General features: G+C 34.4%; 2 protein-coding genes and 1 pseudogene across 2 annotated transcripts; 2 read left to right on the plus strand and 1 right to left on the minus strand.

Moving 5' to 3' along the window:
• Positions 1–13,608: 13,608 nt before the first annotated feature.
• Positions 13,609–20,829, plus strand: LOC130974290 (DExH-box ATP-dependent RNA helicase DExH3-like; the record flags this gene model as incomplete). The annotated part of the gene is given in 17 exon segments (XM_057899095.1): positions 13,609–13,710; positions 13,887–13,970; positions 13,972–14,133; positions 14,666–14,761; positions 15,306–15,494; positions 15,592–15,751; positions 15,832–15,962; positions 16,174–16,347; positions 16,432–16,704; positions 17,187–17,381; positions 17,797–18,000; positions 18,166–18,220; positions 18,340–18,488; positions 18,847–19,155; positions 19,468–19,578; positions 19,743–20,015; positions 20,017–20,829. Coding segments are annotated over 17 exon segments (2,847 nt in total), but the record flags the coding sequence as incomplete, so codon positions are not given.
• A 191-nt stretch (positions 20,830–21,020) lies between these two features.
• LOC130972909 (alpha-1,3-arabinosyltransferase XAT3-like) lies at positions 21,021–22,595 on the minus strand. The gene has a single exon (XM_057897245.1). It carries the CDS (start codon positions 22,045–22,047, stop codon positions 21,427–21,429), a length of 621 nt encoding a protein of 206 aa, XP_057753228.1. The 5' UTR covers positions 22,048–22,595; the 3' UTR covers positions 21,021–21,426.
• On the plus strand, positions 22,570–38,060 carry LOC130973959 (protein DETOXIFICATION 16-like; annotated as a pseudogene).
• Positions 38,061–72,089: the final 34,029 nt, after the last annotated feature.

Consider the following 72,089-nt stretch of genomic DNA (forward strand, 5'->3'; position numbering starts at 1 on the left):
CATCTATCTGTTTTTCTGAGGATATGCAATACAGTGAAGACAAATGGAGTACATCCAGATGTCTACAAGTTGCTGTTATTCCCATTCTCTTTGAGGGACAAAGCCACTCAATGGCTAGAATCATTCCCTAAGGAAAGCCTCAATGATTGGAATGAAGTGATGAGAAGATTTCTAGCAAAGTTCTACCCACCTCAAAAGATCATCAAGTTGAAGACAGAGGTTCAGACTTTTAGGCAAATGGATGGGGAGTCATTATATGAAGCCTGGGAAAGGTACAAGGCACTAATGAGAAGATGCCCACCTGACATGTTTAGTGATTGGGTCAAACTCCAAAACTTCTATGAAGGCCTAAGTCCAGAAGCGAGGAAAGGACTAGATTACTCATCAGGAGGATCACTCAACATGATGAAAACTGCCGAGGAGGCTCAAGACCTCATTGAGATTGTGGCAAACAATCAGTATTATTACTCATCAGAGAGGCAGCATAATCCAACCCCAAAGAAAGGTGTAATGGAGCTTGAAGGTGTTGATGCTATCTTGGCACAAAACAAGTTAATGCACCAACAAATCCAACAACAAATGGAGCTGATAACAAAGAGAATGGATGATTTCCAGCTAGCATTAGTGAACACAACAAATCAACCATCACTTGAATGGGGCCAAGGTGAAGGGACCACTATTGAACAGCCACAAGAACAAGTTCAATACATGCAAAATACTTCAAATGCTCAGGATGAATTTCATGGTGATACATACAACTCCTCTTGGAAAAATCATCCCAATCTAAGGTGGGGTGAAAATCATTGGCAAAAGAACAACAACCAAAACCACACCCGCAACACAAATAACCAAAATCACCATGCCACCAACACTAACCAATATAGAAAAACACAAAACACATATCAAAACCCTCATAATAACTCACAAACTCACCAAAATAACTTTCCTTCACCAACATCCAACACACAGAATTACCACACTAATCCACCCTTTCAACAACAATCAACCCCCATCATATCCCCAATTGACCATCATGAGACTAGAATTTCAAGTCTTGAAGCAACCTTGCAAGCACTTGCTCAAACCACTCAAGCCTTAGCTAAGGGACAAAAGGAACATGAGGTCACCATGAAGAATATTGAGAGACAAGTGGGACAATTAGCCAAACAAGCTGAACGGCCAACCAATGTTCTTCCAAGTGATACGATACCCAACCCAAGAGACACAGAAAAAGCCATAAAATGGGAGGAGTGTAAAGCAATTACCCTAAGAAGTGGGAAGAAAGTGGAGACAGAAGCCATTACTCAGGAAGAGCACATCAAAGAAGGCTTAAAAGAAGAGGTGAAGGAACAAAAGCAGGAGCAAGAAACCTATACACAAAGTGATAAATTAGCTAAGAAGGAGGCAGTGAAAGCATACCAACCAATACTCCCATACCCTCAAAGGTTTAAAGAAGAGAACAAAGAGAAGCAATATTCCAAATTCTTGGAAATATTCAAGACACTACACATCAACATCCCCTTCATTGAAGCACTTGAACAGATGCCCCTATATGCTAAGTTCATGAAGGAATTGTTGACAAAGAAAAGAGCCTTGAAAGAGGGACAAACGGTTGTGATGACCAGGGAGTGTAGTGCCATCATCCAGAAAAAGTTGCCAAAGAAGATGAAAGACCCAGGGAGCTTTCACATCCCCTGCACAATAGGTAACATGATGATTGAGAGAGCATTTTGTGATCTTGGTGCAAGCATAAATTTGATGCCTCTATCTTTGATGAGGAAGCTTCAGATTCATGAATTGAAACCTACAAAGATAGCCCTTCAAATGGCGGATAAATCTATTCAACAAGCACTTGGGGTTGTAGAGAATGTATTAGTAAAGGTGGACAAATTTTTCCTCCCAGTTGACTTTGTCATCCTAGACATAGAGGAAGATGACAACACTCCCATTATTCTAGGGAGGCCCTTTTTAGCTACTGCCAGGGCATTGATAGATGTCGAAAAAGGAGAATTAATGCTAAGGGTGCATGATGAGCATATAGTGTTCCATGTCTTCAAGAATTTGCAAGACTCCACCCAAGAGGAAGAGTGTATGAAGATTGATTCCATAGATCCAAACTTGAAAGAGGCACCTGATGAGGCACTTCCAAGCTCATGCAGGAAAGAAAATGAAGAGGTGGAGGTGCTGCAACAAGCTCAAAGAATAGAGGAGAAGCTGCAATCAAAGTCAGCATTTAAGATTCATAGCAAGGACTGTCCAAAATTGAGATTCCAAAACCTGAACTATCTCCTGGAAAAGAAGAGAGTCCCAAGAAGAAAATGCCAAGAGGATGGAGAAACAAGAAAATCTCCACTGAAGACTTCTCACCAGGGGATAAAGTGATGCTAACTTACCAACCAAAAGAGACATCTCCACACTTTTCTGGATACTACACAGTGAACAAAATCCTCTCACTTGAACATGTGGAAATCATCAAGAATGATACTGGAAGGAAGCTCACGGTGAGAGGGGAAGGATTAAGGCACTATGATCATCATCCGCCCTAAAGAGGGACAAATGTCAAGCTAGTGACAATAAAAGCGCTTGTTGGGAGGCAACCCAACCAGAGGTAACCATCTTTTCATATCTAATTCAATAAAACTGTTAATTAGTTTCATCTAGATTGCAAGAAGCTAAGTTTGGTGTTGCACACCAAAACAATCTAAGGGAGAATGAAGGATTCTAAGTTTGGTGTTCCACCAAAATCCCATCATAAAACACATTCTCACTTTCTGCCATAAGGCTAGCTTCATGCATTTAGACGGACTAGTTAATTATCTTGCTGTTTTCCAGTTTTTAGTCTATTACCTTAGAAAAAGAAGAAAGAGTTTCACACATGGTTAATTTGATGCATTGGCAAGGTACTAAGTTTGGTGTTCCCACACCAAAGTAAGTTCAAAAAGCCCACAAATAAATCATGCAGACTAACCACTGTTTCTAAGTGCTTGGGGAACAAGCAACTTTTAATATCATTGTAGAATGTCATACAAGCCTTTGGAGGGATTAAGCATCATCAATCAAAGAAGCAAAGATGAACATAAAGGCTAGCAATGATGATGATGAGAAGAAAAGCAAGTGAACTCCAACAGGTTGTATTGTTAAGTGATATTTTACATCAAATGTTGCTGTGATTGAAAGTTGGATTGTATCCTTATTTGCCCTGTTTGTCTGCATCATATAATTTTTCTCTTTATATTCCCGCCTGCCTTCATAGCATAGTCTTTCTTTATAATAAGCAAGATGCTTGATTATTCACAACATTCTTATCTTCAAAACTTGTTTGCACTCAATTTTCAAGAATGCATCACATGAAAGTTCTTTGAAAAGAAGGATTGAGGAATAAAATCAGTTTTTGAGGCAAGCAAAAGATTAGGAGAAGTGGTGGTTCTAGTAGTATGATCATGTATTGAGGTTGCATGCTTGTGAAAACTTGCATGGGAGCTCATAGGCAGGACATGAAGTTCAAAGAAGTATTGTAGAGATTCTCAAAAATCTATTGATCCAAGAAGCAGCAAACAAAGCAAAAGGAAGAAAAGAAAGTGCAAAACAAAAAGAACATGGCCCAAGGCTCTGAGCATCAATTACTAGGCAAAAAAAGAAAAAGAAACAAAAACTCAAAAGAGTTGCTATCCTAGTAAATGCTTGTGGTTGAAGTGTGTCAAGGAAAGAGGCTTGAGCAAGTAAATCCTTGGGGGTGCTTTAACACCTAATACCTTAAAACCAACTGGTTTAGGAGTATTGATTGAAAGCTTATCTAAAGAGCCGCCTTGAGACATGACACTTAGAGTCGAGGTCAAAGCACAAAAATTATAAGCTGCTTCAAGGTGATTACATATAAAGAGATCTCCATGATATCATTTGAATGAAAGTCCTAAGATCTAAGACTTCCAAAATGTAAGGACTGATAAGCACTGGGACCCTTGCATGAACACATAATTCAGAGTTCACCCCACTATCACCTAATCACTTCACTCACCAAGGTATTACAAGCTATTCCTCAACTCATTCCAATTAAAAGAAATCTTTGTGCATAGTTCTTTTGTTGCTTGAGGACAAGCAAGGTTTAAGTTTGGTGTTGTGATGCATTTGCATATTTACTATATTAGCTAGTTAGTTTAGTTGGTTTTAGCTTAGTTTCACTCATTTTCTCTAAATAAACAAGTCCTTTTATGAGTTTTATCTTCATGCATGAGAATACCAAGGAACATGTGATTCTAGCCAAATTCATGCAAATGATTTAAAGAATATATACATGAATGAGTATGAATGAATCTCATGGAATTTGTGCATGAATTGGTAAGACTTTGAAGCTATTTCTTTGGTTTATGATAGGTGATGAAGCAAGAAGACAATGATGCAAGGAAATCTTGGAGCAAGAAGGAGATGCATGTTGCCAACTTGATCCTCAAGTTGGCAACGCCCATTTGATGCAACCAGGATGAGAGAGCACGTTGGCAACTTGGTTTCCAAGTTGCCAACGCCCAAATTGGTGCTGCCAGGAGGTGTAGCACGTTGGCAACTTGGAAACCAAGTTGGCAACGTGCTAGTGCATGATCAGCAGAAATTGCAGCCTGACCTTTCCCTCTTCAAGGATGAATATCTCGAACCACAAGGATCCAATTGACATGATTCCAATTGCGTTGAGAAGCTGACATCAAGAGCTTTCCAACGATATACAATAGTCCATAATGTGGCAAGGAATGGAAGCTCAAATCAGAGGGAAACTTAAGCCCCAAATGCAAGGGAATGAAGCATTGCAAGTTGCCAACTTGAACACCAAGTTGGCAACGCCAGGAGCCACCAGGGGAGGATGTCACCAAGTTGCCAACGCCAACACCAAGTTGGCAACGCCAGAATGTGCACCAACCACGTTGCCAACGCCCAATGGCCGCACCAACCAAGTTGCTAACGCCAGGGAGAGGCACCACTCAAGTTGCTAACGCCAATCAAGGCACCAACCACGTTGCCAACGCTAGATGGGCGTTGCCAACGCCAACTTGTCAAGCAAACTTGGAGCCTTGAGAAAGGCTCGAGCACGTTGCCAACGTGCTAAAGAGAAGGGGTGTTTGGCAACAACGCCAGGAAATTGTGGTGCACGTTGCTAACTTGGAATGAATGGGCGTTATTCACAACAACTCCAACAAGGCAGCCTGAACATGTCCACTTCAATGGAAGATATCTTGAGCTACAGAGATCCAAATTGAGTGCTTCCAGTTGCGTTGGAAAGCTAACATTCAGAGCTTTCCAACCATATATAATAGTCCATGGTGGAGCACAAGATTGGAGCCAAACCAGAGTCATCTTTAGGCCCTAAAAACAAGAACATGAAGTGAAATTTAAGGGAGCTAGAGAGGAGCCTTGGAGTGTGGCTCGAGCACGTTGCCAACGTGCTGGATAGGGGGCGTGTTTTGCAACAACGCCAGCCCCAAGCCCCTGCCTTGGGAGGCTAGGCACGAGCACGTTGCCAACTTGGGGGTTAAGGTGCGTTTTTGGCAACAACTTGGCAACAACTTGGCAGCTTGACCTTACCTTCTTTGAGGAAGCATAACTTGAGCTAGGAAAGTCCAAATGAGGTGATTCCAGTGGCATTGAAAAATAGACATCAAGAGCTTTCCAATGATGTATAATAGTTCATAGTGAGGCAGAAGGTTGACACTCAAATTCTGGGCTACATTTAGCATGAAAGTAGAGCCAAGAAGAGGAAGAGCAAGTTGTTTGCAACAACTTGGGCTAGCAACGCCCAAGTCTCAAACTCACTTCCAGGAAATTGGCATGCACGTTGTCAACGTGCACTAAGGCCTGAGTTATTGCCAACAACGCCCCTCAATGGGCCAGAATTGGTGCCAACTTGCTTTGCTTCCCTTATTCATCACAAAGGCTAACAACTTCTCCAATTGAGCCAAGAATTCAACAAAGAGGAAGCCCATATTGCTAACCCAAGTGAAGATCTTTGGAAGAGCTTTAGGACTAGTATAAATAGAGATTGAGTTTGTACTTGTAGGGGACTTTTACACTTTTGATTACTTTTTAACACTTAGCATTTTTTTTCACTTTTAGCACTTTTACTTGGCTTTGTAAGAACTTCCGGGTACTCTCCCGGAAAGCTCATCTTTGGTTTTCTATTGGAATTTCTCTTCTTCATTTTCAAGTTCTAAGCATTTCATTCTTCTTCTTCTTCTTCCTTTACACTTAGTTTAATTCTTGTTTATGGCAATTGTTGTTGAATTTGGAGCAATGACTCACTAAACCCCACTTTCATTAGGGGGAGGAGCTCTGTTTGTTGGAATGGATTGATGAACCCATCTTTCCTCCTCAATTCTAGTGGTTGATCTAAAGAGGGAACTCTTGCTCTTCATAGATTCAACCACCATCGAGAGAGGGGTTAATCTACATGAATTATGTGGTGAATTTGAGGAATGAACCACACAATTCAGTTTAGAGATCACCTTTCATGATTTCTTTAATCAATATACCTTGGTTAGTATGTGAGATGTAACTCTCCTTGGTTGAGATTATAGAAATTGTGTGGCTGGATAATATATGAGCTTCATCTCTTCTCATGAACAATTAGATCACGAGAGTGGCAATTGGTTATGTTGAGAGAGATTGAATCACCAAGAGATTGGGGTTCAATCACCACTTGCCATAGATCTATACCCATGATTGAGAAGGATTTGACTAACATCAATTCATGAAAACTAACATCTCTGATCCCTAATGATCCTCTCCATCATTAATTCTCATTTCTTTGTTCTTAGTGTTTGAAAACCCATTACCCAATTCCCTTCTACATTCTTGCAATTTATTATTCTTGTCATTTACATTCTGTTTCTTATTTCTCACTCTTATGCTCTTTAGAATTCAGCACTTTAATTCCTTGCAATTTATCTTTGATGTCATTTAAGTTTCTTGCACTTTAAGTTTCCGTCATTTACTTCCATTTTATTTCTCTATTCTAGCTCTTTACATTTTGTGTCATTTACATTCTTGCAATTATGTTCAAAAATCAAAATGCTCATGAAATCAAAACTATGTTCGCTTAACTAAATCTACCATTTAACTAAAGTTGCTTAATCTACCAATCCTCGTGGGATCGACCTCACTCTTAGTGAGTCTTACTACTTGATACGACCCGGTATACTTGCCGGTTATACGTGAAATCTCATTTTTACGTATCACTGTTATGGTTTGATAAGTTTCTACTAACTGTTGCTTTTTTCACCGTTATGCTGTTCGAATCCTCTACTAATGAGTTTTTGTTTGGTTCTCATTGTGCTGAATAGCTTGGAACTGTGGTCGTTTGAATTAATGGTTCTCCTATCTGATCGTCTTCCAAATCCAGAGTTGCAAACATCAGTGCTTATTAAATGAAGAAATTGCCAGAATAATGTAGAGGAAATGAAGAAAGACTACATGCTACAACATGGCGAGGAGAGAATTGCCAGAATAATGTAGCCTATTAAATGTCGATGCAAATGCCAAAGATTGTTATATTTGTTGTTATACTGATGCATGGTGCATTAGAACCATTGCTGCGTTTGTAATTTTTTTTAAAAAAAATTGTATTCAGTTAGAACAAGAATAAAAGAACTTCCATAATGAATTTTGATGATTGTTGAAGGAATTAAAGTCAAGAATTGAGGTTATTTGAGGGAAAATAGATAAATGGAGTGTTATTCGTGTTGGTTCTTTTATTTAAAGGTTTCCAAATTCTTTTATGACACTCCATGACTTGAATAATCCAAACAGAGTTATTATCTCATCCATTAACTTAAATAAATATGCTTTCTTGTTTTCCATGTTTTTATATTAACCGCATCTTAAACTAGTAATCACCTTTGGCTTGTTTTCCATGTTTTTACATTAACAAAAGTGTTCTTTTCCATGGTTATTTTTTCTTTCATTTTGAATTGTGTATTGGTGTTCAGAAAGTAATAGGTCAAAAATTTTCATATGACAAGATTAATAGTGACCATAAATCATATGACCGGTATGAACAGGATGAAGAAAAACAGAAAAAAGTTAACAGGAAGTATATGAATGAGGACGACACCTTGGTGCATACTTGTGAATGTGACAAATAGTGTCAAAGCCAACTCCAAAAGTTGCAAAAGGTGTTGTTAAAATCGGCTAATGAAGAAAATCGGCTAATGAAGAAAAAAAGTTAAGGGACTGCAAATACTAAACTAAAATCCTGTAAAGATTAGGTTGATATGGTAGCCATTATTTTATACTTGCTAATTTTGACCTGTAAATGATATAAATTTTTTAAGAGTATCCTTCCCTCTTGCTTATCTTATTTTTTTAATAATTATTCTTTTGTCTCTTAATTCTTATGTTATTTCAAGGCTTAATAAATTAGACCCAAACATGATTTACTGAAAATTTGTCATCTATGATAAAAATTTTTAAAACTTAGTTGCACACTGATTTAAAATGAACCATCAAGCATATAAATATATTTTCTCTTTTTTTTTTTAAGTAACTGATTATGTATTGAAAATTGCTTAACATGTTTGTTCTCAAGTGCACTCTTATTTTCTCAAAATGATCACTCTCATACCTGTGGGTAAACTTCATGGATCTTAGTTAAAAAAAAAAAGAGATCTTATATTACATCTCTAGAATATGAACTATTTTAATATAGTTAATCTTTCTTTTCTTTTTAGATAATTCGATCAAAGTTCAATACATGTAATCATATAAAGCTACAAAGTACAACATTAATCATAAAATAAAGTAAAACAATTATTACACTAGGATATTACTGGGAGTGGATCCTCTCCAGTAAGAAAAAAACTGGATGGTATCCAGTGTTCAATCTAACCATTTATTGCGCTCTCTCTCTTATTTATTTCTGGTCCCACTCATAGAATCAAAGGTGATAAATCACACTGGATTTTATCAATTGTTAAAAAAACTGGAGAGGATCTTTTTCCGATATTACTCCAATTTTTGAGAACCAATATGCACCTTTTCCTACTACTTCAATGCCTAGAGTATTTTCTGATCACTTTCAATTTTAGACAACCAATATAGTAAAAGTCATCCTGTGTTAGTTTCAAATTCATAAAGCAATTATGAATAAACTTATTTTCCAAGACCAGTTTACTTGAATACTCTAGAGCTTTATATTTAGAATATAATTATCTAGAGTAAATGCTCATTTCGGTCCCTAACCATTTGCTCGATGGACTTCCCACCACCTAAAAAATCTAAACACTCAAATCGGTCCCTATCTACTTTGACATATATACGTTTCAGTTCCTCTCTACTTTGAGTAAATGCCCTTTCCGGTCCCTAACCAGGGACTGGAACGTACATATATCAAAGTAGATAGGGACCGATTTGGGTGTTTAGATTTCTTATGGGGTGAGAAGTCCATCGGGCAAATGGTTAGGGACGGGAAAGGACATTTACTCAATTATCTATTGTTGGTTCAATAATCACTCTTGCTTTCATCTTGCACTTGTAAAGATGCAAAACTTCTTTCCTGCAAACAAAAGAACAAACAAAGGAGGGTAAGATGAAGTCCAATGCAGTAAAGTAATATTTAGCTCATTCACTAGATAAATGAATTCAAAATGAGAAAGCACTAACGGATAAATAAATTTAGTTATATAATTTAGATTGTGAGACTATTCTTATTACACCGTGAATCACTTTTTTTGCTTCAGTACTTTAAAACCAAAAAATCCTAAAAATCACAGCATGTCACAAATGAAGCACAAAAAGAAAATAATCATGGAAAAAATCAGAGGTACAAGTTCCGAAATACAAACAAGAAACAAAGTGCTACTCAATACTTTCTTACAATTAGAGAATATAGGAATTGCAACCTAGCTTCTTTATGCACTTCATCATAATAGACACAAGTTTATAACAAGGAACAACATCTTACACCATCTTGAAGGTAAAATATTAACATCATTCTCGTTTTACTAACATCTAAATTTTGACAAATTTTACAAACAACTTAGGTCTCTTGCTACAATTCACACCTCATTTTCAAGATTTTTTCAAACCAGTATTCCTAGAACATTTGTATTATATCAAATACTACCAAACATTATCGAAACTTTAGACGCCAGTTAAAATGTTGCATGATAAATTTCATGTTCCGGAAATAAGGGTGGATGCTTCACAGACTAAGTGAAAGCCATGAAATGCATTCCTCATAAATGCTTACCATCTTATGCTATTGTCAACTAAAGAGAAACAATTTTAAATAGTTCATCAATCTTTACTGGTCAGAAACATTTGTTCATGGCTACTAAAAAATTATTGCAAAATCCATTGAAGAATTTTATTTTTGTTACAGTTAACTGGACAAGCATTGTCTATTTACATAGATCATTGCATAGATAAAAATACTGAGTTAGGTACAAGTTATACTTGCATCGAGTCTCAAATTTATCATGAAATTCTACCAGAACAAGAGCATCCAAATTCACATAATTTTCATAGAAAAGACAATAAAATAAAATAAAACCTTACAAGAGTAGTTCGCAAAGGCAGAGGTGCGAGATAAGGACTGAGATCCGAGTTAGTAGTGAGGAAGAAGAACAAAACGGCAATATATAAAAAGAGAACGGGGGGAGGAGGAATGCTAAAAATAATTGTCTCATCCGGGGAAGGGTGAAGAATGAATGATAAACCCTAGCAGAGGTAACTGATTCAACTCTTAGAAATTTTGATTAAACGACAAAGAAAATGTGTAAAAAGTAAAAAACATAGAGGCAAATTTTAATTATTGGTTTTCCAAAAACAAAAAAGGGGTCTAATTTATAAATATTTTTATGTTAGTTAACCTTACTCCTACATAAAAGTGGGAGTAACAAATCCGTGGCCTATTTTAAGGTTTAGTTTGGTAAAATTTTTACTTTTTAAAAATAGCTTATAAAAGTTAATTTTTAAAATATAGCTTTTTAAAGGTTGTAACATTTATGTTTGGTAAATCAAATTAAAAATAGCTTTTAATAAATACAAATAAACAACAATTACGTTTGATAAAATAGCTTTTAAAATTTAAAAATACTATAATAGGGCATCGATCTGTTACTCCCACTTTTTTGTAAGAGTAAGGTTAACCAACATAAAAATATTTATAAATTAGAGCCCTTTTTTGTTTTTGGAAAAACCAATAATTAAAATTTGCCTCTCTGTTTTTTACTTTTTACACATTTTCTTTTTTGTTTAATCAAAATTTCTAAGAGATGAATCAGTTACCTCTGCTAGGGTTTATCATTCATTCTTCACCCTTCCCCAGATGAGACAATCATTTTTAGCATTCCTCCTCCCCCGTTCTCTTTTTATATATTGCCGTTTTGTTCTTCTTCCTCGCTACTAATTCGGGTCTCGGTCCGTCTCGCACTTCTGCCTTTGCGAACTACTCTTGTAAGGTTTTATTTTATTTTATTGTCTTTTCTATGAAAATTATGTGAATTTGGATGCTCTTGTTCTGGTAGGATTTCATGATAAATTTGAGACTCCATGGAAGTATAACTTGTACCTAACTCAGTATTTCTATCTATACAATGATTTATGTAAATAGACAATGCTTGTCCGGTTAACTGTAACAAAAGTGAAATTCTTCAATGGATTTTGCAATAATTTTTGAGTAGCCATGAACAAATGTTTATGACCAGTAAAGATTGATGAACTATTTAAAATTGTTTCTCTTTAGTTGACAATGGCATAAGATGGTAAGCATTTATGAGGAATGCATTTCATGGCTTTCACTTAGTCTGTGAAGCATCCACCCTTATATCCGGAACATGAAATTTATCATGCAACATTTTAACTGGCGTCTAAAGTTTCAATGATGTTTAGTAGTATTTGATATAATACAAATGTTCTAGGAATACTGGTTTGAAAAAATCTTGAAAATGAGATGTGAATTGTAGCAAGAGACCTAAGTTTTTTGTAAAATTTGTCAAAATTTAGATGTTAGTAAAACGAGAATGATGTTAATATTTTACCTTCAAGATGGTGTAAGATGCTGTTCCTTGTTATAAACTTGTGTCTATTATGATGAAGTGCATGAAGAAGCTAGGTTGCAATTCCTATATTCTCTAATTGTAAGAAAGTATTGAGTAGCATTTTGTTTCTTGTTTACATTTCGGAACTTGTACCTCTGATTTTTTCCATCATTATTTTCTTTTTGTGCTTCATTTGTGACATGCTGTGATTTTTAGGATTTTTTGGTTTTGAAGTACGGAAGCAAAAAAAGTGATTCATGGTGTAATAAGAATAGTCTCACAATCTGAATTATATAACTAAATTTATTTATCCATTAGTGCTTTCTCATTTTGAATCCATTTATCTAGTGAATGAGCTAAATATTACTTTACTACATTGGACTTCATCTTAACCCCCCCCCCCCCTTGTTTGTTTTTTTTTTTTGCAGGAAAGAAGTTTTGCATCTTTACAAGTGCAAGATAAAAGCAAGAGTGATTATTGAACCAACAATAGATAATTGAGTAAATGCCTTTTCCGGTTCCTAACCATTTGCCCGATGGACTTCTCACTCCCTAAGAAATCTAAACACTCAAATCGGACCCTATCTACTTTGATATATGTACGTTCCAGTCCCTGGTTAGGGACCGAAAAGGACATTTACTCAAAGTAGATAGAGACTGAAACGTACATATATCAAAGTAGATAGGGACCGATTTGGGTGTTTAGATTTTTTAGATGGTGAGAAGTCCATCGAGCAAATGGTTAGAGACCGAAACGGGCATTTACTCTAGATAATTATATTCTAAATATAAAGCTCTAGAATATTTAAGTAAACTGGTCTTAGAAAATAAGTTTATTCATAATTGTTTTATGAATTTGAAACTAACACAGGATGACTTTTACTACGTTGGTTGTCTAAAATTGAAAGTGATCAGAAAATACTCTAGGCATTGAAGTAGTAGGAGAAGGTGCATATTGGTTCTCAAAAATTGGAGTAATATCTTAGTGTAATAATTGGTTTAGTTTATTTTATGATTGATGTGTACTTTGTAGCTTTATATGATTACATGTATTGAACTTTGATCGAATTATCTAAAAAAAAAAGAAAGATTAACTATATTAAAATAGTTCATATTCTAGAGATGTAATATAAGACTTCTTTTTTTTAACTAACATCCATGAAGTTTATCCACAGGTATGAGAGTGATAATTTTGAGAAAATAAGAGTGCATTTGAGAACAAACATGTTAGCAGTTTTCAATACATAATCAGTTACTTAAAAAAAAAGAGAGAAAATATATTTATATGCTTGATGGGTCATTTTAAATCAGTGTGCAACTAAATTTTAAAATTTTTTATCATAGGTGACAAATTTTCAATAAATCATGTTTGGGTCTAATTTATTAAGCCTTGAAATAACATAAGAATTAAGAGACAAAAGAATAATTATTAAAAAAATAAGATAAGCAAGAGGGAAGGATACTCTTAAGAAATTTATATCATTTACAGGTCAAAATTAGCAAGTGTAAAATAGTGGCTACCGTATCAACCTTAATGTTATCATTATTTATAGGTTTTCTCAATTCTGTTTGTTAAATTCTGAACAAAATTACCCTGGGCAGCCGACAATATGCAAGAGTTGTTGTCTTTAGTAAAGCACCTCTGCCGAATTACCGCCCTGATTTGGATGATAAGTGTCCACAAAGAGAGGTATCACATTGCATTGATGTTTTCTGTTCATTTCCTTTTGTTTCTGCACTAAGAGTTATTAACAAACACCAGCCTTATTAATTGTTTGAACACTTTAAAAATTGTGATGTTTGGTAAATCCTTTATCCTCTTGCATGTTCATGCTCTGATTGACTGATTTTTCTGTGCTCTTGCAGGTAATCTTACCTTTTGGTGTTCATAGAGATGTAGATACTCATCTCCGCGCCCATCTTTCACAAAAGCCTACAAAAAGGCTAGGTTTTTTTTGATGATTCTTTGCATAGATCAAGTGATGCTGGAAGTATTCGCACCAATGACGGGATTTATGAGAAGCCAGTGCCTAGGATCCATAATTCTGTTGTCAAGGAGAAAATCCTTCAGCGGAGAAGTTTGGAACTGCGTATTAAGCAAGAAGATTGACAGGTTTATTAACCCTATCTAAATTGCATCTTATTTTCCATTATATTCTTAGTTGGCATTTAAAGAGTGTTGTGCATTCTTTTTTGAATATCAGCCAGTATTTAATTTGTGGTTTTTGGGTTCCGGCAATAAAAACATTTTTATTGCTGGTTCAATTCAAGTCTCATTCGTATTGTGAGTGGAACTTTATGAAATCTAGGTACAATTAACGACCTTATTGGTCTAGCCCTGATCGTTATTGTAATAGTTATATCTGTTATGTTTGAATACACTTTTAATGAGTAATAGTTCGTATATTAACAAATTTAAAAAGTTGTTTGTTTCATTGTAGTTCTTTTGACTGGAGTGTCATGAGCAATAGTTGAATATTCTAGATGTTTGTGAGTTTTGATTCATGTTATGTGGTTTCTGAGCTTGTTGACTTATGATTTGAGATGTTTGTTGATCTTCTCTATCTGTGAAAATTTGTGTGTATAAATGTCCTTGTACAATTTTAGCTTTTAGAAATTTATAACAGATGCTGGTTTATCCATAGGGGTCTCCTGAAGGGCAAAGGATGCTCGAATTTCGTAGAAGTCTTCCTGCATTCAAAGAGAAAGATGCATTTTTGAAAGTCATTTCAGATAATCAGGTGAAAAGGGAAAAATGTGTCCCATGTGTTATGTAATGCTGTCACTGTCATATTACAATTCTTTCTGAGATTCATGCTTTGTTAGCACTGGAACCACAGTTACAAAATTTAGTTAAGGGATGTGAAGTGAGTAATGACTTGTAAGAATGCAGCTATCCGTGATCGATTGTATGACTGTGACACGTTTGGAGAGGCATAGACACTGGAACATACATTTCTGGACAACATACATAATAGAGACTAATTTAGTTGTATAAGGTGCTATCAATCAGATCATGAATGGATGATATTCAATCTGATCAGCAAAATTTACCACAATAAAATACTCTGAATAATGTTTTTTTTTTAAATGTTATAGAGGTTAGTTATCAAATTGGCACAAGTTATAATTTCTTAGCAAGCTATAATTCAGAATTCGTGACATATGTTGCAAATTTTTTTTTCTTATGTAGGACCATTTATTGCTGAGACTATGTATGAATCCTGATATGCTTTTATTGAATGATAGTTTATATTAATTGGTGTTATTAATGAAAATTTGCAGGTCATTGTTGTCTCAGGTGAAACTGGTTGTGGTAAGACCACACAACTTCCCCAGTACATACTAGAATCTGAGACTGAAGCTGGACGTGGTGCTGGATGTAACATAATTTGTACTCAGCCTAGAAGAATATCTGCTATGTCTGTTTCTGAAAGAGTTGCAGCAGAACGTGGGGAGAAATTGGGAGAATCTGTTAGTTTGTGAATCTTTTGGGCTTTCTGGTTCTTGAAGTATCTGTTATACTTATGACTACTTATTAGCTTATATTATCTAATTTGTCCTTCTGAAGGTTGGCTACAAAGTTCGGTTGGAGGGTATGAAGGGAAGGGATACTCGTCTTCTTTTTGGTACCACAGGTGTATTATTGAGGAGACTACTAGTGGATAGGACTTTAAATGGTGTAACTCATGTTGTTGTTGATGAAATTCATGAACGTGGAATGAATGAAGGTAGTCATATATAACATGTGTATTCCAGTGTTGTTGATTGCGATACAAGTTTACTTACCACTGGTTTTCACTTTTGTCAGATTTTCTTTTGATTGTCCTGAAGGAGCTTCTTCCTCGCCGTCCTGATTTGAGATTAATTTTGATGAGTGCAACCTTAAATGCTGAGCTTTTCTCTTCCTACTTTGATGGTGCTCCAACTATGCACAATCCTGTAAGCTCTAGACACAAACAGCTTATACCATATTCACTTTCTCTAAAAAATTTCTTTTATAAAATAAAGACAGCTCTTTTTTCAGTCAGGTCTCAGTAGTAGTTGCTTGTTAAATATTTCACAAAGTGTCATGCATAGATTTCTCATTTTGCTTATAGTTGTCTTTAAAAATACCCTTCTCCTTTTGATCTTATGGCCTGTGAAATTATAGGGTTTTACATATCCAGTCCGAGCAAGTTTTCTGGAGGATATTCTGGAAGTGACTGGATATCGGTTGAATCGTTATAATCAACTTGATGACTATGGTCAAGAAAAAACATGGAAAATGCAGAAACAAGCTTTAGCTTTCCGGAAAAGAAAGAGCCAAATTGCTTCTGCTGTTGAGGTGCGTAACTTGCCGTAACATTGTTGCTTTTATAGCTATTCTTTTTGGGTCTAATTCTGTTCATTTCTCTATGAGTTTGTATAGGATGTGCTAGAAGTTGCAGACTTCCACAGATATAGTCTACGCACTCGGGAGTCATTGTCCTGCTGGTGCCCTGACTCACTTGGTTTTAACCTTATTGAACATGTGCTTTCTCACATTGTCAAGAATGAAAGGCCAGGTGCTGTTTTGGTTTTTATGACTGGGTGGGATGACATAAACTCCTTGAAGGATAAGCTCCAAACTCATCCTTTGTTAGGAGATCCCAGCCGTGTCTTTCTTCTTGCATGTCATGGATCCATGGCCAGCACTGAGCAGGTAATGTTCATAGTAATAGGCTGGAAAGAAGCCAGCAAAAACAGTTGCCACAGTCTAGTTTGCGATTTAATTCAAGATATCAAAGTGCTATATAGTTCCCCTCTTAAGCTTATTGAGGGTAAATATGGTATTAAAAATGGGTTTTTTTTACTGGCTTCGGGGAACAATTTTTTTTTTTCCAAGATTATTTGATTGTAGAAGGGGAGATATTTTAAAATGCAACTTGGAATCAAGAGTCTTGTAGAACATGAATTTAATCTCATCCATTTACTGCTGCAGTTGCGTATCTAAGGGACTTACTTTGTTACGCTTGCATTTATTTTGCTGCGGAAGATGGGGGAGTGTTGGATTTCTTTTCATATTGAAGCGATTAACTGAATAACATCTGTGTCTCACCTTATATTTCTAGTCATATTTACGCATAGCAATGTATTTTCTTATAAATTTTGTTTGCTTTCCTGTTTTTTTCTTTTCTTCTGCAGAGGTTGATATTTGAAAACCCTGAAGGTGGGGTGAGGAAAATTGTTCTGGCAACTAACATGGCTGAGAATAGTATTACCATCAATGATGTTGTCTTTGTGGTTGATTGTGGTAAAGCTAAAGAGACATCATATGATGCACTAAACAACACTCCTTGTTTACTTCCATCTTGGATATCAAAAGCTGCTGCCCGGCAGGTATTTTTTTTATTGTTTATTTAATTTTGTGGATATTGATTATTTACCCCTTTGAGGTTGAACATTGTCAAATTAAACTGGTTAAGGAAGACCTAGAAAAATTGAGAACAATGTTAGAAAAACCGTTGATCCGTAGTTTTTTCCTGAAATTTTGGTTTTTCATCAGGTAATGGGATCAGGATCAGCTGTATTTTCTTTACAACAAAAATCTAATAATTTTAGATTGTAAATAATGTGTCAATTGGAACAGATGGAATTGTTGCTGTCACATGCACAGACATTCTTGTATAGTTTAGCTAGCATACAGATGTATATAGATTCACAATGTTTGATACTTTCCAAATTACTTCTTATTATGAAGTATATGGGTTTGATTATTTTGGTTTCTTAAAAGGTTTCAATTTCTTTTCTTTAGAGGAGAGGAAGGGCTGGTCGTGTTCAACCTGGTGAATGCTACCATCTATATCCCAGATGTGTTTATGATGCTTTTGCTGATTATCAATTGCCAGAACTTTTGAGAACACCTTTGCAGTCCTTATGTTTGCAAATCAAAAGTTTACAACTTGGAAGCATATCTGAATTCTTAGCTAGAGCTCTCCAGCCACCAGAGCCGCTATCGGTAAAATTTCATTGTGCATATTTTTGGAACTTGTGCTGAAATACGATGGTTGTTAATTAACTTCGTTACCAGTGACTTGTATACACTAAATTTTAATACATGTTCAACTTATATAAGTTTTATTTTATTTAATTAATTGTATTATCAATTCATTTGATTCTGCAGGTTCAAAATTCTGTTTAGTATCTGAAGAACCAGGTAGAAGAACTAGTACTTTATTGTTTCTTGCTCTCAACTTCCCTTCCCATTTATTCTTCCAACAAAGTTTCTCCTGTCATGGGTTTATCCAAGCTCTTCTTCCAACTGCTGATATTGTCATATTGATTTGTTACTTTCCAGGGCGCAAGTTGTCAATGCTTCCTGTGGAGCCCAAACTCGGCAAAATGCTCATTCTGGGCGCTATCTTCAACTGTTTGGATCCCATAATGACTGTTGTTGCTGGTCTTAGTGTAAGGGATCCATTTCTGATGCCGGCTGACAAGAAGGATGTAAGTCACCATGACTATCGTTTTCCCTTGACATTGGATGTAAATCTTGCTAGAAAAATAGTGGATTTATCATTTTTTATGTTATCATGTGATGACATCACTTGTTTTTTGGAATATTAATATTGGAACTAAAGTTTAACAATATCATCTGATTAAGTATGTTGGACCTATCAAGTATCAAGCATGCTCTCTGGTAGAGCATATTAATGTTGAGAAAAATGGCTTCTATTGATTCCTTTTTAGCGCTCAAATATTATCACTAATTTATCAAGCAGGATTAAAATAATCAGTATGCTATGTGTGAGGCAGAAAAGGCTTAACTTTGTATTTAGTTGTTTTATATGCATGTTTCATACAGCTTGCAGAGTCTGCTAAGGCCCAGTTTTCTGCTCGTGAGTATAGTGATCATCTTGCACTTGTTCGAGCTTATGAGGGTTGGAAAGAGGCTGAAGCTCAGCAAGCTGGCTACGAGTACTGTTGGCGAAATTTTCTTTCTTCTCAAACACTTAGGGCCATTGATTCCCTTCGAAAGCAATTCTGTTACTTGCTTAAAGATATTGGGTTGGTTGATCACAATTCTGAGACCTACAGTAGATGGAGTCATGAGGAGCATCTTGTCCGAGCAGTCATCTGTGCGGGTTTGTTTCCTGGAGTATCATCTGTTGTGGTAATCTCTTGTTTATGCTAATTCTACTTCCGTTTCCAATTTTCACTCTTCTTTTTCCCCCTCTTTTCATGTGTGTTAGTGTTTACTTTGGTACATCCATATGCGTCAGTGTATGTATTGTACTGCTCCAACATCTGCAGAATCCATTTCTAATTCTACTAATGGTATTTTCATTAAAAAAACATGCCTGAGTGACACACATACACAAGTAGGAGGCGTATGTGCTTCCTTACAATTGTGCTCCCTTTAGTTTGTACTCAGTTTTCCTGTTGATATGGGCAATTTGTGGTGAGCATATGATTCTTTTGACAGGATGGTCACCTAAAAATGTTGGGAGGTTATTTGGAATTTTTCATGAAACCTGAATTAGCTAACACTTACTTGCGGTTGAAGGGGGAGCTGGAGGAACTGATACAGAAAAAAGTATGTTCAATCCAGTTGATCATAGTTTTTATTTTATTCCCGTACTTCTCAAATTCTTCCAGCCATTATTCATTTGTGTAAAGACTTATTCTTCATTCAATTTTCAGTCTCTCCAAGTCCATGACATACTTATGATTTACTTTATGCTTTGCATGTTTTGCCAGCTTCTGGATCCCGATACACAATTGCATGATGAGCTTCTTTCAGCTGTTAGATTGGTGATATCTGAGGACCACTGTGATGGCAGATTCGTATTTGGTCGCCGGGCCACACCTGCACCCAAAGTAAAAGAGGCAACAAACTCCAAAAGTAGTGCTGGAGTAGAGGCTGAGAATTTTAAAAACCAGCTTCAGACATTACTTAACAGGGCTGGACATGAAGTGCCAACTTACAAAACAAGGCAACTGAAGAACAACCAATTCCGTTCCACCATCAATTTTTAATGGCTTGGATTTTGTTGGCCAGCCTTGCAGCAACAAGAAACAATCAGAAAAATCTGCTGCCGCTGAGGCTCTTCTATGGCTGAAGGGTGATATGCATTCTTCACACGATGTTGCCAGCCATATGTCTGTGCTTTTGAAAAAGAGCAACAAGAAAGATAAGAAAACTTCATCCTAAATGGAGCTGACTCGAATCTACAAGATCTCTATCCTGGATAGATCATTTTTACGTGGTTTTTCACCGAGGAAGAACATGTTCGTTTTCAAGGCACTGGTTTCATCTTTCCAGTCACAATTTCGACAGTAAGTGTATGGAGCTACTAATGGTGAGGGAACTAGAATCTAAATGTTACAAATCTGAGCCCTTGTGCCCTTTTTAAGATCTGGGAGTCCTTGTTCTTGTAAAGGGTGATTCCATCCAGAATCTACCGAGTTTCAAAGCAAAACGGAAAACAGCTCTAGATTGGGAGGCTGAGCAGTTACCGTTCAGACTAAGGACACTAATCTATGCTGATCATGCATTCTTCCAATTCATTGTTTTTGATGTGGAAGTTGGAAGGCATATCTATCCACTATTCTTTAAAGTATATTGTAGCTGCTTAGGAACAGGTTTACATTAATCAAGTTAGCGGATCATCCATTTGAATGAAATGTAGTATATGTATTAAGGGACTTGGTACACCTACAAACGATCTTTTACTTATAATTCCTTTCGTCTTTATATTGAAAGATGTAGTAGTGAAGTGAGAAATGTAAAGGGAAAATGCAATTCTTATACCATATTATTAATATAATGACTAATGAGGTGGCATTGGTGTTTACTTTTGGATGAAGAACAAATAAAGAAAAAGGTAATCTCAGAGAGTATTATTATACATTAACTATTTTTAAACCATTCCATAAATAAAGAAAAATAGATTAATAAGCAATTAGTCTATAGTTTCTTAAACCAAAGCTTAGTATCATCGCAGAACTTACATGTCGTTCTGCAATGTAGCAGACTAACATTACGTTGAACTAATATGAATTTTTAATCGTATATTATATTGTATGAGCACTAATGTTAAAATAATTACGTCATTATGTCCACATTTTAGTTCAAAGCTGGTGTTGCTATCCTTGTGGTGCACAAAATGAATGTGTAAATAAATGTGCACAAACCTATTGAGATCTAGCATCACATTCTGTTGTTCCAAATACAGAGACTTGAATCTTTCCCATCCAAGTTTCCCAATAGATGGGGGGTGCTTTATGATCATGTGATCTTGTGGATATTGCTGAATAAGAGTGCTTTCTTCCACACTTATCTTGTAATCCAAGTACTTTAGTCCCATATCCTTTGAGGGCAATTCAAAGTCATATTTAGCAAGCCATTCGAAACGAAACTACTTGTATCAAAACTGCATTCTCAGGAAGGAAAACAATGAAGGAAAACAATGTTAGTGAGGCCAGCTCCATGAACTCCCAATATCACATCACAAGAATTCACCACATTTGCAAAGCTTGACATGCTTCCACCAGCTTCCATTACGATCGCCTCGAATCCCATGCTTCTAGCCATCTTTGCTATTTCAGCTGTGTTAGTAAATGATCTTGTTCTTCTTCTTGAAAGAATCAAAAGCCTTGGCTGCTGCTTCTTATTCTTATTATTCTCATCTTCACCCTCCTCTCTCAATTTGATTGCATTAACTCTCTTCACTGAATAAGAGTCTCTCAGAAAACTCCTGAAGTCTTTGATGGAATAGAAGTACTTTTGAGGGTCAATGCTTAGTTCTTTTGGATACCTTTTGAGACCAACATTCACACCTGTGAAGCAGTGAACTTGGTCAACTTTGTCAATGTTCAAGACCTCATAATTGGACAGCTTACTGAGAATTGCTTGGTACTTAGAAATCCACCAAGGACGCATTTTGGACACAACAAATTTAACTTGTCCATTGAATTGTCTAGAAGTCAGAAACAGTGGGATGATGATGTCTGTGAATTCATGGAAGTGTTTGCCAATATAGCCTGAAGTAGAGAATATCATAGCTGGAATGCTGTGATGTTGTGTGCACTATGGGAATTTCATGCCATCTTTCACTGCCTTTATTGACCATTCTCTTACACACTTACACACCTCGTTGCTTCTGCATCGTCCTTTCGCGCATAAGGCCTTATGGTCCATGAGGAGTTTTCTGGCAAGATTGTTGTTTCAGGTCTCACAATGTAAACAGAGGGAGGATTTTCTGCGGTTCAATTGCAAGAATGATTAGCAGAGTAACCCGGATCGATTTAGCTTCCCATTACCAATTTTACGGTAGAACCGGCCAGACCGATCCAGATTTGATAACCATGCGTGAAAGTTGTTTCTCACCTTCCCTTTATTCATGCGTGAAAGTTGCTTCCCACCTTCCCTTTAACTCATGCGTGTAACATGATTCTACCATCTCTTCTTTCTTTTTATTTTCTCTCTTCAACAATAAAACCCAAAACGAAAGGATATCTTTTTTAATTTCCCATAAATTTCTCACAAACTTCTTGTCTCTAAATCTTGTGTAAAAATTAATCCATGGAGGGAGAACAGGATAATAATACCGGTATCTCTGGTAAACCTCGCGTGTCCCATGAAAACAAGTTAAGAACAATACTTAAAGAAATAAAAAAACAACTATATTTGGCAGCACCTTTAATTATGGTGCATTTTCTTAATTTTGCCATCGAACTTATTTCAATAATGTTCGTTGGTCATGTAAGCGTGTTGACTCTCTCCAGCGTTTCCATGGCCATTTCTTTTACTTCTGTCACTGGCATTGGTTTAGTGGTTAGTTCTTTTTACTTTCATCTCTTAATACTCTTTTTACGATTTCAACAATCGAATTTTTCTCCTCTTTTTTCGTTTATAATTTGGATTTGATAAAGAATTTGTTAACAAATATTTAACACCAATCAAATCTGGTTACACCCTTCCATGGCATGAAAACTAGAAGCAAATTAATTCATTGCCAACTGTTCCTATTAAATCAACTAACTTTGTGTTCAACTCCTTGTTGGTTTCATATAATGACAGATGGGAATTGCAAGTACGTTGGAAACTTTGTGTGGCCAATCATATGGAGCCGGACAGTATCAGATGTTAGGCATACATACTCAAAGAGCCATGCTTGTTCTTACCATTCTTTGCGTACCCATCTCTATTGTTTGGGCAAACACAAAATCCATTTTGATTTTATTTGGTCAGGATCACGAAATCTCCACAGGAAGATATGCTAAGTTAATCATTCCATACCTTTTTGCTTCTAGTGTTCTTCAGTGTCAGACTAGATTTCTACAAACACAGAACATTGGAGTTCCAATGATGCTCAGCTCTGGAGTAGCTACTGCCATGCTGCTTTGTGTTGGGCGTTAGTGTTAAAAGCTGGCTTAGGGAGTACTGGAGCTGCCTTATCAAATTGTATATCGTATTGGGTGAATGTGTTGATACTTGCCTTATACATAAAATTTTCTTCAAGATGTTCAGAAACTTGGACTGGATTTTCATTAGAGGCATTCCATAACATTCCTTCTTTTTTGAAACTTGCTATTCTTTCTTCTGTTATGGTTTGGTAAGTTTCTACTAACTGTTGCTTTCCCCACCGTTACATTGTTCGAGATCCTCTACTAATGAGCTTTTATTTGGTTCTCATTGTGCTGAACAGCTTGGAACTGTGGTCGTTTGAATTGATGGTTCTCCTAGGTGGTCGTCTTCCAAATCCGAAGTTGCAAACATCAGTGCTTTCTATTTGGTTAGTTCTCACAATTCTTAGCTACCAGCACTTTACATGTTATAGTGGATATTATTATTTGCACCAATCTAATAATAATTATTGTTGGGAATTTCAGTGTGAATACAGCATCAACTATTTGGATGATCCCGTTGGGATTAAGTGCAGCTATAAGGTAATTTAATTACTACTGTGTGCTTATGAACATTTAGAATTTTGTGACAAATGTCGAAATCAAGTAAACGGTTGCAATTGCATAATTGTTTGTTTGTGTTGCAGCACTCGTGTATCAAACGAACTTGGGGCTGGTAATCCTTGGCCTGCACGTTTGGCAGTACGTGTAGTGTTAGTAGCAACTATTATTGAGGGTATCCTAGTTGCAACACTGATGATACTGTTACGCAAGGTTTGGGGCCATGTTTATAGTAATGACGTACAAGTGGTTAGACACGTGGGACTCATGCTGCCAATTCTTGCAGCATCCAATTTTTTGGACGGGCTGCAGGGTGTTCTTTCAGGAATTGTTAGAGGATGTAAACGGCAGAGAATGGGTGCTTTTATTAACTTAGGTTCATATTACGTAGTTGGAGTTCCGTCAGCTATTGTATTGGCTTTCGTTTTGCATCTTGAAACAAAGGTATGTAAAATACCAAACTGAAATCTATTATTATTATTTGCGGAGTGTCTTAATTAATTAGGTACTGTGCAGGGACTCTGGTTTGGAATCATATGTGCCCTTGTTGTTCAAGTACTTAGTCTGATGATCATAACTCTTCGTATTGATTGGGAGAAAGAGGTGTCTACATTTTTTTTTTCTTTTTGTTTTTTCTTTGAACTTTTAATTTTGCTTATTAGTTACTGATACGATTAAATTTGTTTTTTTAGGCAAACATAACTACGGAAAGAATTAATAATTCAGGACAAACAAGTACTGAAAGAGTTAATAATTTAGTGACATCTAATGTATCCTAGCTGAATTAAAACTTAATTGATTCAATTTAAATAGAGTTATTTTAGGATATATATGTAAGATAATTTATTTTAGAATATTTATGTAATATTAATTTTTATTTGATTTGCTTATATGATTTATCCTTTAATTTTTTATCATATAAAATATTAAAATTTAAAAATAATAAAAATATAAAAAAAACTTAAAATAATTGTAATTATTTTAAGTTTTAAAATTTAAAATTAATTTTTATAATCTTCATCTTATTGATAGCTATGCTATAGAAAGTTTAGTACCGTTTTTTTTTTTTATTAACAATCTTTTCAGCAACTTTTATATTATTAGGTATTTTCTATGGTGGTCAAAATGTATTGGTGGCCAAAGTGGCTAATGTTGTTAGACCAATAAGGAATAGACATTTGATGGGGATAATATTTGTTAACGCTGGTTATAACATTCTTAATGAGTGGCAATTGAGTAAAGTCCGTTAGGAATACACGTAACGTAAGCATATGGAGAGGGTTTCTTACTTAGGATCTCATCTTTCCAGTTTACTTTCAGGGACGAAGTCGTTTTTTTTTTTTAAATAAATAAAAAATAGGTATAAACCGCATTCGATCATTTCAATTTGAGATTTTTTATTTAAATAAATAAAATAATATAATATTTATATATATAGATATGTTTATAAAAATAATATTTTTTTATTATTTATTTTGTTTGCATAAAAAATGTGATATTTATTAATATATTTTAACCTATAAATTATAAAAATCTTTTGAAATGGTTTTTTTTTATACAAATTTTTTTTAAGATACCTGTCATGTGGTTAGAAGCATTACTATTGATGATCCACAAATCTCATTTTTTAGATTCAGCTTATTTTTATACTTTCCATTGCTACTAGTTAAACATGCCATGTCAAGATTCTTTTCTTTTTGATTGTTCACATGATTTCCACTTCCTCCAGTACATGCCACATTAGCATGCATTTGAGCCCCTCGGTTGCGTATTCCTTGTCTTCTTGATCCTTTGCCAGCGCCTCTTCCTTCTTGCCTTAGCCGATTATCCCATCATTCTGAGTAACCCACTATTTGAAAAGACTTTTTCACATCATGCCCATTTTTGTCGCACTTGAAACACATCACGGCCTTTTCTCTATGTTCACCTCTCCCTCTAGCCTTGTTGCCGACATGCGCCGCAAGTCCTACAACCAGTCTCGTTTCTTCCGCCAACTTGGTGATTGTCTTCACCCTTTTCTCTTGAATTAACATTGCGTACACGCGATTAAGCGACGATAAGAGATTGGTTGCAAGGATACTCGACCTCACAGTGGCATAGCTGACATCATCAAGGCCCATGAGGAGTTAGTGAACATTTTCTTCTTCCCTCTGCTTCTCAAGTTGAGAGCCACGACCAATTAAACACTTGCACCCACCACAGGTTCATTTGGAAATCTGATTACAGTTTGCAAGTTCATCCCAAAGTATTTTCAGCTTCTCATAGTTAACAGCTATGGACACACTTTCTTACTTACACCTTGTCAAATCTGCTTTCAACTGCTGTATTTGAGGTCCATTCACAACAGAAAAGCGTTTTTTGATGTCCTCCCACAACGTTTTCGCATTCTCCGCATAGGCTACGATGGTCCGCAAGCTTAGTTCAATCGTATTCAAAATCCACAAAACAATCAAAGATTGGACCATCCACCAATCTTCAAGTTCAGGTGTATCTTTTCCTGGTTCTGTGTGAGTCCTGTCAATAAATTCCTACTTTTTCCAAGTTTGAAAAGAAATCTTCACAGACCTCGCCCATTCATCATGATTTTTTCCACGCAATTACACCTGCGTGATTATGTTTTTTGGGTTTTCACTCGCGTTGAGATCGTACGGCGAATGAGTTTTCTTTTCACCTCTTCCTGAGGAGTGTAGTTTGTCTCCTAAATAATATTATAATACCTAAAATTGAAGTTGTCTAACTCATGAGGGTGACACTTAAAATTTATAGCCTCCTAATGTATAGGGGTGAACGCGGATCGGATCGGATATCGGATATATCCGCAAAACACAAAAATACTTTTAAAAGCTTATTTTTATTAAAAAAATATCAATAAAATTTATTTTTTCTATTTTTTTAAATATGTTTACTCTTAAAATAATATAAACATACTTTTCTTAAATAATAAATTAAAATAATATAACATATATGATAATTATTAGTTGAAATAAAACATAAAATGAATATTTAGTTATTTATTTTTTTATTTTTGTAGATACACGGATATACGGATAGCAACACAAAATATGCAATTCGATTTGATTAATGTGCGGATCCGATCCATATCCGTAATTTTTAGATTGGATTCGGATAAATACTGCGGATATGCAGATCGAATCCGATCCATGAACACCTCTACTAATGTATGATGCCATGTTGGTAGCATCTTTCATAGTCCCACTGTCCCAGTAAGATACATTTTCGAAATATTATTTTTCAGCTGCTATGATAAAAAGTAGCATATAAATTGATTCAAATTTTTTTTATCATTGATATTAGAATGGGATCAGACCGGCCAATACTTCATAAATTTTAGATCGATAAACTGATAGTAAAAACTAACAAATTTAAAATGAACAGCTTATAAAAATTATGCGGCGTTGAAGTGCAAAAAGAAACTTCTACTACACCAATAATTTAGCAGTAGAAATTTTGGAATTAATTTTAAAATATTTTTGGCAAATGAGAAACTTAAAATTTTTTTGCTATTAGACTAAGTTTACCTTTGCATATATATATGTTAATTATATATATATAATCTAAAATTTTTTATATTTATTTAATTTTATATTTATATTTATTTCTTTTAAATTAATATAATTTTTTATTATATACAATTATTCAAATAAATATTAAATTTTATTAACTATCTATAAATTAAAAAAATACAAAAATACTTTCATTGGTCATAATATATTTTTTTCTATTCATCATAGTTATATGATATTTATTAATATCTCTTTAAAAAAAATAATTAAAAAATATAATACAAAATAATTAACAAATTATTAAAATATAAAAATAATAATTAATTTAATAAAAATATAATTAAAAATATTTATTATTAGAAAAATAAAATTTAATATAATTATTTTATTTATAACTTAATCTAAGGTTCTGAAAATTGGTTCGGACTGATTGGTTGAATCGTAAACTGCTAGAAAAGTGGTTCGAGCAAAAGACGAAATCGCAAATTTCAAAAACCTATTAAATCGGTGAACCGATCGGTCGAACCAAACCGTAACCCGACCGATTTTTTGGAAAGACAACCAAACATCGCCGTTTCACTCACCAGCAATTCCTAACTCTTACTCCATTGCGCAAGCCAAGCTCTAATCGAGCTCCTGTCTCATGCCACCATTGTCGTCATTCCTTTGAACAGTCACCGCCTCGCGCTCTCTCACTTCTCCTCCATCGCGCAGCAGCCATCGCAACTTCCGAATCTACTGTCTGCTCCACCAGTTTTGCATGTTCTGTCTCCCTCGATGTCTCTTGATCGGTGTCTCTATCTCCCTTGGTCACTCGGTGCTCTGTCTTTGTCTCTTGGTGTCTCTGTCCCCCTCCGCAACCACTGTCTCTTGCATGCTCTCTAGGTAATTTTTTTTTTAACTATGAATTTATGATTGAACTCTGATATAGTGAAGCTCTGTGAATTCTGAATTCATGATTTGCTGATATAGTGAAGCTCTGTAAACTCTGATTCAAGTCATTCAACTGTGAACTGATTTGGTGATATAGTGATTGAATAATTGTTCTTTTGTGAACTATAAAGTGTGAACTGATATAGTGATATAGTGATTGAATAATTGATTGAATAATTATTTGCCTGTTTCAACTGAAGTTAATAGTTACTAATTCAAAACTGTGAACTTTGTATTGTTATTGGATTGGATTGTATTATTATTAGATTAGATTGTTATTGTTATTGCTTGTTTCAATTGAATAATTGGATTAGATTGTGACTAATGCTACTATCCTATGTAATGAAATAGTGGTTATTGTTGTGACTAAAAAAATTATTTTTCATCATATATATTACATTGGAATCACTAAATAGACACTCTCACAAAAACTATTACTGAAAACTCTTTATTGTGGTATATATATGTATGTAAAAATTAAGTTTTCCTAGTATATAACTAATATGTATAAAATATTATTGAATAATTAGTCAGTAATATTTAAAAGTATTGATTAAAAATATAGTATTAGACTGTTAAACTAAAGGCCTTAAACTATTGACTAAAAGTGTTAGCTAATATAAATTAAAATTGTTGACTCCTAAACTTTTTTCATTGTAGCTAGTATTATTGATCATACATATAACTATTATGCAAGCTGAGAACTTTGAGTGCAAGCTGCTAGATCGGTGCAGTGTGGACTAGCACCTGCCGCATTGATCGGTGCAGTGTGGACTAGCACCTGCCGCATTGATGGCATTGATTAGTTGATTAATGTTCATGAGAGCATGCATGTTCAATAACCATTATAGAGATTTCATATCACCTGGGGCATTTATTGTCTGCATATGTTGTAATATGAAATAAAAATTGGGAAAAAGACAAATAGGTCCCTGACTTTTCAAACTTTTGACAAATATATTCCTGACAAAATTTAAATACAAAAAAGTCCCTGATTTTAACAAACGGAGGACAATTTAGTCCTTTCGTCTATTTGTCTCTTATACACCGAACGGAACTGGCTGACGTGGCTGAAACGGTGTACAGGTGTCCGTTACGGTGCCACGTTGGAAGGGGAAAAAAGTTCGAAGGACAAATAAGTCCTTGACGTCATTTTACAAATAAAGTTCGAAGGACAAATAGGTCCTTGAGAATTTTTTTTTTCATTATACTTCTATTATGCTTCTATTATGAGAATTTAGTTTATAAAATTAGGCTAATTTTTTTTGTATGAAAAAAATATTGGTGTTTTTGTTGAAAATGAGAGAATGTGGTGTAATTATAGATGGGTGGATTTTTTTTGTGGGAAGTCAACACGTGGGGGGCGTGGTGAACACGTGGCATCATTCTGGCCAACACGTGGGGGGCATGTTGAACACGTGGAGGCGTGTTGAATAATTTTCACAATACTGTAATACACTTCAAATGTCAATATTCAACCAAAACACCAATTTTCTTTCCATATTAAAAATAATTTCTGATAAAATTATGCTTGTATTTTGAAATCTAGTTAACTTGTTTTATTCTATAATTTAAATTATTTGTATTAAAATTGTAGAAATTGGACTTGTTATGTTTCTACTCTTTTTCTTAAATTGCATTAGTTTAGTTTTAGTACATTTGTGTATTATATTAGAATTTGTTAAATTGCATTAGTTCAGTTTTCATCATACCAGTGGCATTAGTTAGCATCAGTTCATTTATGCATCAAGTTAGCATTAGTTCATTTGTGCATCATTCATGTATTAAGTTAGCATTAGTGCATTTGTGTATTATATTAGAACTAGTATTTTTATGCATAATAACATTACGAGAATATTTTTTTTTTAAATTATAGTTCACTTTGTTCTAACAGTATAAATTATGCATGACACAAAAGATTTATAAAATCAAACTACTTTTACAAAAAAGTCGTAAGTTGACAAAAGTTTCTTACTAAGAAGACCAAGATATCTGCAGATAAAAAAATTAAATAATAAGATTTTTAGTTATTATTTTTATATGAAAAAGTCTAATTTTTATTAGTAATTAATTTTAACATTCGTTATCTAAAATTTAAAATAATTTAATGTGTATAATTTTACATTTAAAATATTTTAATTGTAAAAAAATATCGAATGACATATTTTGATTTGTCAAATTACTAATATAAAATATAATTATATATAGAGTAAAAATAGTAGAGAGAAATATAAAAATGGAGAGAGGTAGATGAGAGAATTTAGGAAATGAGTTTATTAATTTTGAAAAAAAAAAATTCTCAAGGACCTATTTGTCCTTCGAACTTTATTTGTAAAATGACGTCAAGGACTTATTTGTCCTTCGAACTTTTTTCCCCTTCCAACGTGGCACCGTAACGGACACCTGTACACCGTTTCAGCCACGTCAGTCAGTTCCGTTAGGTGTATGAGAGGCAAATAGACGGAAGGACTAAATTGTCCTCCGTTTGTTAAAGTCAGGGACCTTTTTGTATTTAAATTTTGTCAGGGATGTATTTGTCAAAAGTTTGAAAAGTCAGGGACCTATTTGTCTTTTTCTCATAAAAATTTGATAAGAGATAACTTCTTTGGATGTCTAGTGCCATTGATTTATATGGCTTTGTTTGGTGATGTCCGTTTCAGATGCATGAACAGGAACTTTGGATGGTATTTTTCTGCGGAATGTATTTATATTTTATTTATTATTTTATTATAAAACGTTTTTTTCGGTTTAATTACAGTCAAACCAATTAAACTTATAAACTAATAAATCAATAACTAGAATGGTTCGATGACCGATTCGGTTTTCAAAACCTTGACTTAATTAACCAGTTCGACTAATCATCTAAGAGTTGATCTAATGACTTTGAAATAGCTTTAAATTTAGGTTCAAAGAGAACTAATATGTTTTTCTCAACCCGTCATTCCAATCATAACAAGAATTGATTAAAAGAAAACGTATATGGGTGTGTTTGGTTTTGCGCTGGGAAAAGAGAAGTGATTTTAGTTCTGAACGCACGTTTAAGTGAAGCTAAAAGTTGTAGTTTCTATATTTATGGTGGTTGATTACGGTTAAAAAATTAGGTGAGAAATTTATTTCTTTTCTACTAACCTTATGCCTTCATTTTCTTCTATAAAGAGGATACAAATAACAATGTACTTTTGCAATAGTTTTTTGTGGTTGTTCGTTCTAATTTTTTTTCGTCAAAATCTTTTGAATTTGTTTCGATCGTTGTCAAAATAAATATTTTAATTTTTTTATTATTTTTAGTACTTTTTTTATATTTTAATTTTTTTATTTTTTATTGTATTTTTTTATTTATATGATAAATATTTTTATATTATTTTTTTAGTGTTCTGATGTGATGTTTTTAGAATTTATATTACTTCCTAGTTCATATAAAAAAATTTTTATATGTATATTTTTTAGGAAGTTTTTTTTATATTTTTATTTGGTTTTGTTCATATAATTTCTATTTTTTTATTGTATTTTTTTATTCATTAGACAAATATTGTTGTTTTTTTTATTTTTTGTAGTACTCTGATCTTTCAAGTATTTTATTAATTTTATGATATTTTTATTATTTTTTGTTAGTATAAATTTTTTTTTCCTATTTTCTACTGTACTATATTTATGTTATGTATGAAATTTTTATTTTTTATTTAATTTTATTCATATAAATTTCATTTACTTTTTATTGTAAATTTTTTGTACATATGATATATGTGGTTGATTTTATAAAATTTTTATTATTTCTTATTTGTATGAGTTTTATTTTTTTATTCGTACTTTATTTTTTTTCATACTCTAAATTAAAATGATAAAATAATATAAAAAATTATTTAAATTAATGTCTCTTTTGGTAATTTTTTATTTAAAAATAATTTTAAATAGTATAATCTAAATATTTATTTTACTAAAATTCATTTTCATATAAACATAAATCACATTAACACAAACTTATTTTTTATCAAAATTAAATTTACAAAATTAATTTTATACAAATTACTGTTTGTAAACCGAAATGTAAACACACACATAGCAATTTAAACCCATTTACGTTTTAAAAATAGAATAAAAATAGAAAAAAAAAACTAAAAAAACTCCAAAAACATGATTGATTCATACTGTGAGGGCACATTGCAGATATACAGTAGTGGTTTGTATCTAGGAACACATCTTTAACCGCATTCTCAGCTTCCCTTCTCCTAACCTCTTTCATTCACATTGCTAAGCAAATCCATATTTTTATAACAATATATCAATGGAAAAAGTATAATTCAATATAAAACTCCACATCAACTTGGTTGAGACTTGCCACCCAATTTTTCTTTTGTCTCAAGCAGGAGTACTGTGTTCAGCATCTACAAAAAAAAATTAGGAATAATGAAAATTGATGAAATTTTAGGACAAAGATTAAATTTTTTATAATATATTTTTTAGAAATATTTTAAATTTTTTAATTTTAAATTTATTTTTTAATTTTATATTTATTTTAAATAAATATTAAAATATAACTCAATCTAATATATTTTATATTAAATATAATATAAATATTTAATTTAATTATTGTCTTCTAAGTTTTATTTTTAATTTTAATTTACTGAAAAATACAACCTATTTTCTTATTTTCTTTCTTTCATGTGGTACTCTACTGAATGTCACATAACTAATTATTAGTACTTGGTATTAGTATATGATTATTTTTTATGATTTCAAGTTTTAACGCCTTAAATTCCAGATAATGGCAAGTACTACCTACAACCAAGGGTCTAAATTTAAATAAAAATGAATTGACTTTTGTAAGCCACGAAATTTCATTATTGTGAGGAGTTGATAATACTAAGTGATAACGAAATAATATAACTAAAGATAAAAATATTGTGATTAATACTTTTTTATATTAATGTTACATTTGAGGCCGTCAATTCTTAATTTTTTTAATTAAAAATATGAGTTCATTAACATAAATATTTATTCTTTAAAAGTTGCTAAAAACATTATTATTAAAAAAGGCTGTTGTCATGACAAATTTTAGAAGGTTAGATTTAACGGTGTTTGTATAATTTTCTAGAGTGTTTGAAAATGTTCTAGATAGTTTTGAAACGTTCTAGAATGTCCTAGAAGATTCCGAAATACCCTAGAAGACTCTAGAAGATCATAGAATATTCTAGAAGAATATGGATGTATATAAAAATATGAAGAGTAATATGGAACAATCTAAAAGTATTTAGAAAGTAGTGGTAGGATAGATATTTGTAAAGAATGTTCTAGATGATTAATCTAGACCGTTAATTAGATTTATAATTCTAATCATCCATTAAGGAGGTGGATGACTATAAATAGGAGATGAGAGTTAGTGAGAGTTAAGGTGTGAATCATTTGTAATAAACACTTGAGTAATAAAGTGTTCTTTCCACCAAAGTTTCATTTCTCTTGTGCTCTCTTGTGTTCTTAGCTTTCTTGCTAAGTATTGAGAGTTATGCTGACTTGGTCTTTGCTCAAGAGGTTGAGTAAGTTCGAGTGCCGACACGGTGGCGTTGGAGTGTGTCCAAGGCCGTGACACTGTGCTAAACTTTCTAATTTCTATAGCATAGTCATTAACAAGATAAAGATTAGTAGATTATAAAAAGTATTTTAAATTTTAAAACTTAAAATAATTACAATATTTTTAGTTTTTTTTTTACTTTTTTTTTTATTTTTAAACTTTAATATTTCATATGATCAAAAGTTAAAATATTAAATATTTGTAGTTATTACCTTTTAAAAAGATATTCATATATCACAAAAAGTATATAAAAATATTACAATAATATTATTTTCTAAATATATGATAAATACCCTAACATTACTAGTCTCTACCTTAAATATTAATTTTCTATCTAATGTTAGCTCAAATAACAATAAAAGGTGGTATTATTGCTATGCCTAAATTTTTTTTTTCACAAATTATTCATTTTTAAATTTTTATGGTTAGAGGGACACTCAGACATCACATAAATTGACATGAATAAAGGTACGAAAAATAAAAATAAAATAAAACAAAATAAAATAGTATTTTTATATTTTATTTAAAAATAAACAAAATACAAGACAAAACAAATTATTAAAAAATCATAGGACATCTTTTAAATCTTTTAAATGCAAAAACTCAAAGTGAAAACTTTTAGATATGATTCAGTGCAATAAATTTAAGAGACAAATATTCTTAATCATCAAATTCAAAATAAGAGAATTTTCTTTAAAATTAAAATAATGTCTATAATCTATACCTGCCAAGTTATGTGAACAGAACATTCAAATACTTCATTTATTAATTAAATTCAGATGAATCCTCAGTTAGTTCTTGGATAATTATTGAATGAGATCCGTTGGCTACTTAGTATTAACATTACTGAATTTAGAACATACATGAAGGAAAGAATTTTGCTGGTGCAGTGCAATTCAATTTATATCAATGTGGGTTCAATTTATATCAATGTGACAATGTGGGTTCAAAAAACTTCTCATGTTATTAAATCATTATAACTCATTAGTTGTCTTTGCCTGCACAAAGAAACAAATTAAACGATATGAGTAACTAACCCGCACTAAAAGTATGACGAAAAAAACCAAAAAGAAAGGAAGTAAAAAAATTGACACCTCTTGCTCCCAATCAATGCAGACAATTATTATGATGATCAGACCAAGTACTTGAACAAAAAGGGCTCATATGATTCCAAGCCACAGTCCCTACATATTAATATGTACATAATTAAGCCACTCTACATATAATAACTAGAGACTTCAGTTTGGTATCTACGTACCTTTGCTCCAATATGCAAAATGAAAAATTTTATGATCCTAGTGCTGGAGAATTACTCATAGATGGGGTTAACTTAAAGAATTTCCAACTTAGATTGATAAGAAAACAAATGGGTTTGGTTGGTCAAGAACCTACTCTTTTTACAGCAAACACACCAATTTTAGATTTTTTAATTTGATAAAAATATAAGTCACGTTTTTAGGGAACAGAGGAGCTGCCATATCAAATGATGTATCTTATTGGGTGAATGTGTTAATAATTAATTATATCAAGTTTTTACCTTCATGAAATGCCTCGACTGACCCAGTCCCAAGTTTGTGAACATGAAAGAGAAAACTTGATGTAGAGAACAAGTATCAAAGGTTCTATCATTATCGTTAGCTTTAACTAGTTCGAATATACATGCATTGTTGGGCATAGTTGAAAAGATTATGATAAAAAAAAATAAGTCACTGATTGAGCTTCCTAGACTTGTACATATCATGGCCGGTATATCATGCATGTTATATATAAATAAAGGGAAGGTGGAAAGCAACTTCTACGTTCCAATTTAGTAATTTTTGGAGTAAATACTCGACCCTCAACCTTTTTATTTTACGACTATGATCTTTGGTTAAAAAATTCGTTAAATAATAACAAAAATTAGTTTTGTGAGGATTTTATTTGTAATTTGTGGGGGTTTTAAACCTCCACAAATTATTAATAAGTTTGTTTTTAAAAAATTTCTTCACCAATAGTGGTTAAGTGAAGAAAAATCATTGATAAAAATGATACCGCCAAAAAAATAATTGTAGAACAAATAATTTTTAAAGAAAAAAATAACATCGAATAAGAAATGAAAGAAGAGAATTTTAATGTTGATAATATTGGTATTGGTGATGATAACAGTAGAGGAGATAATGATGATGATAAAGCAATAAAAATAAGGTTTAATTACTCTGTTGGTCCCTATAGTTTCGTGAAATTTTCAATTAAGTCTCTATACTTTTTTTCCTTTTAATTTGGTCCCTGCACTAATTTTTTTTTCAATTAAGTCCCTACCGTGACCAAACAGTTAGATTTAACGGAATATTCTGTTCCTAAATTAAAGATTCTCTAACTTTTTCCTAAATCTCTATTTCTCTTTTACACTTATTTTCTGAAATACCAAAATAACCCTCCCACACTTAGAATAAAAAACCTAGCTAGCCCTCAGTTGCTCTGTGGAGATCGCATTCACTATCATCTCCTGCGTCGGTCCATCGTCTTCATCCATCTGTGGCGTCGTCTGCAACGGACGCTTGGTGGTCGGCCGTCCGTCGCCTCCTTCTCTCTACGTTGGTTTGTTCTACGTTATTCTGTTCGGAGGTCTTCTGCGCTATTTTCCCATCTAAGCCGTCGCCGTCCCTCCCGGTGCTTTGCCTCGCCTGACGTCGCTACACCGCACCGCACCGAGCCTCGCCGCGCCTGACCTCCCATCTGGCCTCTCGTCCCCGCGCCGCGCCTCTTCTCGATCTCCCTGTACTCGATCTGTCACAAAACAGGTAACATATAACATTTAATTTTTTTTTCAGCTTTTAAAACTTGATGTAACATGTTCATGCTAATTTTAATTTTCAAAAAATATGGCATTGGTTGAGTACCTAATTTTTGAATTGATTTCTGAATTGTTTTGATATAGTAATTTAGGATTTACAATATGAATATTTATGTATAGAAATTTTGTTAATTGGTGAATTGAAATATAAATTAATTTTTTGTTGATGATGAATTTTGTTTATTGTTGATTATTGATTGTTGTTTGTTGTTGCTGGGATGATGCTGCTTTATTAGGACTCTGTAATTTTTATCTGTAATTAATTGATTATGTTAGAAATAAGGAAAGAGGTGAGATTGGAGATAAGGTGTTTGATTAAATGCCTTTGAGAGAGTTGAATTGATTATGAGTTATGATTATGTATTTTATCTATAATTAATTGATTATGAGTTTAATTGATCATTTTATCTATAATTAATTGATTATTTTATCTACAATGCATCTTCCTGCTCTTTCTCAGGATGTTGATGGGTGTGTTCCCTTCTTTTAGGAAGCTGATGCCGATGAAAATCTTGTTCTTGCAGATGAGAAAGAGGTTGTAACTAAGAGCTGTGGGACATCTTTTACACTATTTTTTAAAGGTAATATTAAAATGATTTTATGTGAAAAATTGGTGACTGTTTTGTGCCTGCTGTGCTGAGTATTTTCTGTGAGAATTCACGTTTTAAAGATATGCTCGTGAAAAGTGAATTAAGGGAAAGAAGAGAAATTATTTATCCTCCTAATGGTTCCTTTTAAGCATCTTAACTAAATGATAGAAGAACTTATTGGCTTTTAAAGTTTTCAGAACATTGAAATTATATACTTCTTATTTCATTTAGCATTTAGAAGGATGTTTAGGAATTCTAGAATGCTATATCAATATCCTTACTCGGGGAAGAAAGGAATTAAGAGTTGGTAATCCAGGAATGGAAAATGTAGGTACATAGATATTTTCTTTTTCCTCACCCACCTTTATTTTTTATGGTTTACTTTGCAATATCTTTCCCAATTCAAGGTTCTCTTATTATTCCAAATTATACATCATGCGGCAAAAAATAACTTATATTGCTGCTTGTTTAGGATTCTTCTTTACAACATCCGAAGGTTTGAGCAATTTTAAGCATTCACTTAATGAGCTGAAGTCTATCCCAAGAGTTGACAGTTCTGGTCAGGTGTGTGGTGTAACTTTTAAAGTGGATGAGGCTAAAAAGGAATCAACTGACATGTCAAGGGTTGGAAGTGCTGCTAACTGGTCGAATAATATCTAAATATGAATTCTGTTTGAACTAAGACTTTTATTATATGCTAGACTCGGTTAAATTTTCATGTTCTAGTACTAAAAAATATGTTGATGTCAGAGCTAGATCATATAATTGTCAAGCCTATACCATACTTGGCTAGAGATGGTCTTGGAACTGCATTCCCGTTCTTTTATATTGAGTCAAATGTAATATTACATTATCATAATGAATAATTAAAGAATGGAACTGAATTTTATATATATTTATTATTATTATTTCTATTTTATTTTATCTATTTTTTTTATGTTCTTAAGATAAGGTATTTTAAAAATAAAAAAGATATTTTTGATATAATTTATATATAAATAAGCAAAAGAATGATAGTGACAAAATAAAAGAAATTATAGGAATATCTTTCATGTTGTAGAATCAATGAATAAGGATTATAGAAATATCTTTCATTGAATATTTATAGTTTTACCGGATTTTCAATTAGGTCTTTATATTTTTTTTTTTCAATTTGGTCCCTAAGGGTATACAAGTAATTTCATAATTTACTAACATTTTTTTAACGTTTAACGTTAAGAGGGACTAAATTGAAAAAAAAATAATGTATAGGGACCCAATTAAAAGGAAAAAAAGTATAGGGACCTAATTAAAAATTTTGCGAAACTATAAGGACCAACAGAGTAATTAAACCTAAAAATAATAGAGGTAGGAGAGATAATAATGAGAATGAAGAAGGTAGTGGTAGTAATTGGTTATATTGTTGAAAAGAATTTTATAGAGATTTAAATCCCCCACAAAATACAAATAAGATATCCACAAAAGAATAAGTTAGAGTAAGAACAATCATTAAATTATCAAAAGAATAATATAATAGAATGAATATATAAAAAATATTATAAAAAATTATAAATTATACCTTAAAATGATCAACTTCGATGAAAAACAAAAATACATTCTTTATTCTACGAAGTAGTCAAGGAAAAATAATAAATTAAAAAATGAGTTTACTCTCAAATCTAGGCTCACGAACCACAAAAAATACTATATATAGACTTTATTAGAACAAAAATAATTATATAAATTAATTATCATTAAGTTAATTTTTTATTATTTACGTTATACATCATATATTTACCATGATTGAATAAGCCATTATTATATCATATACATTTTTATCATGATTAGAGTCATATATTTTTGTTTTAATTTTTTAATGTAGATAACAATATCAACTTGCCAAAAATTACGACTAATTTAAAATTATATTATAATGATTGAAAATTAAAATTATTGACAATTAACATAATTATGTATTAAATGCTGATTTGATGTATAATTATAAAAAAATTATTGATAATTAATATAATTATATATTAAATGCTAATTTGATGTATAATGATTAACAATTAACATAATTATGTAGAAAATAAAATATAGCAACTAAAATTAAATTTGTTAACTAATTGAAACTAGGTAGACAATGTTTGGTAATTATTTTAGCATTTAATTATTAATATTTATTATTATTATTATTATTATTATTATTATTATTATTATTATTATTATTATAAATGGGTCACCATTAACGTAACAACTTGTTACTAAACTAATACAATTATTGCATAATGAATGAGAATTAGAATTGTATCAATATAATTAAAATGATTAAAAATATTTTTGATTGATAATTAGTTTAATAATGTATTAAATATTGATTTTATATAATTATAATAAAGATATTTTCTTAAATTATTATAATTATGCATTATTCGTTAAATGCTAATTGTAATATAACTGTAATATTGTAATATAATTATAACGAAGATATTTTTCTAAAATAAACTTAGAAGAGAGAATAGTGCTTTCATTTTGGAGGAAAAATGAATTTATGAGGATCTAACACCTCACTTTTATTATTTGATAATGTATTAAATATTGATTTAATATAATTATAATAAAGATATTTTGTTAAATTAATATAATCATGCATTATTCGTTAAATGCTAATTATAATATAATTATAATAAAGATATTTTTCTAAAATAAATTTAAAAGAGAGAATAGTGCTTTCATTTTAGAAAAAAATTCATGAGAAATTGACACATCACTTTTATTAGTTGGGAGAAAATCAAATTTTAGTATATTTCTCATTATTATATATTTTTTTCTAATCATATATTCAGTATTTTCTTTCTTTTATTTCAGCATTTTCGAACCTGGGTTTAACTTCTCGTAGTTCTCACTTTTCAGTCATTCCATTAGATGTAGTTGATAATTATTGAAATTCCTTGATTAACATAGGAGAAAAATATATTATTATATGATAGAATTAGTATGAGTATATTTTGTTATTAAATAAATAAAGTTAATGTAAAATAAAATTACACGTAAAAAAAAGCAAAGAAAGCAAAATTAAAATAACAAAAGTGATAAAAAGATTATTTTTATAATTTTATTTTGTTATTTTTATGTATAAAAGATTAGAAAATAGTAAACTTCTAACTAAATTAATTTATATTTATTATATTCAATTTAAATAAGTAATAAATTATATTATTTTAATTTATTCCTTAAAATTATATATCATAAAAATCAAATCAAATAATTGATATACATAATTTTAAATTATGTGATACTTAAATATCTAATCAAATCAATTAGTTGATATAATTAATTCATCATAATGAATTGTATTTAATGAGTTAAATAAAATAAGTTAGGAAACACTGTGAAAAACATGCTACCTTGACTCTATCATTAAATATAAAAATTTCATTATGATGAGTTAATCTACTGTAATAAATTGTATTCAATGAGTTATAAAAAATAAATTAAGAAACACGCTCAGAAATATGCCACATCAACTCCATCATTAAGTGCAGAAATCTAATTTTTATATAATAAAAATATACATTCTTATATATATTATAGAAATATGATTTGATTCCATTAATTTGCCAAAAATTTTTAATTTGTCACGTATATTTTATTCAGTGTGGAATTATAATTTTTTTAAAATAAATTTAGAAGAGAGAATAGTAATTTTTTTTTTGGGAGAGAAAATAAATTCATGAAAAATTGGCACCTCACTTTTATTAGTTGATAATGTATTAAATATTGAATTTATATCATTATAATAAAAATATTTTTCTAAATTAGTATAATCATGTATTATTCATTTAATGCTAATTGTAATATAATTATAATAAAAATATTTTTTAAAAATAAATTTAGAAGAGAGAATAGTACTTTCATTTTGGAGAAAAAATGAATTTATGAAGAATTGACACCTTATTTTCATTAGTTAGGAAAAATCCAATTTTAGTATATTAAGTAGAAGTAGATTATTATTATTATTAAAATGATTAAAAATATTTTTGATTGATAATTGATAAGTAATTTAATAATGTATTAAATATTGATTTTATATAATTACAATAAAAATATTTTTTTAAATAAGTATAATTATGTATTATTTATTAAATGCATTCATTTTGGAGGAAAAATTAATTTAAGAGGAATTGACACTTTACTTTTATTAATGGGGAAAAAATTCAATTTTAGATATTGTCTTACCCTATTCTTCTTGTAGCTTGTTAGGTTTTTCTTCGGTTAAAGCTGTGTTTTACACCAGTGTGCCACCACCATTAGCTTCATAACCCATCTTCTCCCCATAATCAAACCACCTTTAATATTTTCTCTCACCTTTAATATCACTCTCACTAATAGCAGCCATCTAGTCAACCCAGCCTTCACCCACATACCTGCATAACAAAACCAGCAAGCTCCGAACATTCTATACCGTGATAGCTAATTGCGGTATATACCCGATAGTAATTGCGGTATATACCCGATAGAAGGTAAAATAGTCTGCCTTAAACAGGAAAAAAGTCCAAAATATAACCCAGAATGCCTCAACTTGGTGGGAAAAGTTATAATGGAGAAAGAAATCAAGTTCAAAGTTATCAAGAACACATTGATGGACATATGGGGCAACTCTGAAGGCCTAATGATCACGGATGTAGGGAGGAACAAAGTGTTGCTGAGTTTCAAAGACCAACAAAAGGTTCTCAAGAATGGACTGTGGAGTATCAAAGGGAACCTCCTAAATTTACAGGAATGGACGCAAGAGGAATCAATGTATGAAATCAGCCATGACTGTGCAGACTTTTGGATACAACTTTATGGAGTTCCTGAGGAGTATATGAATGTGGAGACAGCAAGGAAGATAGGATATATGATTGGTATTCTGGATGAGGTTGAAGACCCCAAAATCAATGGAGTGCTAGCAAGAGAGTTTCTGATATTCAGAGCAACCATAGATATCACAAGCCCATTACAGACTGGTTTCTATCTTGAAAGAGCCAACAAAGACAATGCATGAATTAGCATCAAGTATGAAAGACTCCAACAAAGCTACTGCTACAACAGCGGGGTTATTGGACACGGAAAAGGAACCTGCAAAAGCCCTATGGCCATGGCGTGTAGGGATGCCAGCAAGCCAAAATACTCAGAAGACTTGGGAGTTCCCAGTGCTAGAAGACTGAACAGAGGGGAGAAGGATAGGCATCGTGACGAACAAGAGCTAGGAGAAAGGGCAGGAGAGACGACGCGTGAATCATAAATGCCTCTAGACGAGCACGTAGAAGACCAGCAGTGGGAAGATAGCATTAACTAGCGGACAAGAATGAGGGTAGAGAAAGAAGTAAACCTTGAAAGGAAGGCCGAGCAAGCAATTGAAGGAAATGGCGGCGACAAGATTGAAACAGCAGCAGCGGGCTACACACTCAACCTATCTGAAAATACGGGGATTTTCATCAAGAGACTAGAAAATATCAAGGGAAAAGAAAAGTAGAGAAAGGAGAAGGAGGGACAACATGTAACATGTATGGAGACTGGAGAGGTGACAGAGGTCAATGGAGAATTTAATTTTAATTTACTTTCGGTATAAAATAGTTGAGAAAGCCTAAGGCCAATACTTTTTGTTGAAATTTGGCAGCACTTAATCATAAAAAAAATGATTAATTTTACATCATTAGATGTTATTTCACACCATTAAAAATATTGATGATGACTAATTGATGATTAAACATTACAAATTCTACTGACCCTGCACTACTCTTATTTTTGCATACGTAACACTACGAATAGATACGGCCGTATAAAACTATTTTGAGGAGTACTAGGTAAACAATGACTATCTTGAACAACATGAACAACCACCAATTAAATAAAAATACATTACACCTCCAAATTAACCATCTAAATTTTAATATTAAAATAACCATCCGTACACACAGTGAAATGAACATCTAATATCTCTATTATTCACATTATTTAATCTTTTCATTGTCTACCTATACTTTTCTTTAAATAAAAATTAAAAACTAATATAAAAGAAGAGCACTGATAGATTCTAATAAATACAAAATATTCTAATATATAAATAAATGCTTTAAATAACAATATTTTAATGCACAATATTTTAAATGGCAAAAATTTTTTTTATTCTTAAATAATTTAATATAAAATATATAAATATTTTTTATTTATTAAAAATCATTATTATGCAAATTTTTTTATAAAAAATTAAAAATAAAAAACTCTCTATTTACACCAAATAATTGCTTTATTCAAGTACACTCATTTGAGAAATCTAATTTTAGGTGAATTATATAGTAAAGATGTAAGTTTATAGATTTTTTTTAATGAGATGAAAGAGAAATTTAAAAAGTTAAGACCCATATTTTAAACAATAATAAAATAATAAAAAATAATTATAAAAAATTTATATTCTTTTTATATAACTTTAATCGAGTAGTGTGTCCAATTTTAATGGAAGTGCAATGTAACACTTTTATCCACTGTTAACTCATTTTAAAGTCAAACAATATTTGGTAGAGCAAAGTGTATTATACAATTATTCATGTTCTTTCTGAATTCTGATATTGACTCATCATTAATGGTGTCTAGTTCTACTTAATAATTAATTAGATTTGACACAACAACTAAGCCCACGTTCATTTCATTTATAATATCTTCGACATATTTGTAGTGTTTACACTTTACAAGACTAAATTCTTATTTTGGTATTCTTATTTTGGTTTCTAAGATTCACGATTATTTATTTTAGTTTTTAAAATTTAAAATTATTTATATTGATCTTCTAAATTTAAATTTGGACACCAATATAATTTTTCGACTTTTTGATAGTGTTTGTTTTCAGAGACAGAACACAAAAATATGGACAGTATATATTTAAAATGTGTTTGGAAGCAGAGACATGGACACAGAACACATTGTCTCTGAGACAGTTTTTTATATTTTTGTGTCTACTCTCTTACGAAGGACAATGATGGACACGGGATTTAGAAAAGTGAACACGGACTTTTTTATAAATTTTGTTTTCCTTTTTGTCCATAGATATTTTTTATTATTCCACTATTATTCCTTCTTATTTTTTCTATAATTAATTTGAAAATTTTTGAAAGATAAATATTATTAAAGGTAAAATTGATCTTTTAAAATGCTAAAAAAGAATTTATAAATTGTAATTGATTTTATATAATTTAAAGAAAAATCAGTTTTGGGATTAAAAAATTGATTTTCTAAATAAAAATAAATTTTTATATGAAAAAACTAATTTTTTCATGTAAAAACGGATTCTTTTTTAAAACTGAATTTTAATTTAAAATTAATTTGACTTATTAACCCAAACAAAATTTTTTATTAATCAAACTCATATATTTTTTTATTAATCTTAACTATATATATTCCTACATATTAATAATAAATTTAAAAATAAAATAAATATATTTATAATTTTTATTTTAATATAAATACTATTATATATTTTTTATTAAAATTTTTGATCTCTTCAAACAATTTTTTCAAGTTTTGTCTGTACTCCTACATACTCTCATTTTCTATTAAATTAATTTGTACTTGATGTAGAAAATTTAGAATCATATGGTTATTTTAGTCATTTCGTATAATATTTTAGTCTTGTCCATGTATATCCAAACATAATACTGGACATTACATTAGGTAGCGTTTTGTTTTGAGGTACTGAGGGAGACTGAGATTCAGTATCATGTTTGTTGGTTCAGAGACTGGTACTAAAATTTCTGTCTCTGTCCCTAAAATTTCAGTATTTCAGTACCTCCAAAAAGTAGGGACACAGGGGACTAAAATTTTTAGGGATGGAGACTGAAACTTTAATAACATTTTATACCTAAAATATCCTCATTTCAATTAATTAATTCCAATTTTACCCTTTGTATAAATTAAATTAGAATTTTATTCTTGTTTCAATTTCTGTCTCTCACTTTGCACCAAACAGAATACTGAAATTTATTTCAATCTCTGTCTCTTAGTCTCTGTCTCTCAGTCTCAGTCTTTCTGTCTCTGTCTCTCCACCAAACACTACCTTAGTGTCTTGTACATCGTATCCAAACACAATACACAAACAATAATTTTTAGTGTCTCCGTTTTATTGTCTCTGTCTCAGTGTCATGTTCTGTCGTACCTCTAAAAACAAACGCAACCTTTTCGACGATGATTAGACAAACAGAATGTTGAAATAACACCTTTTTTACTACGCTGGATAATGAGTAAACAACGTCGTTTATTATTGATATCCAAACAAGTCAGAAACATCGTCTAAGTAAGCAACTCTTTTAAATAAGTCAGACTTTTGAGATTCCACGCACTACCAATGTTGTCTACTTAGACGACATATATTTATTTGGACGCCAAGGATAAACGACGTCGTTTACTCATCATCCAGCATGGTAGAGAGGGTGTCATCTCAGGATTTCATTTGCCCAGTCATTGCCAGAAAGAATCGAGGGATCACATTGGTGCCCGAACTTGAATTTGGAGGAACAGTATAGGTAATTTTAAATTTTGGGAACCAAAATGAATAATCGCGCGAATCTCAATGACCAAAATAGGAATTTAGTCTACTTTACACGTATGATTATAAGTTTATAATTATATTTATTTTTTGTATAGTTATTCAAGTGATACTAAACTTTATTATTTTTTTTATACATTTAAATTCAAATAAATCCGTTATTTGTTATCGTATAAAAACGAGTGTTTCTTAAAGTTCTTTGAGTACTTACTAAAGTATTATTAAATTAATTATTGTATTAATACCAAAATCAAACTAGCATTCTCACAAAATAAGGGTGCGTTTGGTTTGCGTTTTTATTTTCTATTTTTATTTTTAGTGTATTTTATTTTCTGAATTTTGTGAAGGAAAAAGTGAAAATAATAAAATCTTACACTACAATATTTTGGGTCTATGGCTACGGTTTTTTTTGGTCACGGTAAAAAACCGTGATCATAGACCCTCTATGGTCACGGTTTTTTAGGGTAACCAGAAAAAAAAGCTATGGTCACGGTTTTTTTTGGAAAGGGTGACCATAGAGTACTTATGGTCAAGGTTTTTTAAAAAAGAGTGGCCTAAAAGGGTCTATGGTCACGGTTTTGAGGGGTGACCTAAAGGGGTCTATGGTCACGGTTTTTCAAAAAAGAGTGACCTAAAAGGGTCTATGGTCACGGTTTTGGGGGGTGGCCTAAAAGGGTGTTTGGTCACGATTTTGGGGGTGACCTAAAGGGGTCTATGGTCACGGTTTTTTACAGTGACCAAAAAGGGTGACCTAAAAGGGTCTATGATCACGGTTTTGGGGGGTGGCCTAAAGGGGTCTATGGTCATGGTTTTGGAGGGTGGCCTAAAAGGATCTATGGTCACGGTTTTAGGGGTGACCTAAAGGGGTCTATGGTCACGGTTTTTTACAGTGACCAAAAAGGGGCTATGGTCACGGTTTTGAGGGGTAACCTAAAAGGGTCTATGGTCACGGTTTTGGGGGTGACCTAAAATGGTCTATGGTCACGGTTTTGAGGGGTGGTGATGAGCGGATAATTTATACGCTTTTTGGCATTGTTTTTAGTAGGTTTTTAATATGATTTAGTTAGTTTTTATTATATTTTTATTAGTTTTTAATTAAAAATCACATTTCTAGACTTTACTATGAGTTTCTATGTTTTTCTGTGATTTCAGGTAATTTCTGGCTGAAATTGAGGGATCTAAGCAAAAATCTGATTCAGAGGCTGACAAAGGACTACTGATGCTGTTGGATTCTGACCTCCCTGCACTCGAAATGGATTTTCTGGAGTTACAGAAGTCCAAATGGCGCGTTCTCAATTGTGTTGGAAAGTAGACATCTAGGGCTTTCCAGCAATATATAATAGTCCATACTTTCCCCAAGTTTAGATGACGTAAACTGGCATTCAACTCCAGCTTTCTGCCCAATTCTGGAGTTAAACGCCAGAAACAGGTTACAAGTTGGAGTTAAATGCCCAAAACAGGTTACAACCTGGCGTTTAACTCCAGAAACAGCCTAGGCATGTGTAAAGCTTAAGTCTCAGCCCCAGCACACACCAAGTGGGCCCCAGAAGTGGATTTTTGCATTACCTATTGTAGTTTACTCATTTTCTGTAAACCTAGGTTACTAGTTTAGTATTTAAACAACTTTTAGAGATTTATTTTGGACCTTATGACATTTTTAGACCTGAACTTTGTATCTTTGATGGCATGAGTCTCTAAACTCCATTGTTGGGGGGTGAGGAGCTCTGCTGTGTCTCGATAAATTAATACAATTATTTCTGTTTTCTATTCAAACACGCTTGTTTCTATCTAAGATATTCGTTCGCACTTCAATGTGATGAATGTGATGATCCGTGACACTCATCACCATTCTCAACCTATGAACGCGTGCCTAACAATCACCTCTGTTCTACATTAGATTGAATGAGTATCTCTTGGATTCCTTAATCAAAATCTTCGTGGTATAAGCTAGAATCCATTGGCAGCATTCTTGAGAATCCGGAAAGTCTAAACCTTGTCTGTGGTATTCTGAGTAGGATTCAGGGATTGAATGACTGTGACGAGTTTCAAACTCATAAGGGTTGGGCGTAGTGGCAGACGCAAAAGGATCAATGGATCCTATTCCAGCATGAGTGAGAACTGACAGATGATTAGCCGTGCGGTGACAGCGCACCTAGACTATTTTCACTGAGAGGACGGATGGTAGCCATTGACAACGGTGATCCACCAACATACAGCTTGCCATAGGAGGAAACTTGCGTGCGTGAAGAAGAAGACAGGGGGAAAGCAGAGATTCAGAAGACAAAGCATCTCTAAAGCTCCAACATATTCTCCATTACTGCATAACAAGTATTTATTTCATGCTCTTTTATTCTTCGCAATTCAAACTGATAATTATAATTGCTATCCTGACTAAGAGTTACAAGATAACCATAGATTGCTTCAAGCCGACAATCTTCGTGGGATTCGACCCTTACTCACGTAAGGTATTACTTGGATGACCCAGTGCACTTGCTGGTTAGTGGTACGAGTTGTGAAAAGTGTGATTCACAATTCGTGCACTAATTTTTGGCGCCGTTGCCGGGGATTGTTCGAGTTTGAACAACTGACGGTGAATCTTGTTGCTTAGATTAGGAAAATTTTGTCTTTTGGGTCAGAGTCTTTTATTTTCTTTTCAAAAATTTTTCAAAAATAACTTTTCTCTAATTAAATCTTGTGTCAAACTTCTAAGTTTGGTGTCCTCCTCTTATTTTTCTTTAATTTTCGAAAATTTATTTTTAGTTTTCTAAAAGTTTTAAGTTTGGTGTTCTTTTTATGTTCTTGTGAGTTTTCAAGGTGTTCTTAAGTCTTCTTTGTATTTCGATCTTAAAATTTTTTAAGTTTGGTGTTCCTTGGTGTTTTCCCTTCAGCATTTTCGAAAAAACAAGGGGCATTAGATATAAAAATTTTAAGTCTTGTGTCTTTTTTGTGTTTTTCTCTTTCGTCATTAAATTAAAAATATCTTTTCTCTTTATTTTGATTAATTTTCAAAAATTTCCTTCAAAAATTCAGATTCTATTTCAAAACCTTCTATTTTATCTTATCTTAGTTTTAAAAATTTCAAAATTCAAATCTTTTCAATTAATTAGTTGATTCAATATTCAAATTTCTTTTTTCTCCTTTTCTCTTAATTTTCGAAATCCATAGTTTGTCCTTTAATTATTTTACTTTATTTTACTTCATTTTCTTATTTTGGTTATTTTTAACTAAATAGAAAAAAAAATAAAAATATATTTTACTTGTAATTCACATCATCTCCCTTTCTCCATCATGGATCTAAGTGGAATTGAACAGTCCAGAAGGACTTTGGGGTCATATGCTAATCCCACTACTGCTGCATATGGGAGTAGTATCTGCATACCTCCCATCAATGCAGGCAGTTTTGAGCTAAATCCTCATCTCATTGTCATGGTGCAGCAAAACTGCCAGTATTCCGATCTTCCCAAGAAGAACCTACTGAGTTTCTGGCACAATTTTTGCAAATTGCTGACACAGTACGTGACAAGGAGGTAAGTCAGGATATATACAGGCTGTTACTATTTTCGTTTGCTGTAAAGGATCAGGCTAAAAGGTGGTTAAATAACCAGCCCACAGCAAGCATAAAGACTTGGAAATAATTATCAGACAAATTCCTGAATCAATACTTCCCTCCAAAAAGGATGACACAGCTGAGGCTGGACATCCAAGGCTTTAAGCAAGAGGATGATGAATCCCTTTACAGTGCCTGGGAAAGGTACAGAGGGATGCTAAGGAAATGCCCCTCTGAAATATTTTCAGAGTGGGTGCAATTAGACATCTTTTACTATGGGCTTACAGAGAGAGCTTAGATGTCTCTAGACCACTCAGCTGGTGGATCTATACACATGAGAAAAACTATTGAAGAGGCTCAAGAGCTTATTGATGTAGTTGCTAGAAATCAGCATCTGTATATAAGCAGTGGGTCCTCCATACAAGAAGAAATCAAAGCAGTATCTACTGAACTTGGTCTTCCAGAACAAGTTGCTGAACTCAATCAACAATTGTGTTTTCTAACAAAACAATTAGCAGAATTCAAGGAGATGTTACAAGACACTAAAAATGCTAATAAAAATATGGAGGCACAATTGAATCAGACAAGACAGCAGTTATCAAAGCAGAAAACAGAAGAATGTCAGGCAGTTCAATTAAGAAGTGGGAAAACATTAAATACCTCACTTCAAAGCAACAGAAAGCTAAGAAAAGAACAATTGACAGAGGATGAACAATATATTATTCAAAATCCCTCTGAGGACAGTAAGAGCCCAGAGAGGAAGAACTATGGCATTCAAACGCCAGAAAAGGGTGCAGAACTAGCGTTGAACGCCCAACCAATGCACAGTTCTAGCATTCAAATGCCAGAAACAGGCAAGGAGCTGGCATCAAATGCCCAAGGGAAGCTCAGTTCTGGCGTTCAAACGCCAGTAACAATTAAGAAGTTGGCGTTCAACGCCAATCCAGCTTCTAATCCTAGCGTTCAAACGCCAGTGAGGGATCAGACACATAAGTGCTGATAGTAACCCCTCTGAAAAGGCTTCTCCAACCACCTCTGTAGGAAATAAACCTGCAGCAACTAAGGTTGAGGAATACAAAGCCAAGATACTTTATCCTAAAAAACTCCGCAAAGAGGAGCAGGATAAGCAATTTGTCCGCTTTGCAGACTATCTCAGGACTCTTGAAATAAAGATTCCGTTTGCAGAGGCACTTGAGCAAATACCCTCTTATGCCAAGTTCATGAAAGAGATCTTGAGTCATAAGAAGGATTGGAGAGAAACTGAAAGAGTTCTCCTCACTGAAGAATGTAGTGCAGTCATTCTGAAAAGCTTCCCAGAAAAGCTTAAAGATCCCGGGAGCCTTATGATACCATGCATATTAGAGGGTAATTGCACCAAGACAGCTTTATGTGATCTTGGGGCAAGCATCAACCTAATACCTGCATCCACTATCAGAAAGCTTGGTTTAACTGAAGAAGTCAAACCAACCCGGATATGTCTCCAACTTGCTGATGGCTCCATTAAATACCCATCAGGCGTGATTGAAGACATAATTGTCAGAGTTGGGCCATTCGCCTTTCCCACTGACTTTGTAGTGCTGGAAATGGAGAAGCACAAGAGTGCTACTCTCATTCTAGGAAGACCTTTCCTAGCAACTGGACGAACTCTCATTGATGTCCAAAAGGGGGAGGTAACCCTGAGAGTCAATGAGGATGAGTTTAAGTTAAATGCTGTCAAAGCCATGCAGCATCCAGACACACCAAAAGACTGCATGAGAGTTGATCTTATTGACTCTTTAGTAGAGGAGATCAACATGGTTAAGAGTCTCGAATTAGAGCTGGAAGACATCTTTAAAGATGTTCAGCCTGATCTGGAGGATTCAGACGAATTGAAGGAACCTTTGAAACTTCCTCAGGAAGAGGAGAAACCTCCTAAACCTGAGCTCAAACCACTACCACCGTCCCTGAAATATGCATTTTTGGGAGAAGGTGACACTTTTTTAGTGATCATAAGCTCTGCTTTAAACCCACAGGAAGAGGAAGCACTACTTCAAGTGCTAAGGACACATAAGACAGCTCTTGGGTGGTCCATAAGTGACCTTAAGGGCATAAGCCCAGCTAGATGCATGCACAAGATCCTATTGGAGGATGATGCTAAGCCAGTGGTTCAACCACAGAGGCGGCTGAATCCAGCCATGAAGGAGGTGGTGCAGAAGGAGGTCACCAAGTTACTGGAGGCTGGGATTATTTATCCCATTTCTGACAGCCCCTGGGTGAGCTCTGTCCAAGTTGTCCCCAAAAAGGGAGGCATGACGGTGGTTCATAATGAGAAAAATGAACTAGTTCCTACAAGAACAGTTACAGGGTGGCGCAAGTGTATTGACTACAGAAGGCTCAATACAGCCACCAGAAAGGATCATTTTCCTTTACCATTCATAGACCAGATGCTAGAAAGACTAGCAGGTCATGATTATTATTGCTTTTTAGATGGCTATTCAGGCTACAACCAAATTACAGTAGATCCCCAGGATCAAGAAAACAGCATTCACATGTCCATCTGGAGTGTTTGCTTACAGAAAGATGCCATTTGGGCTGTGTAATGCGCCTGCAATCTTTCAGAGATGCATGCTCTCTATTTCTCTGATATGGTGGAAAAATTTCTGGAAGTCTTCATGGATGACTTCTCAGTATATGGAGACTCATTCAGCTCCTGTCTTGATCATCTGACACTTGTTCTGAAAAGATGCCAAGAGACCAACCTAGTTTTAAACTGGGAAAAATGCCACTTCATGGTGACTGAAGGGATTGTCCTTGGGCATAAAATTTCAAACAAAGGAATAGAGGTGGATCAAGCTAAAGTGGAAGTAATTGAAAAATTACCACCACCTGTCAATGTTAAGGCAATCAGAAGCTTTCTGGGGCATCTAGGATTCTATAGGAGGTTTATAAAGAATTTTTCAAAAATTGCAAAATCTCTGAGCAATCTGCTAGCTGCTGACATGCCATTTGTGTTTGACACAGAGTGTCTGCAGGCATTTGAAACCCCTGAAAGCTAAGCTGGTCACAGCACCAGTTATTTCTGCACCAGACTGGACCTTACCATTCGAACTAATGTGTGATGCCAGTGACCATGCTATTGGTGCAGTATTAGGGCAGAGGCATGACAAGCTTCTGCATGTCATTTATTATGCTAGCCGCGTTTTAAATGATGCCCAGAAAAATTACACAACCACAGAAAAAGAATTGCTTGCAGTAGTTTACGCCATTAACAAGTTTAGATCATACTTGGTAGGATCCAAAGTGATTGTGTACACTGACCATGTTGCTCTTAAATATCTACTCACAAAGCAGGATTCAAAACCCAGGCTCATAAGATGGGTGTTACTTCTGCAAGAGTTTGATATAGAAATAAGAGACAGAAAAGGGACAGAAAACCAAGTGGCTGATCATCTGTCCCGAATAGAACCAGTAGAAGGGGCGTCATCTCCCTCTATTGAGATCTCTGAAACTTTTTCGGATGAGCATTTGTTCGCCACTCAGGAAACACCATGGTTTGCAGACATCGCAAACTATAAAGCTGCAAGGTTCATACCCAAAGAGTACAGCAGGCAACAAAAGAAAAAATTAATTACGGATGCAAAGTACTACTTGTGGGATGAACCCTATCTCTTTAAGAGATGTGCAGACGGAATAATCTGTAGGTGTGTGCCTAGAGAAGAGGCACAGAAGATCTTATGGCACTGCCATGGATCACAATATGGAGGTCACTTTGGAGGTGAGCGAACAGCCACCAAGGTCCTCCAATGTGGCTTCTATTGGCGTACCCTCTATAGAGATTCCCGAGAGTTTGTGCGTAACTACGACAATTGCCAGAGAGCTGGTAATCTGCCTCATGGTTATGCCATGCCTCAACAAGGGATCTTGGAGATTGAGTTGTTTGATGTGTGGGGCATTGACTTCATGGGACCTTTCCCATCATCATACTCAAACACTTATATTCTGGTAGCAGTCGACTATGTATCCAAATGGGTAGAGGCCATTGCCACACCCACTAATGATACTAGGACAGTGCTGAAGTTCCTTCAGCAGGTTTGGGGTCCCTAGAACATTAATTAGTGATGGGGGCACACACTTCTGCAACAAACAGCTCTCCTCTGCTATGGCCCGGTATGGAATTAGCCACAAGGTGGCAACTTCATATCACCCACAGACAAATGGACAAGCTGAAGTCTCAATTAGAGAACTGAAAAGAATCCTGGAATGGATTGTAAATACCCGTAGAAGGGATTGGGCGAGAAGCTTGGATGATGCTCTGTGGGCTTACAGAACAACATTTAAGACTCCTATAGGAACCTCTCCATACCACCTTGTGTATGGTAAGGCCTGTCGCCCGTGGAACTGGAGCATAAGGCCTACTGGGCAACCAGATTTCTAAACTTTGATGCCAATTTAGCTAGAGAAAAAAGATTGCTCCAGCTGAACAAGCTAGATGAATTCAGACTCACTGCCTTCAAAAATGCCAAACTTTACAAAGAGAAAGCAAAAAGGTGGCATGACAGAAGGCTGTCATCTAGAGTCTTTGAACCAGGACAGAAGGTTCTGCTGTTTAATTCTAGGCTCAGGCTATTTCCCGGGAAACTAAAATCCCGGTGGAGGGGGCCATTTGTGATTACAAGCGTGTCACCGTATGGCTATGTGGAGCTGCAAGACAGTGATTCTGATAATAAGTTCACTGTTAATAGATAAAGAATCAAGCATTATCTTGAAGGCAATGTTGAGCAAGAGAGCTCAAAGCTGAGGCTAGATTAGAAGCTTAACAAGGTCCAGCTAATGACAATAAAGAAGCGCTTGCTGGGAGATAACCCAGCCATTAGCAAAGCTTTTTCTGTTATTTTATTTTATTCTATTCCTTATTTTATTTGTTTTTAAAGGTTCAATACTGATTATCCTCAAGGTAAAAGATCAATTGCTTATGTTCACAGGGTTACAGAAGGATTCAGAGTACAAAACAGGAAAAAGGAGCTCACTGGCAAGAAAACGCCAGTAAGAAATACAATTGGGCGTTAAATGCCCAAAAGAAGCATCTACTGGGCATTTAACGCCAGTAATGATGCCTTTCTGGGCGTTAAACACCAGAATGTGTTCCATTCTGGGTATTTAACGCCAGTAATGATACCTTTTTGGGCGTTAAACGCCAGAATGTGTGCCATTCTGGGCGTTTAACGCCAAACTCGCAGCATCCTGAGCGTTTAGAAAAACACCAGTGATAAAGGACGTTCTGGCGTTTAACGCCAGCCAGATGCTACAGCTGGGCGTTAAATGCCAAGGAGAAGCTACAAATGGGCGTTAAACGCCCAAAACATGCAGTAGTTGGGCGTTTAACGCCAGGATTGTGGGGAGAAGGTAATTTCGTTTTCACTTCAAATTTTTTTCCATTTTTCATGATTCAATTAATGATTTCTTGCATAAACATGTCACAAACTCTCATCTTTCAACTTCAATTTCGAAAAATTTTAATCCTATACATATCTTTTAATTTTTTTTCAATATCCTTGAAAACCTTTTTCAAAAATCAATTATCTTTTTTTTTTAAATTCTTTTCAATTTTTTTTCAAATCTCTTTTAAACTCATCATATCTTCCTTTCAAAATTCAGATTTATCTTTTTCAAATATACTTCATATCTTTTCAATTTTAAATTACATCTTTTTCCTATCATACTTATCTTTTTTACAAATCATATATTCTATCATATCTTTTTCAAAAGTTTTCGAAAACCCACCCCCTTCCCTTTAAATCCACGTTCGGCCTTCCTCCTCTCCTCCACAATTTGAACTTGGCTCTCCCTCTATCCCTCTCCTTTCCTTTCTTTTGCTTGAGGACAAGCAAACCTCTAATTTTGGTGTGCTTATCCTGATCACTAAGCCAATACCCACCAAGATCATGGCCCCTAAGGGAAAACAAACCACTCCAAGAGGCAAGAAAGAGAACATTCCAAAACCACTTTGGAATCAAGGGAAGTTCTTAACCAAAGAACATTCAGACCATTACTACAAGATAATGGGTCTAAGGTCAGTGATCCCGAAAGTTAGATTCGATCTGAAAGAAGACGAATATCCGGAGATGCAAGAGCAAATTCGAAATAGGCGCTGGGAAGTCCTAGCTAATCTTGAGACAAAGGTGGGGAGAAACATGGTTCAGGAATTCTACTCTAATCTGTGGCAGACAGACAGGCAGAGACTAGCTGGAGCTGCATTCTATGACTATCGAACTCTGGTCAGAGGGAAGATTGTTCACACCCACCCTGACAAGATAAGGGAGATCTTCAAGCTACCTCAACTGCAAGATGACCCATATTCCTTTAATAGGAGAATGATGAGATAAAATCTGAACCTGAACAAGATCCTAGAGGACATATGCCTCCCTGGAGCTAAATGGACAACTAACACAAAGGGTGTCCCAAACCAACTTAAGAGAGGGGATCTCAAACCAGTCGCCAGAGGCTGGCTGGACTTCATTGGGCGGTCTATATTGCCCACTAGCAACCGCTCTAAAGTTACCATCAAAAGAGCAGTGATGATTCATTGCATTATGCTAGAAAAAGAAGTGGAGGTTCATCAACTGATTTCTTGTGAGCTTTACAAAAATTGCAAACAAGAACTCCAAAGATGCCAAATTGGCCTATCCAAGCTTAATCTCTTTATTATGTAAAGATGCTGGAGTAAAAATGGGAGTAGATGAATATATCTCAGTTGAACAACCAATCACCAAAAAGTCAATGGAAGGACAAGTACAGGACGACCCCATCAAGAGGAGAGCACAGGAGTTCCTCCCGGAAATTCCACAATTTGAATACTGGGGGCACCAAGAAGCATCCATCACCAAGCGGCAAGAAGCTATGGATCAACTGAAGGAAGAACAACAAAATCAAAACAGCATGATCTGCAAACTGCTTAGGGAACAAGAGGAGCAAGGGCGTGAACTGAAGGAACTGAAGCGCCAGAAGCTATCTCTTGAAGGGCCAAGCACCCCACAGACTAAAGAGGCATCTACCTCCCAAATTAAAGGTTGTTGAGTCCTAACTCTGTGATAACCTTCTATCTATTTTAAGAGTACATGAGTATTAGAATTAGAGTCAATTGTCTTTATGTTTTTAATTTCCTTTCTTTTATTACTAAATGTTTGTTTTATGCCTATTTTATATTATTTCTATTAAATAATAAATAAAGACTAGAGTCTATGCCTTAAAGTTATGAATGTCCTATGAATCCATCACCTTTCTTGAATGAAATATGTTTTAATTACAAAAGAACAAGAAGTACATGAATTTCGAATTCATCCGTGAAATTAGCTTAATTATTTTGATGTGGTGACAATACTTTTTGTTTTCTGAATGAATGCTTGAACAGTGCATATGTCTTTTGAATTTGTTGTTTATGAATGTTAAATATGTTGGCTCTTGAAGAATGATGAAAAAGGAGAAATGTTATTTGATGATCTGAAAAATCATAAAATTGATTCTTGAAGCAAGAAAATGCAGTGAATACAAAAGCTTGCAAAAAAAAAGAGAGAAAAAAAGAGAGAAAAAGCAAGCAGAAAAAGCGAATAGCCCTTAAAACTAAAAGGCAAGGGTAATAAAAAGGATCTAAGACTTTGAGCATCAGTGGATAGGAGGGCCTAAAGGAATAAAATCCTGGTCTAAGCGGCTAAACCAAGCTGTCCCTAACCAAGTGCTTGTGGCGTGAAGGTGTCAAGTGAAAACTTGAGATTGAGCGGTTAAAGTCGGGATCCAAAGCAAAAAGAGTATGCTCAAGAACCCTGGACACCTCTAATTGGAGACTCTAGCAAAGCTGAGTCACAATCTGAAAAGATTCACCCAGTTATGTGTCTGTGGCATGTATGTATCCGGTAGTAATACTGGAAAACAGAGTGCTTTGGGCCACGGCCAAGACTCATAAAGTAGCTGTGTTCAAGAATCAACACACTAAACTAGGAGAATCAATAACACTATCTAAATTCTAAGTTCCTATAGATGTCAATCATTCTGAATTTCAAAGGATAAAGTGAGATGCCAAAACTATTCAAGAGGCAAAAAGCTACTAGTCCCGCTCATCTGATTGGAGCTAAGTTTCATTGATAATTTAGAATTTATAGTATATTCTCTTCTTTTTATCCTATTTGATTTTCAGTTGCTTGGGGACAAGCAACAATTTAAGTTTGGTGTTGTGATGAGCGGATAATTTATACGCCTTTTGGCATTGTTTTTAGTAGGTTTTTAATATGATTTAGTTAGTTTTTATTATATTTTTATTAGTTTTTAATTAAAAATCACATTTCTGGACTTTACTATGAGTTTGTGTGTTTTTCTGTGATTTCAGGTAATTTCTGGCTGAAATTGAGGGACTTAAGCAAAAATCTGATTCAGAGGCTGACAAAGGACTGCTGATGCTGTTGGATTCTGACCTCCTTGCACTCGAAATGGATTTTCTGGAGCTACAAGAGTTCAAATGGCGCGCTCTCAATTGCGTTGAAAAGTAGACATCCAGAGCTTTCCAGAAATATATAATAGTCCATACTTTGCCCAAGTTTAGATGATGCAAACTGGCGTTCAATGCCAGCTTTATGCCCAATTCTGAAGATAAACGCCAGAAATAGGTTACAAGTTGGAGTTAAACGCCCTAAACAGGTTACAACCTGGCGTTTAACTCCAGAAACAGCCTAGGCACGTGTAAATCTTAAGTCTCAGCCCCAGCACACACCAAGTGGGCCCTAGAAGTGGATTTCTGCATTACCTATTGTAGTTTACTCATTTTCTGTAAACCTAGGTTACTAGTTTAGTATTTAAACAACTTTTAGAGATTTATTTTGGACCTTATGGAATTTTTAGATCTGAAATTTGTATCTTTGATGGCATGAGTCTCTAAACTCCATTGTTGGGGGTGAGGAGCTCTGCTGTGTCTCGATGAATTAATGCAATTATTTCTGTTTTCTATTCAAACACGCTTGTTTCTATCTAAGATATTCGTTCGCACTTCAATGTGATGAATGTGATGATCCGTGACACTCATCACCATTCTCAACCTATGAACGCGTGCCTGACAACCACCTCCGTTCTACATTAGATTGAATGAGTATCTCTTGGATTCCTTAATCAGAATCTTCGTGGTATAAGCTAGAATCCATTGGCAGCATTCTTGAGAATTCGGAAAGTCTAAACCTTGTCTGTGGTATTCCGAGTAGGATTCGGGGATTGAATGACTGTGATGAGCTTCAAACTCACAAGGGTTGGGCGTAGTGACAGACGCAAAAGGATCAATGGATCCTATTCCAGCATGAGTAAGAACCGACAGATGATTAGCCGTGCGGTGACAACGCACCTGGACCATTTTCACTGAGAGGACGGATGGTAGCCATTGACAACGGTGATCCACCAACATACAACTTGCCATAGGAGGAAACTTGCGTGCGTGAAGAAGAAGACAGGGGGAAAACAAAGATTCAGAAGACAAAGCATCTCCAAAGCTCCAACATATTCTCAATTACTGCATAACAAGTATTTATTTCATGCTCTTTTATTCTTCGCAATTCAAACTGATAATTATAATTGCTATCTTGACTAAGAGTTACAAGATAACCATAGATTGCTTCAAGCCGACAATCTCCGTGGGATTCGACCCTTACTCACGTAAGGTATTACTTGGACGACCCAGTGCACTTGTTGGTTAGTGGTACGAGTTGTGAAAAGTGTGATTCACAATTCGTGCACCAGGTGGCCTAAAGGGGTCTATGGTCACAGTTTTGGGGGGTGGCATAAAAGGGTCTATGGTCACGGTTTTAGGGGTGATCTAAAGGGATTTATGGTCACGGTTTTTATAGTGACCAAAAAGGGGCTATGGTTACGATTTTTCAAAAAAGGGTGACCTAAAAGGGTCTATGGTCACGATTTTGGGGGGTGACCTAAAGAGGTCTATGGTAACGGTTTTGGGGGTGGCCTAAAAGGGTCTATGATCACGGTTTTGGAGGGTGGCCTAAAGGGGTCTATGGTCACCATTTTTTACAGTGACCAAAAAAGGTCTATGGTCACGATTTTTTGGAAGGATGACCTAAAAGGGTCTATGGTTACGATTTTGAGGGTGACCTAAAGGGGTTTATGGTCACAATTAAAATCTTTAAGATAATTTTATTTTGTTTCAAAAATTTAATTTTTTAAAATATTATTTATATTAATTAATTATTTTTTATAAAAAATAAAAGATTAAATAATTAATTTTTAAAAATAGTATATATTATTTTATATTTTTTTATAAAATTAGTATATAATTTTTATTAATAATTAAATCTTAAATGTTGACTAAAAATTAATTATTAAATATAAATAAAAATAGTTAAAATTTAAAAATAAAAATAAATGTAAAAAATAAAAATCCTAATTCTAACTCTTACTTTCACTTTTTATTCTGTTATTTGTCGCCATCGTCTACTCTTATTGTCTTTACAATTCCACCCTCTCATTGTAAAAATAGAACCCATTATAACTTAACACTCATCATTAAACCTTAAAAACACCAATTGTTAGAAAATAAATAACAGATTATTTGTAATTTATTATAATTATTCATGCTTTTATTTTTAAAAAATTATTTATCAAAAAGTAATTAAATAAAAATTATGAAATTTTAAATTTAAAATTAATTACAAATCATGTAATTTTCATAAATATTTAGATATTTTTTTATTTAAAATTTAAAATTTTAATAATTTAATTATTTCTAATTTTATTAAAAATATTTACTCTATACCTTAATTTTATTAAAATTTCTAAATAGAAACCTATTTTACCCTGCTCTCCAAACTCTAAGCCTAAGCCAACCCTTTTTCCCTTAATTTACGCACACACTCAGCCCTCACCATATACACAGACATAGAAAGAAAAGGAAAGAAAAGAGAAAGGGTGGAGCTCGAGGGGGGAAGAAGGACAAGGAAGGAGAGGGGGAAAAGGAGAGACGGCGCCGGTGGGTGTCACCGCCACCGTCGCCGCCGTCGTATCACCGTCAGGAGAGTCATAATGCGAGGAGAGAGAGAGAAAAAGAGAGAGAGAGAGAGAGATGAGCTCGCGAGGGAGAGTGTTAGTAGCGCTGCAGCCACTGAAGAGGAGCCCTCCAGCCCTCGTCACTGTCAGCTCCATCGCCGTTGTCACCATTGCATCTGCGTGAAACCGTCGTCCTCGTCGTCACCATCGATGCTTCTCCTCGTCGTTTGTGGGTTGTCACCTCTCCTGCTTCTGCTGTCATGCCGTCGTCTGCCCTTCTTGAACTTTGCTGTTTTTGAATCACCCTGTCACTAGTTCTCTGCCTCCTTGTTGTGGCCCAACCTCTAATTAGGTAACTCAAATGTCTCTTGTTATGTGATTTTAGTTGATTTGGTTTCTATTTTGATTTGAATATTGATTTGGTATAATGCTGCTTGTTTTTGTCCCTGGTTCTCTGGCTGGAAGTGCATTTTATATTTCGGTCACTGATTCTCTGGCTGGAAATTCATTTTCTGTTTTGATTACTGCTCTGTTTTGGTCATGATTCAAATAGGAAAATATTAATTCTGTTTGGATGAAGCTATTCAATACAAATGAATTAATTTTATTGTTAATTTTTGGATGTCATAGACCAAAATCTCTAAGATTGATTCTTTGCTTATGCTCATACTTGCATCTCTGTTTCATATAAGTAAATATAAATGTTTCAATGCGACTTTTTGATCAACTCCAAACCCTAAGGTTTAATTGTGCTATTTGGGATATGTTGGTCTGTGCTTGTAGCTATTCTTTAACTTAAACCATATGGAGCCAATATTTCATTTAAAGCAAGGGAAATAGAGATCCTGATTTAATTTGTTGTGTCAAAGTATTTTTATGGAGCCATAATTTTTGCTCAGTAAAGATTTTGGCATTACTAGAATGTTTTTGATTGCTAACTAATTGATACTTAATATGTCGTGGTTCCAATTCTTTTACATAGGTAGATGCTGAAGGAGTTTGAAGCTTTGTTACACTGATTTTCTTGCTTGTTCGAATTATTTTTAATGTTTTCTACTTTTGTGTGTGTGGAGTCCTATCCTACTCTATGTTCTTCTGCATTTTTTTTCTTTTGACTACGTAGATTTCTTCTTTTATAAAAGGGTATTTAATTGTGGTTATCTGTTACTTGCAGTTGCATTTTTCTTCTACTATATCGAATAAGATTACAAAAACTGTTTCCATTCATGTAGAATGAAGTCACTTGGTGTTTGTTCTCTCGCTAAGTGTATAGTTTGCCTATTGATGCATAGATAGTTATCATGTTATCCCCTTTTACTTGTTTTCTTTGTTATTTCTCCTTGCTTTGTGGTTGCCAGGAGGTCCATGTGTTCTCTTCAACTTGCTCTTTTATTTTGAAAAAGTAATTGCATTGCATTCATGTTATGTTATTCTTATATTCTCTAGGGTCACTCAATTTTTTCCTTTTAAGGTTCGCAACCTGGTATCCAGGAAGGAGCTGCTGACTGGGATGAAGATTGGGATAAGCTTGAAGATAAAGGTATATTTATTTGTTAATATATATAAAATTTTGAGGTATCTTTACATAAGGTTATGGAAAGGTCATTGTTGATCAATATTCTTTCTGAGGGATAAATTTTGAGTTATATAGTTTAGGTGACTGCAAATAGATTATGGTTTAACTGCTATTACTTTATTTCTCCATTATAGGTTCACCTAAGAGTGATAATGAGTCAAAAAACCCTAGACCACAGATGAACAAGAAGTTGACAGTGAATCCGTTCATAATGAGTCAAATAAACATGTAGTTTATTTTAATTTTTTGGGGGTTCTGAAAAGATAATTCGCTCTTTGCTTGATTCAGTTATATGATATCCTTGATTCAGTTATATCTCCTTCAAACAACAATTTGTTATAGTGCTAGTAGCTATACTTCCTTAGATCAACAATTCAGTTATACTTTTTCTTCTCTATTTTATCCGTTATTCCCTATGTTTATCTGTGAGCTTCTTGTGTCATGAAAATTGATTTGAGATATTTTCTTGTGTGATATCTGATTTGTTCATATCTCATGAAAGAGTCAAGTTTTATCAAACACTATATTCTATAATCTCATTGTTCATGCTGTCATATATAACTTTTTTTTCCTTTGTTAGGTCTCAGAGATAAGAAGTGTGTGCCATGCAATCTGAAGGAACTCCGACCGATGACCGAGGATGCAGCACATACATTGATGCCACAGGTTTATTCGTAATCATCAAAATCGTCATCATCATAATAAAGCTTTTTCAACTTAAAGTGTTTTGGAAATTGACATTTTCTGGTTAGGTTTCTGAGTGGAATTTGGTAAAAGAAGATGACATATTTAAACTGAAGAGGACATGGAAAGTAAAGACTTTCACCAAAGGCTTGGAATTCTTCAAGATAGTAGCTGACCTTGCTGAAAGTGAAGGTATCATTCTCTGTTCTCTTTTTCTAGCCCTTTTCCTTTAATTAATCGAAGTCTTTAGCTTCAATGGTTGTGTTGTATTGGTTAAGTATATTCGATTTTCTTCTGAGTAGAAAATTGGTTAAATTGAATATATTTTATTATTTATCATATTTGCAAGTTTTCTATATTTTTAGGTGTTAAAGAAAATAACCCGAGCGATGTATAAGGAAGTAAGCAATTATTCGTTGGGAGTTAAGTCTGCACCTTAGAAATTGCATGAGGTTTAGATCAATTTGAACTTGTACTTAGCTAATAGGTGATTAGTTATCTGAGAAATGTTAAAACTATGGACTCATGGACATGTTACTGCGACATTAACAATTGTGTTTGAGTTTTCCCTTGAACATGTATTAAATTCTTGGTCTTTTATTGTAAGCATAATTTAGTATAATTTAACACTATCTCTATCTTGATATATATTTTATTAACAACTATAAACGTTCTTATATAGTCTTAATTAATTAGTTTACAAAAATCAAACGTGCATTGAATCTGCTGTCTGCTTCAAAGTCAAACAAAGCGATCAACTGTTTCAGATTTTCCAGATCTTGTGTGTCCAATACTCTAATGTGTTTGTGTGTTATTTTAATGTAATTTGTCACGTTCTAACTAATTTCTAATCAATTGTTCAATTGTTCAAATTTTTTTTGGGTTTTAGGTGAAAAACATTACAAGATGAGTGAACAAATTAGAGAAGAATTTTTTTTTGGTTTTCAAAGGATGAGAAGAATATGTACTATATTAGAGAATATTTTTGTTTTCACAGTATAATATTTTGATGTCTTTTGTAATTTTTTTTAGTAGCTTCTACCTGGTATTACATGTAATGGATAAATTATACCATATTTTAATTTGTCTTGTTTAGACTAAAAACATATATAGTTTATAATGTAAATTTTATGATTTAGACTTATTGAATTTCTTCTTTTTAGACTTATTTTGTGATTATCATAATTTTGGGATCTGATTATTCTTTAAAAAAATAAATCTTAAAAAATAGAATAAATTATGATCACGGTTTTAAAATAGGGTGACTATAGATAAGGCTATGGTCACTGCGAAAAATCGTGACCATAGATAGGGCTATGGTCGCGGTTTTAAGGAGGGTGACCATAGAGTTTATGGCCACGGTGAAAAACTGTGACCATAGATAGGGCTATGGTCACGGTTTTAAGGAGGGACAACCATAGAGGCTATAGCCACGGTGAAAAATCGTGACCATAGATAGGCTATGGTCACGGTTTTAAGGAGGGTGATTGATGAGCGGATTTTAGTATATTTTAGTATGTTTTAGTTAGTTTTTATTATTTTTTATTAGTTTTAGTTAAAAATACTTTTCTGGACTTTGCTATGAGTTGTGTGTTTTATGTGATTTCAGGTATTTTCTGGCTGAAATTGAGGGACTTGAGCAAAATCTGATTCAGAGCTGAAAGGACTGCAGATGCTGTTGGATTCTGATCTCCCTGCACTCAAAGTGGATTTTGGAGCTACAGAAGCCCAATTGGCGCGCTCTCAACGGCGTTGGAAAGTAGACATCCTGGGCTTTCCAGAAATATAATAGTCCATACTTTGCCCAAGATTTGATGGCCCAAACCGGCGTTCCAATCAGCTCAAAACAGCCCGGCGTTAACGCCGGAACTGGCACAAAATGGGAGTTAAACGCCCAAACTGGCACAAAAGCTGGCGTTTAACTCCAAGAGAAGTCTCTACACGAAAATGCTTCAATGCTCAGCCCAAGCACACACCAAGTGGGCCGGAAGAGGATTTTATGTCATTTACTCATCTTTGTAAACCCTAGGCTACTAGTTCTCTACAAATAGGACCTTTTACTATTGTATTTAGAGATCTTGGTAGCTATCTTGAGTTTTATGCTATCTTAGATCATTAGGAGGTGGCCATTCGGCCATGCCTAGACCTTGTTCTTATGTATTTTCAACGGTGGAGTCTTACACACCATAGATTAAGGTGTGAGCTCTGCTGTACCTCGAGTATTAATGCAATTACTATGTTCTTCTATTCAATTCAGCTCATTCTTGTTCTAAGATATTCATTTGCACCCAAGAACATGATGAATGGGATGATTATGTGACACTCATCATTCTCACTTATGAACGCGTGCCTGACAACCATTGCCGTTCTACAAGCAAACAAGGCTTGAGTGTTTATCTCTTGGATTTCTAATCGGAATCTTCGTGGTATAAGCTAGAATTGATGGCGGCATTCAAGAGAATCCGGAAGGTCTAAACCTTGTCTGTGGTATTCTGAGTAGGATTCAATGATGAATGACTGTGACGAGCTTCAAACTCCTGAAGGCTGGGTGTTAGGACAGACGCAAAAGAATGGATTCTATTCCAACCTGATTGAGAACCGACAGATGATTAGCCGTGCCGTGACAGGGTGCGTTGAACATTTTCACTGAGAGGACGGGACTGTAGCCACTGACAACGGTGATGCCCAACATACAGCTTGCCATGGAAGGAGTAAGAAGGATTGGATGAAGACAGTATGAAAGCAGAGAGAGAGGGAAAAGCATCTCATTCGTTTATCTGAAGTTCTCACCAATGAATACATAAGTATCTCTATCTTTATCTTTATGTTTTATTCATATCACCCATAACCATTTGAATCTGCCTGACTGAGATTTACAGGTGACATAGCTGCTTCATACCAACAATCTTCGTGGGATCGACCCTTACTCGCGTAAGGTTTATTACTTGGACGACCAGTGCATGCTGGTTAGTTGTGCGAAGTTGTGATACCATGGTATGAGCACCAAGTTCTTGGAGCCATTACTAGGGATTAATGAGTTGTGAAAAGAAGAGATCACAATTTCGTGCACCAAGTTTTTGGCGCGTTGCCGGGGATGTTATGAGTTTGGACAACTGACGGTTCATCTTGTTGCTTAGATTAGGTATTTTTGGTCAGAATTTTTAAGAATGAATTCTAGTGTTTCAAGGTGATGTTTTCATCATCACCAAAGTGATTGATTCTCATCATTTAGCTCTTGAATGTAATGTCCTGCTGAAGCTTGGCTAGCCACGTCTAATTTCAGACTAAAGCTTTAGACTAACATTGCATGATTCCTGGAATTCTATAAAATTTGGACCTCTTTATTTTCTTTTCGGACTATCTTTATTTCGAAATTCCTATTTTCGAATAATTTCGAAAATACAAAAAAATTTACAAAATCATAAAACCAAAAATATTGTATGTTGAGTCTAGTGTCTCATTTTAAGTTTGGTGTCAATTGCATGTTTCTGTTCTTCTTGCATTCATTCTTGTGTCTTAAGTGATCTTCAAGGTGTTCTTGATGATTGCATTGCTTTGATCTTTAAATTCTCTTGACTTGAGTGTTTTGTTGTTTCTCATATGCATTCTCATTTTATTAGTGTCAATAGTATACAAACTGCTAAGTTTGGTGTCTTGCATGCATTGTTATTTGATTTTAGTTGCATTTTGATCATTCTTCATTATTAAAAAAATCCAAAAATATTTTTAATTTGTGTCTTTTCAAGTCAATAACACAGAGAATTGAAGATTCAGAACATTCAGCAGAGAAATTACACAGAAAAAGCTGGGCGTTCAAAACGCCCAGTGAGGAAGGCAAACTGGCGTTTAAACGCCAGCCAAGGTGCCTGGCTGGGCGTTTACGCCCAAAAGGGTAGTGTTTTGGGCGTTAAACGCCCAGAATGGTATCCATTCTGGGCGTTTAACGCCAGGATGGCACAAGAGGGAAGATTCTGTTTTTAATGCAAATTTTTTTTAAGTTTTCAAAATTTTTCAAAATCAAATTTTTTTCAAATCATATCTTTTCAATCAAATGTTTTCAAAATCAATTTCTTTCCATTTTCAAAAATACTTACTATCAATTAATGATTTGATTCAATATTTCAAGTATGTTGCCTTGTCTGTTGAGAAAGGTTTAATGTTTGAATCATATCTTTTCTTGTTAGACAAGTCATTAATTTTAAAAATCAAATCTTTTTTAAAATTGTTTTTCAATCACATCTTTTTAAAACCATAACTTTTTAATCATATCTTTTTAATCACATCTTTTTCAAAATAGTTTTCAATCATATCTTTTTAATTTCTAACTTCAAAATCTTTTTCAAAAATTACTTGAATTCTTTTCCACTCTTGTTTTTCGAAAATCAATCAGTGTTTTTCAAAATGTTTTTAAAATATTTTACTTAATTTTCGAAAATTTCTTCCCCTCTTCTCACATCCTTCTATTTATGGACTAACACTATTCCTTGATGCACAATTCGAACTCCAACTTCCTTGATAAGTTCGAATTCTCTACTCCTTCCTTCTATTTTTCTTTTCCTCTGACACCTGAAGGAATCTCTATACTGTGACATAGAGGATTCCACATTTTCTTGTTCTCTTCTCTTTCATATGAGCAGGAGCAAAGATAAAAGCATTCTTGTTGAGGCTGACCCTGAACCTGAAAGGACCTTGAAGCGAAAGCTAAGAGAAGCTAAGGCACAACTCTCTATTGAGGATCTAACAGAAATCTTCAAAGAAGAAGACATGGCAGCCAAAAACAACAACAATGCCAACAATGCAAGGAAGGTGCTGGGTGACTTTACTGCACCTACTCCCGACTTCTATGGGAGAAGCATCTCTATCCCTGCCATTGGAGCAAACAACTTTGAGCTTAAGCCTCAATTAGTTTCTCTAATGCAACAGAATTGCAAGTTCCATGGACTTCCATTAGAAGATCCTCATCAGTTTTTAGCTGAATTCTTGCAAATCTGTGACACTGTCAAGACCAATGGGGTTGACCCTGAGGTCTACAGACTTATGCTATTCCCTTTTGCTGTAAGAGACAGAGCTAGGATATGGTTGGACTCACAACCTAAAGAAAGCCTGAACTCTTGGAAAAAGCTAGTCAATGCCTTCTTGGCAAAGTTCTTTCCACCTCAAAAATTGAGTAAGCTTAGAGTGAAAGTCCAAACCTTCAGACAGAAGGAAGGAGAATCCCTCTATGAAGCTTGGGAAAGATACAAACAATTAATCAGAAAGTGTCCCTCTGACATGCTTTCTGAATGGAGCATCATAGGTATTTTCTATGATGGTCTCTCTGAACTATCCAAGATGTCATTGGATAGCTCTGCTGGAGGATCTCTTCATCTGAAGAAGACGCCTACAAAAGCTCAAGAACTAATTGAAATGGTTGCAAATAACCAATTCATGTACACTTCTTGAAGGAATCCTGTGAACAATGGGACAAATCAAAAGAAAGGAGTTCTTGAGATTGATACTCTGAATGCCATATTGGCTCAGAACAAAATATTAACTCAGCAAGTCAATTTGATTTCTCAAAGTCTGTTTGGAATGCAAAATACACCAGGCAGTACTAAGGATGCTTCATCTGAAGAAGAAGCTTATGATCCTGAGAACCCTTCAATGGAAGAGGTGAATTACATGGGAGAACCCTATGGAAACACCTATAATTCTTCATAGAGAAGTCATCCAAATATCTCATGGAAGGATCAACAGAGACCTCACCAAGGTTTCAATAACAATAATGGTGGAAGAAACAGGTTTAGCAATGGCAAGCCTTTTCCATCATCTTCTCAGCAACAGACAGAGAATTCTAAGCAGAGCCACTCTGACTTAGCAACCATGGTCTCTGATCTAATCAAAACCACTCAAAGTTTCATGACTGAAACAAGGTCCTCCATTAGGAACTTGGAGGCACAAGTGGGACAGCTGAGTAAGAAAGTTACTGAACTCCCTCCTAGTACTCTTCCAAGCAATACAGAAGAGAATCCAAAAGGAGAATGCAAGGCCATTAACATGATTCACATGGCCGAACTAGGAGAGGAAGGAGAGGCAGTGAACGCCACTGAGGAAGACCTCAATGGACGTCCACTGGCCTCCAATGAGTTCTCCAATGAAGAACCATGGGAATCCGAGGCTCACACTGAGACCATAGAGATTCCATTGGATTTACTTCTGCCATTCATGAGCTCTGATGAGTATTCTTCCTCTGAAGAGGATGAATATGTCACTGAAGAGCAAGTTGCTAAATACCTTGGAGCAATCATGAAGCTAAATGACAAGTTATTTGGAAATGAGACTTGGGAGGATGAACCCCCTTTGCTCACCAAAGAACTGGATGACTTGTCTAGGCAGAAATTACCTCAAAAGAGACAAGATCCTGGGAAATTTTCAATACCTTGTACCATAGGCACCATGACCTTTAAGAAGGCTCTGTGTGACTTAGGGTCAAGTATAAACCTCATGCCTCTCTCTGTAATGGAGAAGCTAGGGATCTTTGAGGTACAAGCTGCAAGAATCTCACTAGAGATGGCAGACAATTCAAGAAAACAAGCTTATGGACTTGTAGAGGATGTTCTGGTAAAGATTGAAGACCATTACATCCCTGCTGATTTCATAGTCCTAGAGACTGGGAAGTGCATGGATGAATCCATCGTCCTTGGCAGACCATTCCTAGCCACAGCAAAGGCTGTGATTGATGTGGACAGAGGAGAATTGATCATTCAAGTGAATGAAGAATCCTTTGTGTTTAAGGCTCAAGGATATCCCTCTGTCACCATGGAGAGGAAGCATGAAGAGCTTCTCTCAAATCAGAGTCAAACAGAGCCCCCACAGTCAAACTCTAAGTTTGGTGTTGGGAGGCCACAACCAAATTCTAAGTTTGGTGTTGAACCCCCACATTCAAACTCTAAGTTTGGTGTTGGGAGGTTCCAACATTGCTCTGAGTATCTGTAAGGCTCCATGAGAGCCTACTGTCAAGCTACTGACATTAAAGAAGCGCTTGTTGGGAGGCAACCCAATGTTATATTTAATCTATTTTCCTTTATTATTTTATGTTTTCTGTAGGTTGATGATCATAAGAAGTCACAAAATCAATTGAAAAAGCAAAAATAGAATGAAAAACAGAAAGAAAAATAGCACACCCTGGAGGAAGACCCTGCTGGCATTTAAACGCCAGTAAGGGGCAGCAAATGGGCGTTTAACGCCCAGTCTGGCACCATTCTGGGCGTTTAACGCCAGAAAGGGGCACCAGACTGGCGTTAAATGCCAGGAAAGGGCAAGAAGCTGGCGTTAAACGCCAGAAATGGGCACCAACCCGGCGTTTAACGCCAGAATTGGCACGAAGAGCAATTTTGCTCGCCACTTGGTGCAGGGATGATTTTTTCTTGACACCTCAAGATCTGTGGACCCGACAGGATCCCCACCTACCCCACCACCCTCTCTCTTCTTCTTCACCCATTCACCAATCACCTCTACCACTCTTCCCCAAAAACCCCTCACCTATCAATTCACATCTTTCTCTTCACCACTCACATCCATCCTTCATAAAACCCCACCTACTTCACCATTCAAATTCAAACCACTTTCCCTCCCAAACCCACCCATTCTTAACCGAACCCTACCCCCCTTTCCACCCCTATATAAACCCATCTTCACTCCTCCATTTTCACACAACCTAAACCCTACTTCTCCCCCTTTGGCCGAACCACAAAGCCATTTCCATCTCCTCTATTTCTTCTTCTTCTACTCTCTTCTTTCTTCTTTTGCTCGAGGACGAGCAAACCTTTTAAGTTTGGTGTGGTAAAAGCATTGCTTTTTGTTTTTCCATAACCATTTATAGCATCCAAGGCCGGAGAAACCTCTAGAAAGGGGAAAGGGAAAGCAAAAGCTTCCACCTCCGAGTCGTGGGAGATGGAGAGATTCATCTCAAGGGTGTATCAAGACCACTTCTATGAAGTTGTGGCCTTGAAGAAGGTGATCCCCGATGTCCCTTTCAAACTCAAAAAGAGTGAATATCCGGAGATCCGACATGAGATCCGAAGAAGAGGTTGGGAAGTTCTTACCAACCCCATTCAACAAGTCGGAATCTTAATGGTTCAAGAGTTCTATGCCAATGCATGGATCACCAAGAACCATGATCAAAGTGTGAACCCGGAACCAAAGAATTGGCTTACAATAGTTCGGGGGAAATACTTAGATTTTAGTCCGGAAAATGTAAGGTTGGCATTCAACTTGCCCATGATGCAAGGAGATGAACACCCTTACACTAGAAGGGTCAACTTTGATCAAAGGTTGGACCAAGTCCTCACAGTCATTTGTGAAGAGGGCGCCCAATGGAAGAGAGATTCAAGAGGGAAGCCGGTTCAATTGAGAAGGCATGACCTCAAGCCCGTGGCTAGGGGATGGTTGGAGTTTATCCAACGCTCAATCATTCCCACTAGCAACCGGTCTGAAGTTACTATAGACCGGGCCATCATGATTCATAGCATCATGATTGGAGAAGAAGTAGAAGTTCATGAGGTTATAGCCCAAGAACTTTATAAGGTGGCGGACAAGTCCTCTACCTTGGCAAGGTTAGCCTTTCCTCATCTCATATGTCACCTCTGTTATTCAGTTGGAGTTGACATAGAGGGAGACACCCTCATTGATGAGGACAAGCCCATCACTAAGAAAATGATGGAGCAAACAAGAGACCCCACTCATCATGAAATCCCTGAGATGCCTCAAGGGATGCACTTTCCTCCACAAAACTATTGGGAATAAATCAACACCTCCCTAGGAGAATTGAGTTCCAACATGGGACAACTAAGGGTGGAGCACCAAGAACATTCCATTCTCCTCCATGAAATTAGAGAAGATCAAAGAATCATGAGAGAGGAGCAACAAAGGCAAGGAAGAGACATTGAGGAGCTCAAGCACTCCATAAGACCTTCAAGAGGAAGAACAAGCCATCACTAAGGTGGACCCGTTCTTTAATCTCCTTGTTCTTTATTTTCCTGTTTTTCGAATTTTCATACTTATGTTTATCTATGTTTGTGTCTTGTGATCATTAGTGTCTTAGTGTCTATGCCTTAAAGTTATGAATGTCCTATGAATCCATCACCTTTCTTAAATAAAAAATGTTCTTAATTGAAAAAGAGAAGAATTGCATGAATTTTGAATTTTATAACAGATTAATTATTTTGATGTGGTGGCAATGCTTTGTTCTCTGAATGTATGCTTGAACAGTGCATATGTCTTTTGAATTTGTTGTTCATGAATGTTAAAATTATTGGCTCTTGAAAGAATGATGGA

Source organism: Arachis stenosperma, chromosome 4 (assembly GCF_014773155.1).
Source record: "Arachis stenosperma cultivar V10309 chromosome 4, arast.V10309.gnm1.PFL2, whole genome shotgun sequence".
Classification (NCBI taxonomy): domain Eukaryota; kingdom Viridiplantae; phylum Streptophyta; class Magnoliopsida; order Fabales; family Fabaceae; genus Arachis; species Arachis stenosperma.

Coding starts and splice junctions, on each gene's coding strand:
- LOC130972909 (XM_057897245.1), bottom strand. CDS start 22,047: ATGATATTCTCTACTTCAGGCTATATTGGCAAACACTTCCATGAATTC.